Source organism: Melospiza melodia, chromosome 28 (genome assembly GCF_035770615.1).
Source record: "Melospiza melodia melodia isolate bMelMel2 chromosome 28, bMelMel2.pri, whole genome shotgun sequence".
Taxonomy (NCBI): Eukaryota; Metazoa; Chordata; class Aves; order Passeriformes; family Passerellidae; genus Melospiza; species Melospiza melodia.
The window spans coordinates 2,124,416-2,183,932 of record NC_086221.1 but is presented as its reverse complement, the minus strand read 5'-3'; the positions used below and the strand labels follow the sequence as shown (position 1 = coordinate 2,183,932).

The window sequence follows — 59,517 nt, the reverse complement described above, 5'->3', positions numbered from 1 at the left end:
ACTTCTCTTCAAACCTTGCAATTCCTCTCTGAAATGTGAGGCCAGCAGCAGATTAAAGCTAAATGACAGTTCTGCTTTCTGAACACACTCACCCAGGAAATACATATTGCAGCAGGGAGGCTGTGCTGGGGCTGCAGATGTGACTGGTCCCATCCACAGAAACCCAACCCAGGTACTTCTGCCAGCAAAGGCTATCAAAATATCAAAAATATCCTGGAATCATGGGATCTCAGGCTGTTTTGGGATGGGAGGGATTGTTCATGACCACCCAGTTCCACCCCTGCCATGAGCACACCTTCCACACCTTTCACCAGCCCAGGCTGCTCCAAGCCCCATCCAACCTGGCCTTGGACACTTCCAGGGATCCAGGGGCAGCTGCTCTGTTGTGCCAGGGCCTGCCCACCCTCACAGGGAACAATTTCTCCCCAGTACCCCATCTAACCCTGCCCTCTGCCAACGGGAATCCATTCCCCTTGTCCTGTCGCTCCAGGCCCTTGTCCACAATCTCTCTCTGCCCTTCTCGTGGTTCCCTCAGGTACTGAAAGCACACACTGAGGTCACCTCAAAGGTTCTCTTCTCCAGACTGAACAACACCAATTCTCACCTCTCCTCACAGCAGAGCTGCTTCATCCCTCTGACCACCTTGATGCCTCCTCCCCTGGCTCCAAATCAGTTTAACACAACTTCTGCAGTGCTGCTGGGAGCCCCAGTGGGGGATTTAGCACAAGAAGTGAAATCCACCAGGCTGCCAGTTGGCTTATACTCTCTGAGCTGGGCAACATCCACCCAAACAAGAGAGATAAAGGATATTTATTTTTGAACCCTTCGTCCAGTCAGCCTCAAATGTGACAGAAACACAGCTGGACATAGGGCACAACCAGCAGTGAAAATCTCCAACCCTGCTGAAAGAAAATTGTCAATTTGTTGTTCAGCCTCCACATGTGTTTGGAGGGGGAGCAGGAATTATATGTTAGGAAAAAAGGGGATTTTTGGCACTGGAGGTGTCTTCTCTGGCTCCACAAGTTCCCCCTCATGGGTGGAGAGAGCACAGGGTTAACTACAGGAAATTAAAGGTTAGTGGTTTTGTTCTGGGGGGGTTTTATCATATTTATTTTTCAAAGTTCAACTGACAGCAGAAAATGGTGCGGAAAATCAAGGACACATACCACAAACAATCCCTTTGAAAAAGGCCACTCTGCCTCACTCTTCTCGTGCTTGTTCATTATGTTGTGAGGAGATGTCAAACCTTTTGTTTGTGAAGCCAAACACCATCTCATTGAGAAATTGGGAAGTGGTCATCGTTTTGGGAGTAGTTCTTTTGGAAACAATTACAAATCACCCAGGGGACTGGACTGTGTGATTGCTTAATTCCTTCTGGAGAAAAAACTGACAGTTTATTCCTCAACTGCTGAAAACAGATAAACAAAAATGCATCCTTAAATCAAAAAACATATAAATTTTCAAATGCAGTCAGTGCTCCAGCTGCTAGGCTAGGGTTTACTTCAGCTTCTTCAGCTTCAGAAGGGCAAGAGCTGCCTTAGAATCATCAAGTCCCAGAATGGTTTGTGTTGGAAGGGACGTTAATGATCACCCAGTCCCATGGCAGGGACATCTTCCACCATCCCAGGGTGCCCCAAGCCCCATTCAACCTGGCCATGGGCACTGGCAGGGATGCAGGGGCAGCCACAGCTGCTCTGGGCACCTGTGCCGGGGCCTCACCACCCTCACAGAGAGGAGTTTCTTCCTAACATGCCATCTAAAAATCTCCTATTTTAATTTAAATCAATTCCTCCTTGTTATATCACTGTTTCCTAGTGTAAAAAGTCACTCTCCTTTTTTATAGGTATTTGCTAAGTTCTGGGTTTAATACCCTCCCTTTAATGCCCAAAGGGTGGACAGACTGTTTGCTGGGGACACCCTGGCAAGGCTCAGCTGGGACTGCTGGGAGCAGGGACACTGGGGCTGGGTCACATTGCAGCACATCAGCACAACCCACTGTGTATTTTTAAATCCTTCTTCCTGCTCGAGATTTGCCCAACACTTGATCCAAGCCTACAACAGTAAATAAAACAGCGCCAAGAAATGTTTCCCTGAATTGGAAAGAGCTCATCTATTCTGCTAAATTGTTAACATAGTTCCCAGCAGAGCACTGGCCAGCTCACACCATCCAAACAACTTGGGGCCTGGCTGGCAGGCAGCTCAGCCCCTGCTGCTGATTTGGGACTCAGTCCCTGCTATGCAGCTGCTCTGGGGAAGATAACTTCATGCTCTGGCATGTGTCACCCTCTGCCAGTGGCCTCGGTGCCAGCAAACAGTGCTGGGAGGGTTCACCCTGCAGGAGCCAGCACAGGGGTGACAGCCCAGTGCTTCCCACTGCTCCCACCCTGCTCCCAGCCCACCTGGCCATAACCTCTGAACTGCTGTAGTCCTCACCCTCTGGAAATGATTAAACTCCTCTGCAGCTCCATTCCACACTCACAGCTGGGTCACAGCAGCAATGGAGGTACCTGAGGCAAGCTGGGTAGGATGGGAAGAGAAAAACAGTGCTTTGAAACAAAGCTGAGGCTTTGCTGACACGGAAAGGGGCCCTGAGGTGTCCTGACCTGCCCCTTTCCTGTGTTAAACTCCTTATCAGAACAAGGGAACTCTTTCAGCAGTTCTTAAAGAGCCAACACAACACCCAGTGGAAATTTCCAGCTTCTCTTTACAAACTGAGAGGAAAACCTGAAGAGCAGAACTTTGTTTTAGCAGGGCGTGTTCTCATTCCCAGGTGCTGCTGCTGCAGAAGTTCCCCCTCCTGTCTTCTCAACACAACAGAAAATTAAAGGGCCCCATCATGAGATCAGGCTGAGCCCACAAATCCCCGGTGCCCATTCTCAACCCCACAAGCACAACTGAGGTGACCCATGGCCACAAACAAGGCAGGTGGAAAGGTCTTTTATTCCATTATCTGTCACCAAACCCAGAGCCATAGCAGCACTTCAGAGGGCTTGGATTGCTAGCAGTGACTGTTCCCTGATATCACTGAAACTACATCAGCAGAGAAATGGAACTTTTTCTTGGCTGGAGGCATCCAAAATTCCAGGGAGTGAAAAGCTCAGAAAAAGGTGTCCTACTGCATTTCTTGAACAGCAACAGGCTTTAGCTTTGCACATGGAAGTCTGGTCCTGCACAGCCTTTTAAAGGCTTTGGTTCTTCTCCAGTCTTAAGTATTAGTAACAAATTATTTGGAGTGGCCTAATCTTAAACCCCTGAGGACTGAGAGCAGGAATCTCCTTGTTTACATGGGTGAGCACAGAGGTGTCTGGTTAAAGGCTGGACTTGACAAACCAGCAGACTGATTCTGATTCAAGGAAATCACACTCCAGGGAGGGACTTTCCAAGCAACAGTTCTGCACCCACTCTATGCTGATGAAAGGAAACACGTGATTTGTAAAGGGAACGTTCAAACCCTTCCACTCTCTTCCCTTGCAGACTTACCTGCTGCCCTTGAAGGACAGCAGCAGAGGCTGCATTGTCCAGATCAGCCCTTTCCCACTCACTGCTGTTAAAACTCAATGAGTTCCCTGAACTCCACTTATATCTAAAAATGTCATTCTAGAGCTGTCACCTCACGCATGGAGATGCTCCTGCTCCACCAAGGTACTTGGAGCAGAGCTCCAGGACATGGGGGAGCTGCCCCAGGTGTATCAGGGTGCAGGAATCAAACCCCCACCCAACACAGAGCCAGGTCCCTCAAGAACCTTCAGCTGCTCTTGCCGTAAAACTGCTGCTCACAAGATTCCAAGTGGGAGGGCAAAGGTGGAGTGGGGAAGCCATACAGGAGTCTCCTCATCCCAAGCACGTTCCTGATTCCCCCAGTGCCCCCGGGCTGACACATGACCCCCACCTCACCTGCTGACACGGTGCCCCTCCATGGGAAGGAACCAAGACTCTTCCAAGCACAGAAGCCACGAGACTGGGCACTTCCTGTGCCAAGGCTGGGCCAAAGGACTTGGCACCTCTGCTCCACGTGCTAGCACAACCCAGCAGGGCCAGCCTGGGCTGTCCCCACAAACACTGCAGCCACTAAAGCAGAGCCACCTTCCTTCATGCTCCCTCCAGTCCTGTCCCTGCCAGGACACAAAGAAGCTCAATCTCTCAGTCCACAGCAGCCAGACACTGAGCACTGCCCGGGGAGAGGGCACAAGGGTTTCAAACCTCTCCAAGCACTGCAGGAACTGAGTTTTCTCTCCACTTCCTGAGCACAGTTTCTAATCACTGGGGTATCACAGGAAATCCACATCAGCCCTTACAGGAGCTCAGTGAGATTTTGATTTACTGAGGTGTGAAGATTTTTGGTTCGGATTTTTTGACCATGAGCTGTGTTTAACTCCTTCAGAGCCATGTCATTGTCCACATGCACTGCCTTGGCCTGAGCTCCCAATACAGAGGATTTCCTTCCCGCCTTCAGAGGGATGCTCCATGGTTAGAGGGCTGGCATTTCAGACATGGGATCCAACATTCCAGCTGTCTGCAGCAGCTTCCCCACAGCCAAGGCAGATCCTGCTCAGAGTCACTCCCTGCTTGGTACTTCAGCCCCTTTGCTCGGGGGGAAGTTCCCCCCTCAGTGCCAGGGCCTGTGGCACCATGTGAACTTCATTATCATGCAATTAAACCCTCCATTAATCTTAGTGTCCCTCATGCAGTTCACGACAGTTAAAATTGTATGAAAACAATGACAGAAAAAAGAAACCCAAACTTACTGCACTGTTTAGCAAGCAAAGCTCTCAGAAATCCTGGAATGACACGATCCACATAAAAGCACTGGAAAACTACTTCTAAACCACAGCCAGGTTTGTCATTCACAAGTCTAAGCACGACAGAGCAACATATACATCTCAAGACAACTGTTGCTCTCAGAATTCTTATTTATTAAGAGCAGAAAGGAAATTTTGCTTAAGTTTTATACATAAAAAAGTAAACAGTAATTTTTTTTTCTTTTAGTCTTTTCCACTGAAGAAAATTGAGAAATAAGTTGTCTTTTTAGATAATGTTTATTTAAAAAAATAAAATTAATTGACAAAGATACCACACTATTTTGCATGCCGGGCACCCCTTGGCTCGCAGGACCCTGTTCAGCATGAAACCGCTTTGTCAGCAATGCACGAGCAAAAACCACCCCAGCCTGGCTCCCACCTGGCAGCTGCTGCAGCCACACAACTTAGTGAGATATCTCTGGGTTTTTACCAGCTCAGGTCTTTAGTAAATAAATTCCAAGTGGACACTAAACAAGTATTTCACTAAGAGATGATGAAATATTAAAATTAAAAGCAAGTCAGATTGCAGCTGTAATTATACTACATTAGAAACTTCAGTTGGTGGGGATCCATTCACCATAGAGAGATTAATTTGTAATCAAGGTAATTACAAAGACAGAGCATTTTCTTCCTGCATGCTTTCCCGGGCTTGGAACCAACAGAGTTGACTACATGGAAAGTTGACTAGGGTGTACTTGGAATTCACTCTCTCAGGCAGGAGACTAGTTAAGGAGTGTTACTGATAACAAAGAAGAAAAGTTATACAACATTGATTATTATAAATTACTTTGTTCTTATCTGCTTTTAGCCTTAGTCTCCTACAAGTCTTCATCCACTCCTGTAGAACCCCAGCTCGCCCTCCACTCCCCCATGGCAGCTCCCATCCCTAGTGGTGGTTCGAGTGCGTGGGGCAGCCCTTGATGCGGAACACGTGGATGTGCAGGTGCGCGGCGATCTGGTTGCACACGCTGACGCAGTACCGCAGCAGGTCGAACAGGGACAGGATCTGCACAGGAAAACATCACCCACAGTTATCCCACAAGTTCCTTACGGGCTGCTATGTGTGTAACAGCCCACACTGCACAACCACAGCACTGTGGCCCATTGAGCTGAATCTCCACTCCAGGAATAACCACAGAATCCCAGACTGGCCTGGGATGGGAGAGACCTTAGAGCCCATCCAGCTGCACCCCTGTCATGGGCAGAGACGCCTTCCACTACACCAGGCTGCTCCAAGCTCTGTCCAACCTGGCCTTGGACACTTCCACGGATGGCACATCACTCCCTAAAGAATTTCTGGGAATTGTGAGCTTTCTTCCAGCCTAAGACAAGACAGACTCTTAATTCTACAATAAGAAAGTGGATAAGAGTTACAGCAGCTACAGAGATACTGTGAAATGCCCCATTAACTCAGAATGGTGAAAGCCACACACAGAATATCTTTTCCCATCACACCAACACAATTTTACCAAAAGATTGACACTGTTTTTGTACATTAAACTTGTGCATTTAATAAGCCCAGACAAGTTGAATTTAGGATGTTTATCCCGATGGGTGCTGGAGTCATGACAGATATTCCAGACCTTAAGCCACAGCCAGAGCACCCCGGCATTGCCCATCACAAGGACCCGGCTAACGAGGCAGCAACACTCAACTGCAAAATATTCTAATCTAAGCTTTGAATATTTGCTACAATGCTTTGAAATTTTAAACTATCAGTCATCAAGGCTGCAAGTGACCTTCAAGACCATCGAGTCCCACCATCACCCCAGAGTCACCATAATCATCCTTAACCCAAGTCACCAGGTGCCACATTCAGACACCTCTTGAACTCTTCTAGGTATGGTGACTCCATCACTGCCCTGGGCAATTTATTCCAATGCCTGATCAAGTCTTTCAGCATTTTTTTTTCAAATATCCAACCTGAACTTCCCTGGCACAGCCAGAAGCCATTTCCTCTTGTCCTGGCCCCTGTTGCCTGGCAGCAGAGTCTGACCTCCCTTGGCTGCCCCCTCCTGTCAGGGAGTTGTGCACAGCCAGAACTTTGCTCCAGGCTGAGCCCCTTTCCCAGCTCCCTCAGCTGCTCCTGGGGCTCCAGACCCTTCCCCAGCTCCCTTCCCTTCCCTGCACACACCCCAGCCCCTCAGGGTCTCTGCTGCCAGGAGGGGCCCAGAGCTGCCCCAGGGCTGGAGCTGCCCCAGCAGTGCCAGCACAGGGAACCACGCTGGGCACGCCATGGCTGTGACAGCCCAGATTCCACTGGCCTACCTGCCCACCTGGGCTCATGTCCAGCCACTGTTACCAGCATTCCCAGATCCTTTCCCAGCTTTCCAGCCACTCTTCTCCTAGCCTGGAGCATTTCATGGGGCTGTTGTGACCCGAGGATGGGACCTGGCACTTGGCCTGGCTGACCCTCCCCCTGCTGCCCTCAGCCATGGATCCAACCTGTCCAGATTCCTCCGGAAGATCTACATCCCACCCAGCCTGGTGTCCTCTGCAAACTGACTGGGAGTGCCTCGATCCCCTCACCCAGACCATCCCTAAAGACAGTGCCCAGATTGTCCCAACACCAAACCAGGGACACTGTGACCCTGTTCAGCTCTGCACCAACTTCAAATCCACTCCAGGGGATTCAGCTGGGCACAACCAACACAACGAATTAGTGGCAGAGCTAATTAATAACATTAGCTTGGACTCACCAGGGCAATCCAGAGGACAATATACTCATCAATAAAGCTGTTAAAATACTGGTCAAGGAACAGCAATGCTGGGCCTATGAATGCTGTGTCATACAGATACATCTCACTCTTGGTCATGTGGGCAACCTGCAGTAAAAAAAAAAAAAAGAAAAGAGAAGTTTAAGAAATAAATATATGCCAGCCAAGGCAGAGTGATTTCAGAACACACAAAGCCAAAACCATACAGTTCAAGCCACATTACTGAAAAATACCAAATACTCAAGTGGCCACAACAGTATTGTTTGAACCATGTGCTCCACAGCTACAGAGATGCAAGGTTTGCAGAGGCATCTTTTATTAGAGCAGAGAATGTAGCACAGGAAAAAAAACTAGTAAGTTTTCCAGCTCACCTCTTCCTCCTCCCAGAAACAGTGAAATGGAAGCAGACTGGTAACTTTTAAAGTTGAGCCTGGAAACAAAAACTCACAGCTGCTGGAGCTCAAAAAATCAAGGACACTTGGTGTTCCTCTCCCTCCACCTCTTTTTCTCCCATTCCATGAGGATCACCACCTTTCTCTGGTTACAATTTGATGACCATTTTTGGTGTTCATGTGTGCCCTTCTCACTTCCCTAGGTGCACAGAACCCAGCCCACACTCCATCCTGACTGCTCAGCACAGCTGGGATGGGACTGAGCACCAAAGCAGGCCTGGTAAGAAAGAAACTTTTCTTCTACTGTGAGCTTAAGCTCTTCCTCCACTATGAACTTAAACTCTTTCACTGTGAGCTAAGTCCAGCATTGACCCAGCTCACAACAGCCCAACAGAGGCCTGCAGAACTGGGATGGCCTTTGAGGCAGGAGATGTTTAACCCTCATTCAGTGACACCTCTGCCCTTGTATAAACCTGTTAACTATTTTAACTCCTATTTTAGTCCAATTCTTCAAGTCAAACCCTCAGGAAGTGTTCCAAACCTCAGCAGCTCCATCACCTCCTCTCCTTCTGCCAAACCTTCCTCCCCTTTGCGTCTGAGGGGGATTCCAGCCCCCTCTGTTCCAGCCCAACTCTTCACACGTGCACAAATACATTGCAAATGTGTGAATTAACAGCTGGAGAAGGGGGAGAAACAGCTCTGAGCTGTCTGGTGCTGCCTGTGCAACCACAGCATCAACCCCACATTTACACTGCCCTTTCAAACCCCACATTTACACTGCCCTTTCAAAGACTCTGCTGCACCTCCAGGCTACTCAAAGCAAAGCACAAGTATCTCTTCAGTGCACAAACAAGACAGCTCCATAATCTACAAAAAGTTCTCCTGCAACAAGACTGGGGAAGGTTCTGGCACACTCACCACCAGTTTATTTGTGATCTTGGCAGACACAAAGCCAAAAGTTAGGATGTAGAGACAGGGGTGCCTCTCAAAGAGCTGCACAGCAGATTTCTTGTAGATCATTGCAGCCAAGGCGATCACTGAGCCAATATGGAGAAAAGGTGAGAGGACACTTGTTCCCTGTGGTGAGATTAAAGCATGAGGTTAATAAAATGTGCACATTGCAAAGAAACCTCAAAGAGCCCCTCATGTGGTGTGCAATGAGGGGTTAAAAATAAAACCACATTAGAAACATCTTTTTGAATGCTGGTGGTAAAAGGAACAAGAAGTAGTGAAACTTGAGCATGCAGCAGCTGAGAAGTGGTGGAAACTTTCTGGTTCTGGGGAAAAAAATAATATTTTAGGCAACAAGAACACTGCAACAGAAGGTGCTTGTGCAGACACATCCACTCATTCTTTTACATTGGTAATAGAAATAATATAGATCTTTCAGAAGGATCAAACCCAGAATCTTCGTGAAAGATTTCTTTCTGAATGGATTTTTGCACAGGATTTTTCTATGAACTCCTCAGTGAGGGGTGTATTTGTATAACTTCATTTATCTCATTAATTCAAAAACAAATATCAAAGTACAATGAGTACTTTTAACAAAAAATTTTAAAACTTTGACTCCTAAATCTACTATTCTTGCACATGCAATATTAACTTGTTTTTCCCAAGCCAGCAAGGAGCTAATGGGAAAATATTTTCCATGGAGGAGGGATTATGTTAAATAGAAACTGTGGCTGAAGAGCCTCTGTGCTGAGGAGGAACTGGCAGCCCAAGGTACTCACTGCTATAGTGGATCCATTTTTGCCAACTCCACCTGTGAAGATCACACCAAAGTAGTTTGTACAGGAGAATATGGTTCCTGCCACAGTACAAAGAGCTGGGAATATTTTCACCTGAATATTCAGTATCGGAATCTTAATGGAAGAGAGACAAGAAGTTACAATATGTACAAACTCAAATTTGGGTTAGTATTTCATGTGCACTCAAACACTCCACTTTTCAATATATTTGCTCTTCTCTCTCTGCTATACAGAGATTGACATTTCTAGAGAGAAAAAATTATTTTCCAAAAGCTTCCATGAAGCTTCCCAGAAAGCCAGACTTATGTTCAGTTACCATAGAAGAGACACCAAAAGCAGAGAAATGGACAGAAACCAAGAGCTTGCTCTAAATCACCCCAGGGGAGAGAATCATCACCTTTCCTGAAGCCGCAGTCAAGATCAAACTGGGCAGAAGAACAGCCACTTGGGGATGGTCAGATAAACCCTTTCAAGCACTGGATCCAAACTTTTGTGCAAGGCAAGGCAAGCAAAGAGATCAGACAAGTCAGAACAGAGTGACCTGGAGAGGAAGGATGAGGTTGCTAAAGAAGGAGAGAACGATCACAGGCAGTTTCGAAAGTTTCCTTCGTTTTTTAACAGTCATGTTTCAAGCAGAACAGGAAAAACTAGAAATGAAGAATAGTCCAAAGTAAAGCACAGGAGATATGTTATGGGAGCAAGTGTTTAGAGACAACTACCGAAAACCTCCCAACTGTACCTATTCAACTACTAAAAGCTCCTTATTCAGGAACTGAAGTCATGGCACTCAACTGAATAAACGCTTGGCTCCCCAATGAGTCCAGCTAGGAACAGAAGACCAAAGGAGGTCAAATTGCTTCTCTTTTTTTTTTAATTACCCTCTCAGAGTAGCTTTCAGCAGGTACAGGTAAACAATGAAATGCTATGAGTTGGAAGGGACCCATCAGGAGCATCCAGTCCAACCCCTGTTGCTACACAGACAGCCCAACAATCCAACCCTATGCCTGAGAGCACTGTCCAAACCCTGCTAGAGCTTGAAGATTGTTCTTGAAGATCCTAAGTTTTCTATTCCATTCAACAACTCAATGTCTTCATCTTTCCAGGGCATGATCAAGAGGCAGAGGAGCTTTAACCCTTCATGCCTTGTTCAGCCCATTCCCCAAACCCCACCCAGTTTCATGACACTCAAATATATTTCTCCCCTGCTAAGGCTACCCTGTTAAGGCAAAAAAAAAAAAAAAGGCATTTCCTACAAGATTGTACAGAAAGAATAAAGACAAGTAAAGAGAAGGCCTGAACTGCCAGACTAGAGCACTACTTCTAATCATTCATTAATGTCAGGAGGCTCAGGATTCCTCAAGCTCTTCTAAAAGCAGGTACCCGTGCTGGCCTCTGCCTCAGAACTTTGGTATTTAAAGAACAGGGTGGATTGACTTTTACAAGCAAAAGGAAACAGTAGCAAACTCCATTACAGGAGTCAAAAGACATTAAGGTTGACATTTCCCCAAGACAAAGGGAATTGGCTGGGAAAAACACCCCGTGAACCCCCAGCAACCACTCAAACACTGGAGAAGGATGCTCAGGGAAGGAGAAGATAAGGCCACACTGTTATAACACCCAGTTTGGCCAATTTTAGGTTCTTAACACCCTCCCGTTGGCCTCCACAGCAGCTGCATCAGTGCAAAATATGTTAGAAGGAAAAAATATTGAGAAACGGCCACATAGAGAAATTTGGCAGAGGAAAGCCAGGAGTGGATTAAAAAGTCAGCACCTGCTGAATTTCTCTGTGTACAAAATGGGATCATCAAAGCCAAAAGTGGGAAGCAGCAAAACCATGCAAATATCAGATTACTTTTATTTCTTCCCTCTGACTGGAGGGAGAGAAGGAAATGTTCCTACAAAGTGGCACCACAGCCCCTGAATTTTAACTCAGAGGACACTGGAAGACAGCTGCCAGGCTTCCCTGTCTGGTATTCCATCCACTATCACTATAGTTCCTGCAATTATTCTGCCTTTCCTGGTGATTCCAGGGGCTTCATCCAACACCACGTGCAGGCAGAACTTCCCAAAACCATGTCTGCAATGCAGGGAATCATTACCAGTTACATCTTTTACAGGCAAATGTAAAAGATTTTTCTCTTTTAAACCCTCTGAGACTGATCACAGACGGAAAGCTGCATTGCCCAGAGAGCTGCAGAATCCAGGTAAACCCTGGGAAAGAAGCATTCCAGGCTGGACAGGGCTTGGAGCAACCTGGTCTAGGGGAAGGTGTCTCTGCCCATGACAGGGGGTGGCACTGAATGAGCTTTAAGGTCCATTCCAAACCAAACCATTCCATGATTGAAGATGTGGTTTGGGAAGAGCCCAGGCACGGCAGTAACCAAGTGGCAGCAGGCAACGGATGGAGTCAGGAGTGGCTGCCAGAGCCAGCATTAAAGGATTGCAGAGTACATTTCATCAGTTTTGTGCAAAATGAATTGGTATTTAAAAAATAAATTTATGAGGGAATAGGCCAGAGCAGATTCCAGCTAAGGGCTCATGGAAGCAGCAGGGAGGGAGCATGTAAGAGTCTCGCTTCCTCCAGGAACTCCTCCTGTCACCAATCCCACAATTACCACAGCCAGCTGGGCAACTCAGACCCTGGAGTCCTTCTCACAGGGCTGCATCCCAGCTGTCCAGATAAACTACAGTCACATCTGCCCAAGGAACAACTTCCAGAGGGCTGAATTCCATCTCCATATTCCCAAAGTGTTTGTGCTTTTTCATAATCCAGACCCTACGGGAGAAAACTCCAACAATTGTATCACTTTTCTTGCTTCAAGCAGGAAAACCAACTTCAAATATATAATCTATTTAACAAGTTACCCTAAGCTTCCTTGCTCTACTCACATGTCCCAAATGATCCAAGATGAGGCATACTCAGCATCCCACAGGAATTACCAGCTCCAGGAGCATGGGGAGCAGCATTTAACAGGCTTTGAAGAGAATTTACACTGCCAGAAAGGAGGGGGCCAAGACAGGCACACACAGTTTCATGGAATAAAAGAAAGGTAATGAAAACAACAATTTCCAAAATTCACAACTCTGCATTTTGCCTGTTCAGAGTGTTTTGCTTTTCCCATGAAAAGTGGAGTGTTTGAGTACACAACCACATCTACTCCCCATTTCCCCCAAACAGAAGCAAACAGAAAATACCAAACCACCAACTTTGTAGTCACATCAAGTATTAAAGGATTAGAGAGGGCTGGGTGAGAAGGGGTTGCGTGATTTATTTTGCTCTGCAAGCAGTAAGTAAGATTTATCTGTAAATGAACACAAAATATCACTCATTGAATTAAACAGGATTGTCATGGGAGACCTGATTAATGTTGTTCTCTGGAGAGATGCTCCATTAAGCTAACCAAAATAGTTTAATATTTTTGGGAGCTGCCTTAGGCAAACGCTGCTCCAACCCAGAACTTCTGATAGATTTCAAGATTTTGCTGAAAAGGGTTATTTAAAAGGCAATTTTGGAGTTATTTAAGCTATTTAATAACAAGAGATCCATTTCTAAGCTCACACAAACATTACTGAATTATGCCAGAGGTTGCAGCAGCAGCATCCCCCCCCCTCCACACTTTTTTTTTAAAGTAAACTGAGAACAGGAATTGATAAATTATCTTGATAACACAGAATATTAAATTATAGCTGCATCGGGATGTTGGCCACATTAATATTTCTAGATATTAATGTCACCAATAAGGTTACATGTAGCCTTATTTTTATTCTGTAATCAATCCTTCCCACCCTCATTCCCTATAGATAGTATTTGCAGTTTATAGAATTAATTAAGGGCTTTAGGGTTTTAAGCCTGAAAGCATAAGCAGCAAAATCAGGATGGCCACAATTAGCTCATTTGGGATCCTTTCCACATACTGTGGGTTCATTGCACAGAGCACATTAGAAATTCATCCATTTGAGGTGAAGCTTTTCAGGGACTTTTGACCATCTCTTGGTGTTACTGAAATCAAGATTTCTTTCTCCTTAAGAACTGCATTTACCAAATACAGAGAGAAGATCAATAACCAGGAAGGAAAACTAGGAAAACCTTTCAGGAAATCAATGCTTTGGATTTTATTTCCAGTAAACTTATTTAAAATTTACATATGCACATACATGCTTTTCTGTGGACAATGTCATTTTGATAGCTCAATGTGGCTTCAGTAATACTTACTATTGTATTACTATTATTATAATTATCATTATTATTAAACTGTCAGCTGACATGGCCTGGCAAGCCTATATCAACATATATATTATATATAGAAAAATACATAGACATAGATATAAATAAAAGTTCTGCAGCCAGGCTGTGCCAGCAGCTCATTTAATCAGGATCATCTTAGTTTAAAAGGAAAAACCTGACAAGGGGGAGTTGTCCCCTTACACAAATCCAGAGTCATCAGCCACATTCAGGCCTAATTATCTACTGATGACTCCCAACTACTCTCCAAGAGTTCCCCCAAATCCTCATCCCAGTTTAATATTCCTCCACTGTTTATTGAAATGAAATTCATTCAGGTTTTGGCCAGGATTTCACCAAAGGTTTAAGTTCATGCAATTTTTGATAGCTTTTCACCAGCACGCACAGGGTATAAAATAACCTTGTTTTAATGACTGTGGTACAGACAGAACCCACAGTTCATTCCATGGGATCTGAATTCAAAAACCTGTTTCCATTTATAAGGAAAAGTGAAACCTTCCTGCAGAAGTGAAACTGCCTCAAGATGTGCAGGAGTGCTTCAGTGATCACTGGATTATTAAAAAGGATAAAATAAGAACACAAGCAAAATTACCAGAGATTGCCAAAAAGGTGGTCCTCCAATCACTGCCAGTAAATGCATGATTATTATGAAGATTTGTACTTCAGTCACATCAATTCTGATTAGGTATAAAAAGCCAAAAAACAAAAAGCAAAATTATTCAAAGCAATTTCAAGTCAGTTACTTGCAAGCTCAGCAGCACAGCTCTGTCATGCACTGTATAACGGCTGAGGAAAAGAGGAAAAACTCACCAATAATTTAGAAGGCAAAAATGTATTTAGCTTTTTTGTTCAAACTAAGAGCAATGTTGTACTATAATTTTGTTTTACTTCACGGTGCAATAACAGAAATCCATTTTATCAACCAGAAACATTGGAACTCTTCACTGCCCAGTGGCAGCTGCAGAAATAAATATTCAGTTTTAACCTTGTCCACCAAAAAAAAAAAAAGAATTTAGTAGAGATGATAAAATTCTAAAAATGTATTTTTAACCCTTAATATATTCCCTACCCTATCTTAATATGAATATTCTCTGAATAGCATCAAGCTTTGAAAAGAAACACGAATCTCTAAAGGGTTGATGGAAATGGTGCAGTGGCAGCAAGAAGAGAAACCACTTCTGGTTCCAGCAGAGCCAGGATGTGCTGCAGGAAGAATGGGAGAAAACAGAAAATTTATGGCTTTGTTTTAAGGAGCATGTAAAAATCTTGGAGGTAGAAAGAGAGGAAAATGGGTGTACAAAAGAATGCCAGAAATAGGAGTATATAGAAATACAAGTGAAATGAAGAGGATGGACTTGCTGATGTGATATATATATATATATATATATACATATATATTTATAGGGTGTATATACACAATATATGTTATAAATAGGGACACATTCTATACATCTATATATATGCATATAGATGTATGTTATATATAACTTACATATTATAGCCACATAATAGTATCTTGCCCTGAAGTGCTGCATCAAAAATAATCCTTCAAGTCAGTTTGAAACATTTCTGGCTTATCCATATTTCCAATTAGATAGTTCTACCTAAAAGACTCCAAATCCCTTCCTGCACACACAAGCTTTGCTGTGACAAAACCCTGCTGATATCACCTGCACGGGGAAGAAGCATTATGGGCTGGGCTTTCCTCTGTCTGCCTTCAATGAGCTACAAGACCATGGAATTGATTTTAGTATCAGCTTCCACAGACTTTGTTTCAGTCTGGGAATGGATCCCCTCATTTGAGGATCTCCAGTCTGGTCAGCAGCAGAGCCACATGCACAAGGAATCATTCCAAGGCTGCACCTAAATCCCATGGTGGATATCTCCATGGCAGGGGTTGGAATGAGATGAGTTTTAAGGTCCTTCCCACCCCACTCCATTCCATGATTGCTTTGCCAATTTGCTTTCCACTACACAAACCTGGAGATGGAACATCCGGGAAGCAACCTTTGGAACCCTCCTATATTCAATTTGCTCAATAACAATCCTGCAAGGCAATCACAATTGGCTGGGGAAAAAACTGACTTCCACTGAGGAAAGAATGTTCTAAAATATCTCAGGTTTCAGTCCTGATACAAACAAATAGAGCCATTGAGATACCTTGCAAGAAAAAAAAAAAAAATGCTCAGCAGAGATACACGGATCAACTGATTTAATGCAAATTACTTCCTCCCAGCCCTTGGAGTCAGCATGGAAATGTGTTCTCAGCATGTCCAGCCAAGGAAGGACTGGAGCAACTCCATTGCAGGAGTGCAGGAATGTGTTTTAGCCCGTTTCACTACTTCTGTCAATCTCCTAAAGAACAGAAAGAAACTGAGAAAGTTCACAGAAACAGTGAGTAATAAGTCACGGAGGTAACTCACAGCTTTCCTGGGATAGGAAACCAGGTTTCTTTTGGCAGCAGAAATCTTATGCACAATAAAGTCAAGTCATGTATGGAAAACCAAGTTATTCTGCCAGACAAACCTCTGCACAAGACTGAGAGCCCAATTGAGGTTAGGGAAACAGTTTTATCTTCACACAGCCGTGGCACAACCTTTACTCCCCTGACCAGGGCTCTGCCCTTCCAACTCAAACAGAAACAGTATCAGGATATTTGTTAAAAGTTTGCCCCTTACTTATAGTAAGAATCTCCTACTGAAGAAAAAAATATGAGTTTTAACTTCAGTTCCACCTTAATATTCTGTATTTTTAATACCAAATACTCCCTTAAAACAGAAGACAAAAGCATTAAGACCTACTGAGGAGAAACTAAACACCAAACTATCACCTAAAGAAAGCATAAATTCTTAATCCCAAGGAGGAAAACGGCCTGGGAACATCCCATGCTCATTAAAACTACTGTTAGATGACTTAAAATGATAAGCTTGATATCAGTAAAGCACATGCCTGATGTTGGAATTATTCAGTGAATTTTTTTTTTGCAGGATGTCAAGTGGCCTCTGGACAGAAATCTAACAATCCAGACATCCACAGGCAGCTCCTCAAAGCTGGATCACAGCTGGGAGCACAAAGTGTGAAAAAGGGGCACATTGTTCCTCTCTGGGTTCAACCTGAATTCAAGATAACTGTGCAACCACAGCATGAACCAGATACATCCATGATGCTGCTACATGCATCCCAAGCTCCTTAAAATCCAACCACTTTCTTCCCCCAAAAACACCTGCTCAGCCCCACCTTCTCTCCTGCAATCAGCAAGGTCAGGACATTGGCTTGGCTAAAACAGAAGAAATTCCTGTCCCAATTGCCAGCCCATCAGCTTTCCTGGTGTTTTTTGTGACCCTGGGAAGGCTGGGAGCCCTGAGGAGGCAGCAGGGAAGCTCTGCTCAGCCCCTGGATCCACACAACCCAGCACTGAGCCAGTGGGACTTGGCAGCTCCAGAGAGGGGAGGAATAAATGGAAATGGCAGACAAGTTGATTGCTACCTGCCTTCATAAAAGTCCTAAACAGCTCCCTAAAATGAAAAAGAAGTGAAAGAATGCCATTTTAAACCAAAGCAACAATGGTTTTGTCAAGACAGACGTGAGCAAAGCAATATCCACACTGCCTGGAAAACATTAACACATCAGGTGATCCAGAGGACATTCTTACACCTAAATGATTAACTTCAATTTATGCATTGTATCCAGGTAAAATGAGCTAGCAATCAAAAAAATCCATAAATTGCCTAGGTCACCATAATGCTTTTAAACTCTGGTAGAGCTGGGAACTTACCCAATAAATGGGAAGGCAAAAGCAGGGCTGCAGGAAAGCACTTGCTCCACTTAGAGGGATGTTGGAACCCAGGGCACAGGGAAAATTTCTCTGCCTGTCCTGAGATGTTCTGATCCTCAGGAAAACACTGCTTTTAACCTTCGTCCTTTTAGCTTTGGAGAAAGCTTCCAAGACTTTGGGATTAATTGGAATCTATGAGTGTGTAACAGTGTGAAATAGATAGCAGTAGAGTTTATCACAGGGTGAAAAACTTAAGAGTTTTATGTTTTTAGTATGGAGGTGGATAAGATACAAGGCAGGAGATTTTGGGCATTGTCTGATCTCCTTCTTGCTCTTCATCTACTCCATTTTCTACAGTGTTGGGAGCACAGAGTGATTGGTTAAAAAAAAAACAAACACAACACAGATGCTGCACAGACAGAAAAATAATTAGTTATTGGTAGAAAGGTTGAAATAAAGTACATTCTAAGAGTTAATTGGACAAAATAGCTTTAAAAGACCTTGAATCTGTGTCTTGTGCCTTTTGGTGCCTCCTCTTTGTATGCTAAGTCTGAGATACAGACAGCATGCAGAACTTTGATAAGAGAAAAATAAATAACAACCTGAAGACCAAAAAGCCAAAAGTTCCTAGCACAGAACTTTTTAGGGGTCTCCCCATCAGGGGGCCCCACAAGGGAGGTTTCTACAGAGCAAGTCTGACCAATCCCTTTCTTTTTAAGAGAAAATACATCCAACTTGCTTTAGTGGATGGGGAATTTATTTGCAAAGTAGGGTGATAATGTTCCTGCTTAGGTATGACATCATTAGTACTGTATTTTATTCTACATCAAGTTCCATTGCATATTCAAGTGACTCTCCCATGGTAAACATTAGAGAAAACATAACTTTGGAGCAATGGATCATGTATCAAATCATAGTAAAAAAATAAGGGAAAAAAGGCAGAAAATAGAGAAAGGCCATTGTTCCTCCAGACTGCCTCATTTAATTACTATAATCACATTTAATTACACAGAAGCAGGTACCACACACAGAGCTGTAAGAAAGCAAAACCATTTCAAAGCAAGAAGAAAATCAGCCAGTTCAAAGATTCTATTTTCAACTTGTGTTTGTATTTATTTACTCATTTAAATACTACAGTGGAAATCCTAAGAAAAAACAAATGGGAAGAGCAAGCAGCATGAATTCTGCAAGAGGTTCTTAAAACCTCTGAACTGGGATATTTTTATTTTGTGGGTTATTTTCAGGCACCACTGGAGCCACACTTCCCCCCAGCCTGACAGGTTTGCTGCCTGATGTTTCCTGACAACTGAGTCATGTCAGCACTGCCCTGACTCTGTGCACATTGTGTGGAAGATCATTAAGGCCATGAAATGAAGAAAATGAAACAAACCCTTTTCCCAAGACATTCCCACACTACACAGATGGACGGAAAGTTATTGTACAAGTTCAGAGGACACAAAGAATCAAGTTCCAAAAATCTCTTCTTCAAATAAACCAGGGGCTTTTTCATCTTCTATAAAATAAACAGAAGACCCTGTATTGAGGTTTAAGATCAGCAGGAACATCCAGGCAAAGAAGAAGAACAAAGAGCTGATGCTGAAAACAGAGCAAAGAGCCCAGACTCAATATCTGACAAACTAAAATGCCCAGACAGAACATCCAGTGGCAAGGTTGGGGAGAACACTCACAATAATGCTGAGAAGTACTGATTCTGCAGCAAAGTGATGCTAGGGAAGAATAATAACCAGCAGCACTGTAGAAGGCAGGGACAGGGTCAGGCAATGTCAGCACTGCACTGGGGGTAACCACAGCCTAAAAACCAGAACACCCAAGGATTTAATTCAAATGAAGCCAGAGAAACATAGAAGTTTGAGTTTTTAAATGCACATTTCAACCCTCACTCCCTATCTGCCTAAATTCACAAGACAGGAAAATTCCTGCAGAGTTTCCAGGGGCAGCTGCAATTCCTGTGGTGACACTGCCATCCATGGATTCTCCTGCACACACTGCAGTGTTCTCCTCTATTGATCCTCCTTTCCCTGTTGTGACAAATTGAAATGCAGATTATTTGCCTGTCTTCAAAGCTGTACAGTCTTCCCAGATAAAGAGAAGATCCAGAGAACCCCCAGCATGGTTTGAGTTAGAAGGAACCTCAAAGCTCATCCCATTCCACCCCTGCCATGGGCAGGGACTCCTTCCACCATCCCAGGGGGCTCCAAGCCCTGTCCAGCCTGGCCTCAGACACTTCCAGGGATGGGGCAGCTGCAGCTTCTCTGGGTAACCTGGGCCAGGGCCTCCCCACCTCACAGTGAGGAATTCCTTCCCACTATCCCATCTATCCTTGCTCTCTGGCAGTTTGAAGCCATTCTGCCTTGTCCTGGCACTCCATCCCTTGTCCAAAGTCCCTTACCAGCTCTTCAGGCACAAGAAAAGGCTCAAAGGTCTCCCTGGATTCTTCCCTTTTACAGGCTGAACATCCCTAGCTCTCCCATCCTTTCCTCTTAGGAGGTTTCCATCCCTCTAATCACTTCTGTGACCAAATATTGTTAGGAACAGTATTATTTTAACATTTTGTTTTCTATAAAATGATGAGCAGTCTCCAGATTGAATCATCCTCAAGACCTTTATTTGCAATTCCTCTATATTGTTGTGCTAAACTGTATTAAAACAGCCCAAATCTGGTCTTTGAAAAATCACCAAGGCAAAATGTTCCAAACCAAAGTCACATTGCATCAGTACAAGAACTGCTGGGTGACACTGCAGAGCTGCAGAGAGAGGGAGGCAGGGCTGAAACTGGCACTTCAAGTGTGAATGTGGGGAATAATGGACTAAACCTATTTTGATTCCCAAAATATTTTTATTTTCCAGCTTTTTAAGCCTTCAGGTTATTCTAATTAATTTCCCATTGGTTACAGGGATAAGTAAACTTCATTAACAATTTAAGATATTTTCCCCTCCTTGGTGAACATAAAACTTTCCTGTCCAGTCAAGTACAAGGTTTAGCTGTGCTGCAAGAATATGAAGCTACTCACTTCATACTGTCCCAGCACCTGTATAATTTTCAAGACAAGTTTATATTCTTGTATTTTCTTAGTATAAATGTTTGTCACATGAAACAGCCAGAGTATGAATACACACTTTCTGTAGCTTAACCATCTGAGATGTGCAATACTGAGCTTAAAAATCTGTTCTGCTTGACATCTGAGTGTGTAAATAAGTCAGTGAAGCTTGGTGTGTCTGAGTAAACCCTAACCCTTGGAAGCAGCAGCATCTTTAGTTATGAGTTAAGACTAAAACTAAAGATGCCAGAAGGCATCTGAAATTACTCATGAAAGAATTTAAATAGATTTAAAAGTCTATCCTGTAGCTCAGTGCCTAAAACTGGGTTAAAATAAGTGTGTGAGGAGACCTGTCAAAAGCAACACCTGGGGTTCTGTCTCAGGAGCCAGTGACAGGAGCCTGAGGGACAGGAAAAGGGGGAAGTGCTTTCCCAGTTCCAGAGGGCAGGGACAGATGAGACATTGGGAAGAAGTTCCTCCTTGTGCAGGTGGGCAGGCTCTGGCCCAGGCAGCCCAGAGCAGCTGTGGCTGCCCCTGGATCCCTGGCAGTGCCCAAGGCCAGGCTGGACAGGGCTGGGAGCACCCTGGGATGGTGGAAGGTGTCCCTGCCCATGGCAGGGTGGGATGGGATGAGCTTTAAGGACCCTCTAAACCAAACCAGTGTGGGATTCTGTGAAAATGCCCTGCCTGGCCCATCCCCTCACAGCCTACTCCCCAGCTGGCTGTAAACCAGGATCACCAGCATCTCCTGCAATGGCAAAGACCTCCTTTGCAGGGGGGTAGAGATGGACATCCTCAGCAGATCCAGATCCTCTGCACCTGCCCTTCCTCTCTCTTCCACCCCATGGTAAACTGTCCCACTCCAGTTCAAACAATTTCCTTTCATCACCCAATCTGAGTTATTTCCACCCCACAACCATCATACCAGGGAATGATTTCAGACACTCAGATTCTCTGAGTGTTTCAGAACTATGTGATTTTATAATTTTTTCTGCCCTAAGTGACTCCTTGGTCAGTTGATATTACAGGCTAAAATCTTGATTTAACCTCTCCCCTCCTTTGCATTACTGTTTGCTAAATTACCACTTCCTGACACTATTTCCAGCCTTTCAGAGATTATGAACAAAGTATTTTTAAAATTAAGTTACTGCTGTTACCTGACTCCCTTTAGAGCCACCCAGCTCTCAAGGTCAGCTGGAGACACATCAGGATTTACCACATTGCTGATGGTGCTGCACCTAAAGCAGAGCCAGTAATTCATCTTCCTAAATAACCTCCTGGAAGCAGAGATTTTGCTAAGCTACTACATGAAAAAAACAAAAGAACTATTAGAAAATAATTAGCATCCACAAAGGTTTAACAGGCAGTGCAAACCAACCATCAAAAAATAACCTCACTTTTGTTTAACATCTGATGCAGTCTTAAGAAAGAGATCAAAAACCTATTCTTATATCCTCAAATATTTCAAGGAAAAGTCCAGACTAAAAATGCATCAACAATAATCATAATCTATGATATATTTCAAGGAATCCACTTGTAATGATAACATTTTATTGGGAGGGGACCTAACCCACATACCATGTATTAGCAAAAAAACAAAAAAAAAAAAAAAGGAGAAAAAGAGGTGAAATAAGGAAGAGAAAGTCTTTAAGGCTAGCAAACTAGAGGGGAAAAGGACTTATTTAGCACAGACATAAGGAAAAGCATTTTAAAAATAAAGACAAGCTGGAAAGGAAGTTACTTCTTCATGAAGCTACAAGCACAGGGATCAAGCTGCACAGCTTAAACCAGACATTTTTAACCAGACTTTTTAAGTTATTACACAACACACAGTTCCCTGAAAGAGCCAAGAAATTCTCCTTTTTTTGGTGGAAAGGTATTGAAATGGCAGCAACAAAATAAGTTTTAAAAAAGTAGTTCCAACGATATTCTACACCCACACTTAGAGCTGCTTCCACAGCCCTGCTTGGCTTTTAGGTGAAGCCAAAATCGTGATAAAAAGAAAAGTTTAAACCAAACTTTTGTTGAACAGGCAGGTTTTGCTTCGGTTTTAAACAAAATGAGACGCTTTCAAAAGATTTGTTTCCAGTTAAATCAAATTCTTCCCACTCATTGAAATCTTTTTCCTCCTTGTGTGGAGCACGAGCACGCTGCAGAGGCTGCCTTGCCCAGAGCAGTGCATGACAGAGGGGCTGCCCTGGCCCGAGCAGGCGCTGCCCAGCGAGGGCTTTACCGTGAAATTCCAGAACGAGGGCCCCAGCACGCCCGTGAGGAGCTGGATGGCCACAGTGCAGAGCATGGACTCTGTCACATCAAATCTACATGTGAGGGAGAGAAACAGTTCAGAGCTCTGTCCTGAGCACTCCTCTGAAGGGGAAGGAACCATTAAACATCTTCAGTCAGGATAAAGGAAAAAATCCAGGATGGGGATGACTCAAAGGGCAATTCAGGGGAGGGATTAACAATCACAAAACCCAGGGGTATTAATGAATGAACAAAACCATTCTAACCCACAGAGTATTTTACACATTTAAATCTTCATTCAGAACTTCTGCAGTTTACAGTTTTAACGTATCACTCCAACACATGAGAAAAAACAATCATTCTGTGTGTGCATGAGGGAATAAATGAAATTCCTTGCTCTGAGTCATGGTGAATAAAACCCATAACCAAGCACAATCCACAACTCTCATCTCCTGACCTCATGCTCGTGTCTGCAAACTACACTGAATATATGAATTCTTTAGCTGAAGATGCTCCTGCATGTTTCAGTGGAGCAGAAATGCAGATTGTATTTCAGTTTGACACCTCTGAGGCAAAGGAAGAAGTTTCACCTCCCTCCTCATGCAGCTTCTTGTCAAATAATGCTCCAAGAAGTGAGCTCTGGACCCCTGCTCAGGGGTAATGACACTCCACTCTGTATCTATTTATTTCTCACCCCTGACAGAAACGGATAAAATTATGCTGGAGCCAACAGAGCCACGGAAACCACCCTTTCTCCTAATACAGCGCCATAAATCTGCATTTTATCATAACAAAAATAATTTTAAATGGGATCAAATTTAAAATTCAAACCATCTAGTTTAAAAAGAAAATAACTCAGCAGCAGCAGCAGGGTCAGCCAGAACACAGCTCCTGTTTATGACTGTGCTTATCAGAATGTGCTGGAACAGACACCCACCACGCCAAGGGATTTCAAATGGGCAGCACAGAAAGGTCATTGTGGCCCCACTGCAGGGCTCAGGTGCAGTGATGATATGCAGACACCAGGCCTGAGGAGAGGGGCCACTGAAGTTCATCCTGATAAGCATTTTCAGTTTAATTGTCACAGTACATAACACAGTAAATAGCTAGGAGAAGTAATAGTTGGTATTTTAGGGAATGCAGGAAGGGAAAGCCCCATGCCCAAACCCCACAGCTACTTTGGTGCTTCACAACAGCTGCAGTTTCTATTCCTTTTTTCCTATGTTATTTTAGGTGATATTTGTAATTCAGACATGGACCTGTCTTTTAAACATCACCTGGCAAGTTCAAGAAGGGGCATTGACCTTGGCATGTGCTTCACTCCACGGAGATACTGGCACTGACAATCCCTGGGCCTGCTCTGCTGGGAACCCTGTCAGGCTCCTGAGTCTGGAGCCAATTAACACACAGGGGATTAGTGCTGCATCCAGAATATTCCCTTGTCAGTGCTAATTTACTGAGTGTATTCCATGGGCAATTCTTAAAATGCTCTGTTTGACTAAACAAATCATTAGACAATTCAAGAGCCACCACTGGCTCAGGGCTCAGAGACAGCTGCAGTCAGTCCCCTCCTTGTGCTAACAGGGAACCCAAACTGAATTCAAATGGAGAAATGCCCTGAGAAAATGAGCCAATGACAACAGGAAACAGACACTTACACTGGGGACAGCCCTGAAATCAAGTCAATCTCCAGACACAAGGCTGATCTAATACAGCTTTTTAAGGCTGTGTAAAACTACGGTGGAGGTTTATGCATCATCCTCCTCCTCTTCTCCCAACACACAAAACTCCATGAAAAAGTCCCAAATCACAGCAGACAAGAAAAACACTCCTGCCTCAACAGAAAACAGAAGTTACGGGCCTGGAAAACTTACAGGGATCCATCTACCAGTTAATTCTCTGGTCTGGAAAATGATGGTTCTTCCATCTGTCTTGTCCATATCTACTGAGCGTGCAAGTGGGATTACTAAGGCTGAGCAATGAACTGGGAATCTGAGCAGGAGACAAAGGACTGTTTTCTTAGGGGAACCACAGCAGCAAGAAAAGAATGTTCAACATCAGAACACAAGAGAAAGAAAGGCTGAGAGTCACATGCCAGAAGTGCAAACACTTCGTTATAAAGTTATTAGAGTTTTATCCTAACTCATTCCAATCCAGCAGTTTCACTTGGATGCCATAAAATACAACAGTGTGAATACAGCAAACTGTATAGAAAAAATGAGAACATTAATTAGAATTATTTCCAGCACCAGGAAATTCATGTTAAGGAAAAAATAATATTAAAAATTAAGGGAAAAATAATTTAAAATAAGCCCCCTTCCTTGTTATTATATGTATCAATATGTAAATTTTTCCTTCTGTTGCTCACAGAGGTACACAGAAGTTGCATGGGTAGGCAATAGCCATATGCTTGTTATGTTGCAGTTCATTATTTCACAGGAAAGTGAGAACTCCAACAATTTATCAGAACAATCAGGAGCAGCATCTCCACACATGACCAATGGGATTGTGGCTGAAAATGCTGTTTAAGGAGTTGTGGGAGGAAGAGGAGGAGGATGTGGAAACCACCCCCCACCTCTTCTGTGAGCCCTCACCAGCTGCAGTTTCTGCGACGCTGCCAGTGCGACTGAGGGAGCAGGAGGTGCAGGTTACCAACACCAAACTTCACACCCACCACAAAGACACTTCAACACATCCTGCCTGCAAGTACAGAGAACCCAACATCCCCTGACATCAACAGAGGCTCTACTTAGCCTCAGACTCTCCTCTGTAAACAACCTGGGTATACAAGTTCTCCAAGAAGTGTTGGAAAGTTTTAAGCTCTACAATCATAGCAATGATTGCCTTATCTCAGAGTGGAGATGCTGAGGCTGTTCCCAGGAGCAAGAACTCAATGTGCTAAAGTCTGACTTGGAAGGCTTCCATCCCTGTATGTCAGTATTTGGTGTGTGCTGTCTATGCAAGATAGAACATCAACTCCTCCTCTGCTGAGGCTGAAGAGGAAGGTTGGGTTAGCTTTCTGAAATCCCCCATTTCCTCACCTCGCCTTTAGAGCTTACTGGCAGCAGTGGTGATAGGACTCAGGTGAACCAACCCATTATCCCACAGGCTCTTGGGCCTGGACAGCTGCTCCAGAGTCACTGAACAGGAATGTTTCCCCAAATTCTCCAACTCTCATCAGGAAAGGTTGTTTTGTTCAGCAGCCTGAATTATTTTGCTTTCTCTGGGGGTTATTATTCAAACAGCAGTGTAACCATGTTTGACTTTTCAGTTATATGAAAGGTGGTAAAAACTGATTCTTCATCTCTTATTTATGATATTCCTTTGTGAAGCCTCCTTGGAAACTAATTTCCATCTCATTGCATCTATATTTACCCACATATATACACAGCTATAATTCCTACCATCACAACTTATGGTATTTTCATTAAAAAAGGTTGTAATAAACCAGAAAATGCAGTAATTTGTAGGAGAAATGCTGGAGCCCATGGTACAGCCCTCATGTCTCTGGATGGACCCTTGAGTGTTCAGTGCCCACTAGGTTATTTCAATATGATTCAGCACCTCCAGCACTTCCATCATGAACAAATGCACCAGGACTTTACCTGAGCAGTTTGTGTCTCATGTCTCTCAAGAGTACATCCAGGTTGGACAAGGGGGAATGGCTTCCCACTGCCAAAGGGCAGGGTTAGATGGGATATTGAGAAGAAATTCTTCCCTGTGAGGGTGTTAAGGCCCTGGCACAGAATGCCCAGAGAAGCTGCAGCTGTCCCATGCTGGAAGCATCCAAGGCCAGGTTGGACAGGGCTTAGAGCAACCTGGGATAGTGGAAGGTGTCCCTGCCCATGGCAGGGGGCAGAACTGGATGAGTTTAATGTCCCTTCCCATTCAAACCAATTCCATGGTTCTGTGATTCCGAGCTGTGCTGCAAAATCCAGCTCTGACAGGGATAGATATCCCCTGCATGTGGGACAGCCCCTGCAGTCAGGCTGTGCTCTGACCTTGAGCAGCTGGAACATCCTGAGCCTGCACACATTTGCTTCTCCTCCTGCACTTCCTGCAGGGACCAGCACCACTACTGAATCCAAGTGAGATAACGCTGGACTGGGGAAGAACCAGGTGATCACATCTGGGCTCCAGATAACATTGGAAAAATCCTTTCAGGATTTGTACTCCCTAATGATCTGTTTTCTGCAGCATGTTCCTGAAGCACCTCTCATCTGCTTCCACAAGGACACATGGAAGTCCATTGCAGCTTGGCAGTTTGATTTCTGGGATATGCAGGAAAAAATTCTCAGTTTCCAAAGCAGAGGAGCCCCTGTGATGGCACAGCTGCCCCAATACATGACTCAGCTCATCCCCTGCTGCAGCACAGCAAATCCACAATCCAGACAAACCAGTTCCTGGGCTGGAAACCAGGTCAGGAGAACAAAGTCATTATTTGGGCTGCTTCAATACTAAGTCTCTCTGCCATTCAAAATCACCTTTCTCTTTTTCAAATGTGCTGAGTACTCCTGTTTTCCATAAGATCATTCCCAGATCAGGTGTTTTAAGTAAAACTTCTGCATTTAACTCTATCCCTGCTGTTTCCTGCTGCCTTTGCACTGCTGATATTGTTACAGTGACTTTCCTGGAGCCTGCCCTACTTGCCTTGAGACAGTTCGGGCTTCCTGCTGGGGAATTTTTAAGCAATACTGACCTCTAGCTATTTGAGCTGTTCAATCAACACCAATTGCTTTTTGAAGAGTGGGGGTTGCCAAGATCATAATTAATGGAATTATGTGACCAATCGAAGATGGAGACAGATCATAGAACTTTACTGACTCAACTGATTATTCTAAATCCTGGAGTAGCACAGGGACATCCCCCACAGCTGTCAGGCAGAAGATGAAGAACCTACACAGCTGATGGATTCAGTAATTGGGCCCAGCTGAACAAAGTTTTCCTCCTCCACCTGCAGAATCTGTAGGAACCTCACAGAATGGATCCCATTTCCTCCTCCCTCAGGGGAACTGATCCTGCCCTGCAATCTGACAGGCTCTGCTCAGCTTCGGGGACTTGCCAAGGTTGGCGCAGTGACACCAAAGAGAATCATGGAATTGTTAAGGTTGGAAAAGCCCTCCAGGATCAACGAGCCCAGCCTGATGGATCCTCACCTTGTCACCAGCCCTGAGCACCACATCCAGCTGTTCCTTGGGCAGGGATGGGGACTCCAGACCTCCCTGGGCAGCCCCTTCCAATGCCTGACCACCCCTCCCCTAGGAAGAAATTCCTCCTGATGTCCAACCTGGCCCTTCCCTGGTGCAGCTTGAGGCCGTTTCCTCTCGTCCTGTCCTTTGGTCCCTGGGAGCAGAGCCTGACCCTGTCCTAGCTGCCCCCTCCTGTCAGGAGTTGTGCAGAGCCACAAGGTCCCCCCTGAGCCTCTTTTTCTCCAGGCTGAGCCCCTTCCCAGCTCCCTCAGCTGCTCCTGGAGCTGCAATCCCTTCCCCATACACAAACCACACGCTGTTCCACGAGCACACACTTTGTTTGACACACTAATTTCCCTGTTTTTTTTTTTAAGATGGACTTTTCCAGTAAGACAGGCTGATTCTATTACTCAACACTTTAGGCCTGTGTGGAAGGAGGGAAATACAATCTCTCTCCCTTTAGCACCCTCTGCTCTTCTCCAAGCCATTTCATTATCGAGCTCTCTCTGCACTGAAATACAATTTCTTGGACATACCACAAATAGAGTAAGTGATAACCAGCTGTCTACTCTTTCCTGCTGCTTCGGAATTCAGTCAAGTCAAAACCACTGTCACACTCCCTAAAACAGCACTGCCACACCCTCTCTCTGAGAGTAACAACGTGGGATACAGACAGGAAAAAGCTCCTGTGCACAAGGATCTTTTTGGCTCCTTTCTACAGCTGTCTCTGAGCCCACTTATTCAGGATTAAGGATATCTAAGTGCGTGCACTGCAGTGAATCTGAAAGAGTTGATAAAATACTGTTTTTTCAGTTTTAGATTAGTGAAATGAAAGCTTCATAAAAAAGTGTCAAACAGTGAGAATCTGTTAACTGGATAAATAGTCTCATGGTTTAGGCATTAAAATGAACATCAGCTTATGACAGTCTATTAACCTTGTGACAGAGGGCAAAAGAAGGAACAAATATGTTTACTACACAGTGCTGTGCTATCTAAATTAATGCTACAAACATTTAGGTGCTTATTGCCTTGTATGAATTAGCTGCATATTAATGGCCACCACATTCTTATATTATTATGAGGCCAGGCAGAAAAATCAAATTTGCTGAAAAATGCCTCCAAAATACAGACTCCTCACAAAGGAATGTCCCAGTCAACACCAGCACTGACCCAAACACTTCTCTGCAGCACAGCAGCAGTTTGGGGAGGCTGATACTTCTATCTGTAAAGTCAAGCAGATGCCAAGGTCAGGCTTTTGTGTTCTTTGCTCAATATCCAGAAATCTTTGATTATCAGGGCCCTGTAAAGTTTGAAGGGAGCTAAAAGCATTCAGACTTCTGGTACAACATGAAAGTGATACTCCTAAAGCAGGAAAGTATTTGAGCCACATGCCTTATTTTAAAGATTTAAGTACCAGAATGGGATAGTTTCAGTCAATATGCTTTAGTGTAGCCAGAGTTGGAAGAGAAGCCTAGATATTCTTCTTTTCTTCCTCTAATAGACATTTCAAACTGATCCAACATCTTAAATTTTTAAGCAGAAACACATAAGTTTCTCAAGAGCATCTGCATTATTGAAACAGTATCCTGCCAATAAAAGCTGTCATATACAGGAGACTCACATTTATACTGTTTTAGCCTATAGACTAGCAATTATAGACCATAAATAACAGTCTAGTAGACATCTGTATGTAGTTGTTCTAGAATTGTTTCAAAATCCCACAAACTAAGGGCAAACTTCAGTTTCCAGATCCAAAAAAAAAAAAAGAATTCTCCAGTACATTTATTAGAAATGTGTTTGTTTACTCTGCAAACACAGAATAAATTCTCAACATAGAATACATTTATTTCCTTATTAAGGTTAGAGAATCCCACAGCTCACCAAGCCCTTGTGTTGCACCTCCCACCCAGCCTCCTCCAGCAGAAAACAGGATTTCTGCTCCTGACCTTCTTGGCATTGCAATTTTGGTTCCATTTATTGACAGAACCATGATCTGCACTAACCAAAAGGGATTCTGAACTCTAAATTGGAGGCACAAGGGCAATTAATAGAGTATATTATAAGGGTTATGGTTAATATTAACGAATAACTGCACATCACAATCAAGCAGTATCAAGACAGAGTTTAATGAATGCTAAAGCCAGACTGCCACCATCTGACCAAAGCATTCCAGTCTTAGGATAAAACAGCAGGTACTTTCCATTACTTATTTAGCTTTACATCACAACAAAAGCTCTAATTAACTAACTGGCCAAAATTATATTTCTACCACTCCTAACACAAGCTAAGGGACATTCACTATTAATTACAGATCCAACACCTGCCAAAAGCTCTAAGGGTGCCACTATGGATAAAAACAATTTGCTACTGCTCTGAGAAGCTGCACTATGGGCACACAAGGTGCAGTTCAGGAGAACAGGGTGCCTTTCCCTTTCTCTCAGCCAGGTACTTACATGCCAAAGCGCAGCGTCCCCGAGACGTACGTCTGCCAGTGCGCGCAGTAAAACATGAACGTCCCAGCAAAACAACAAAAGAACATCCAGTCAGGGTTGGTGCCCAGCTGCACAGCAATACAAGTTCCCAAAACCACAAAGACTGCAGGAGAAAATCAGTCACAGAGTGAAAAGGGTGGATGTGTGTCAGCATCCTCACCAGAAGCAAAGCTAACAACAGGGCCCAGAGGAGGGACAGTGGGAAGGTTTATCCTGGCACGGTTATTTTGTAGGAATAATGCTTCCACTTACAAATATACAGGCTGTACAACACATTTCAATCCATATCAGTTATCAGAAGTCATCAATATTAAGGGTTTCTAAGTCTCCTACATTTTTATTCCTTGTGATGCCTAATGTCATTAAGGGACTCAAGTAATTCCTGCAGCTGCAGCCTGCAACAAGTTTTGGGGTTTTCTCCTGCGTTTGCCAGATATTTTTCTCTGTCTTCTGAATTTCTCTGATAGCATTAAGAAAATCAAAGGTCTGGATACATTCAGGATGAGTAACATATCTAAGCTTTCCCCTCCACCCTTTCCATATACAACTCTGATAAAGAATTCATAAAATTTAAAACCTAAGACCTTTAGAGCTTAAGGAATCCAAAACATCCAATCAGGAGCTGGACTCAGTCTTGTGGGACCCTTCCAACTCAAGATATTCTATGATTTTACAATTTTTTTTGCAATGGAGTTAAACTTCAGACTGGTTCAATGAACTCCACCTACCCAGGAAATTACCTACATGATTCAAATCCTAAACTCTGACTTGTAGAGTCCCACTGCTTAGGCTTAGACCTGTCTTGGTATCACTCTGTATCAAGTCAATATGAAATAATATAGCAGAGTATTATGAAAGTATTACAGAAAATACTTCAGAACCAAGACTCTGCTAAAGCATCATATAGAAGTGCTGGCTCAGGTTGAATTAGTCACATGCTTAGTTTTGTTTTCAATGTAATACAAGAGAAGACATTCAGCTGATCCAGAGCACTGTTCTATGGAAAGAAAGGTGACTTTCTTGGTTGAAATTGATACACTCAACACTATCAGTTGTCCTTTCTTCAGTAAAGAAGCTTTTTTTATTGTATTGCAGATTTGATCCCTGAAACAGAGCAATTTAATCCTCCTACTTCAATTAAAAATGACAACAATACCTGTGGACAATGAATCACAGCCATGATCAAAAAGCTCTCCTAACGGAGTGCTGCTGTTTGTCCTTCTTGCTTGTTTTCCATCTATAGCATCCAGGGACTGGTAGATGAAAAGGCCACAAGCACAAGCAATGTATGCCCAGGGAGGTGCCTAAGAGAGAAAGGCAATCACAATAAGGTTTAAAATAGATAAAATTCTCTTTAAGAAAGCCTGCAGCTGTCCCACAGCCTGACAAAACAGTTTTCCCTTTGCACATACATCCTCCTCTTCACCCAGGGACCTTTCAGCATCTGGTCCTTGCAAGGACAGACAGAATGGTTGTTACATGTGGAATGTAAATAAACCAGTGACAGATCAATAGCTGCAGCCCCTGCTCTGAAGTAGGAAGTTGCACTGTACAGCTGGAAAAATTGTAATACTACATTTTCAAAGCAGTGCATAACAAAGTTACATTAAATATATGCAAGTTGTCACTGTGACTTCAGAAACTTGGGAACTTTTAGCCCCCAACTTTGTCACAAACATTTCAACAGTGTTCATCTTCACCAGTCCACCACCATTTGAGAGCTGTGTCACTACCAGTGCCCAGACTGAGTCCAAGAGCATTTCTGGAGCTCTGCAGCACAGCCCCTCCACCACCAAGTGTCCCCTCCAGTACGAGGCACCAGCAGCTTTGCCAAATCTACATTAAGAACCTTTAATGGTCACATCCATGAAAATGATTTCTACTCAGAGAGAAACACAAACAATGCCAAAGCCCTGCTGGAGCAAAGACTACAATCCAGGCTTTTTTATGCTTTCTGAAGCATAAACCATTAAGAACACAAAAGCAAGGGAGGTGCCATTACTCCATCTGCGTTTACACATCCATAAATCAGATATTACTGGCTATTTTGTAATCTTCACATCTGACACACTTTACAGAAGTGAGCATTTACAAGCACCTTTATTTTACAGACCACACCAAGAAAACCATGACTAATTTGTAGCACATCAATTTCAATGCATTTCCTTCTGCAATTTGCATTGCTCCTGCCATTTACCAAAACAGTTCGTTCTGCCCCAAAAGCCGCTGCTGTGATGTGCTTTCAGTACTGTCTGCACAAACAGCACAAGGTGAGAAAGGGGAAATGTGTCACCCAAGTGCAGAGCACCACATTTAGCCAAGGTTCTGATGCCACACAACTCCCTCTCATTTTTATCTCTCATGTAAAGATTTAATCTGCCACGTTTAAGTTAAATGGCTTCACCCTGAAGGTTCCTCTATAAACTTAAAAATCAATCTGCTGGCTCTCCTTTCTTAAAAGCTCCTTTCATGAGCAGTGTAGGTGTTTCCACTTAGACCTATTTATATCCAAGTAAGATTTCACAGCTCTCTCCTTATCCAGATAACTTCTCCTTTTTTTTTTTTTTTTAACTCAGGTACCATTCCATCAGTCAGCACTTTTCCAGCTGGGTCCTCCCAGCTAAGCAGGAAGTATTTGTATCTCCTTTACTCTCTGGTTGCACGAGGCCCTGAGTGACAGCCAACTGCCCTGGCTGCACCTTTCAGCAACAGGAAGGGAGGAGTCACCCTTGAAAAAAAGCAGAACTAAGGCTGAGCTACAAGGAGGAGAAAATCTACATCAGAAATCAGTAGTGGTTTGGGGAGAGGAGGAGAAATTCTGCTCCTGGAGTTTCAGAGCCCCATTATCTTCCCCACACAGCTCCTTGACATTTAAAAAGCACCTCCCTGGTCATGCTGTGCCATGTGGCAAATCTGATCAGGTCAAAGCTGCCTCAGCACTAAGTTATTTTTCAGTTCAAGTGAGGAAAAAAAAAATCTCATTCACCTCACACAAAGTATTTCTCAAATTGTTAAACACCAAACAGTGCTTTCATACAGCAGCCTTCAGCTAACACAGAATTTCTGATGCTCTGAGTGCACTTCCTGGGCACTTCAGAAGTTTAATTACCAACAAAGATACAACTCTTCTCCAAATTCTAAATTCTGCTCTGGTTTAATGACCCAAACCAGCTCTGGGGTCCTGAGAGCTCAAGTCTCTCTTTCAGACCAGATTTCAGAGTCTGAGCCCCCACGTAACCCTGCTCAGAAGTAAACACAAGTTAAACCAACACACACACCGCAATGCCACAGCCTGGAAAAGGAAGGAGCTGCTCCAAGTATTCCCTGCTCAAACTGAATAGTCACTGTTTATTTTACACCTGCCAAATTCCACAGATTATTGTGAAACAATCTATTTCAACAGATTTCCAGGAGAGGCAAACATCCCTTTCCCATGTCAGATGTGGAGCAGGGATGCAGTGCTGACTGTGCCAACCTACGTGAGATTATGGAGACTGGTGGGGAACAAACTGTGCCCTGCTGGATTCCCAACCTCAGCTGAGAGACTTGGTTAGGAAGGAATTCAGATGTTTTAAAAGCTGGAACTCTTGAGACATTCCCAGCCATGTGGTATGTAACACATTTCTATACCAAATAATTCCCTTTCTCAGTGCACACACACAAAAGCAGCTTTTAAGATTCAACACTCAAGTGAAAACTCTTCCAGTGCACAAAAATGATTCCTCAAATGCCTTATGAGGTAAGTGGTGATAGAGTGAAGTTGAAATGCCTCAAAAAGACTTTTGTATCCCTGAAATCAGGTTAAAACAGTTCTGCTCAGGGCAATTGGGGAGTTTTAGAGCATTCAGAACAAAGAATAAAACCACTGACTTTTATCTGGCCTTCTCACAGCACAACCACAGCTCAGGAACACAACTCCACCACGCTGTGCCAAAGTCCTGACTGAGCTGCCAGGACACAGAAGCTGTGGGGCCCAGGAAGGTGTCCCTGTAGCTCACTAAGCTGGGTTTGGTCACACCAGCTTTGATATCTTAAGTGGCACTACTCTAGAGCTCAGTGCCTTGGCTCTGGTGCAGCCCCAGCATGTCCAACCCACCCAGCTCGTGTGGCAACTCTGATCCCTGAGCTGAGGGGGAGTTGCCCTGCTCTGGTCACAGAAAGTAAACAGGTGCCAACTCCTCCTGCCACGCAGGCCAGGCAGCTGCAGAGCCACTGCTCCAACTCCTGGCAGGCCTGAGCTTTGTGCAGCAGGTCCCTCATGGCTGCTTCGGTGTCAGATCCTGCTCCATATGGGTGTGTTGGCCCCAGGAACTGCTGGCTCACTTCAGCATCCACACATGCCCGCTCTGCATGCCAGCATCACAGAGAGGCACGAACATTTACAGAGAACAGGTTACAAAGACGAGGACTGTGGGCTGAACAGCAAGAACCGGCTCTCCCCAAAGCCACAACCCATCCAAAACCAGTGACAGCAACCAAAACAAAAGAGCGCCAGGAGTCCATAACTCACCTGCTCTGTAGCTGTCGGGCAGTAACATACTAATAGCAGAGTTGTAAATATATTTATTAACAGTCCGATGACGGTGATCAGGTTGGGGGCAATCCAGGCTGGAACTCTTCCCACTAACCATTCCCAGTAGCCCTGCATGAGGGGCTCAAGCAGGGAGCGTCCGGCACTCTGGTACTTGTGCTCCTCTAACCGTTTGAGCTGGTGCTTGGACAGGGGCGGCGTGGGCAGCTGCACCAGCTTGCTGAGCACGCAGGCAGCGCTGGGGCCGTGGCCGCAGCCCGCCGGGCCCTCCAGGTGCGACTCCCCGCATCGCCTCTTGAGGCTCCGGTGCCCACTCATGGGTTGGGTGGCCGAGGAATCGTCTCTGGCAGGCAGCAGCTGGGCTGGAGAACCATAAGATCCTGCAACACAGGGGAGCAAGACACGCCTGAGCACACAAATGAGATTTTAGGACATCAAAAGTTCCCAGTTGCTGCCCTAAAGAGCATTTCAATTGCCACCAGCAAAGCAAGATGATTTCATAGGACTACTCCTTTGAAAGAGAAAGTTATTTGGAGAATTGCTGACAGAACGACAAGAAACAAGTGCTCCAAATGCAGCAGTAAAACCCTGCAGCCACCAGCTGAAACTCCCAACCCCAGCAGTGAGTTGTGTTACAGACCCCTCACACCTCTCCCAGGACAGCAGGTGACACCATTCAGCTTATCAACTGAGAGCACCAAAAACTGCACTAAGACTGAAAAGTCTTAAGTTAAATTGGTTTGGAGCAGCTTTGTCTTCTGCAGTGATGCTGGACAACCACTTAAAAACAGTTATGTACTTTTTTTTTTTCAGATTTCTGTTCCTTATTTCAGTTTTGCTATAGCTTTTTTCTTCTCTAAATTTAACCCAGCTCATTGTCTGTTCAACTTTCAAAAGATACAAGAAAACATGCAGGAGCTGGAGAGCTTTAGCTGGCCAGAGACAGCACAAAGCAGCTGTGAAAAGAAAATACAGGGTCAGGAGCAACTTTTTCAGCACAAACAAGAACCCTCACAATGTTCCATCTCCCTTGAAAGCAGATGACCAGGGACATGTAACTCTCCACAAGAAGTAGAGAAGCAGCACAGAAAGGAGACTCAAAATGAGAGTTTGCTGTTTATCTGTAGGAGACAACCATGGGGAAAAAAAAAGAAAACTCGGTTGAAGGCCAGCAAATAAAGCAGAGAAAGGAATACAGAGAGCTCTAAAGCCATCTGCACTGCACGGGCAGAGAAAGGAGCGCAAATCAAAGGTCACCACTGGCCTAAGAACAACTGATCTGAGCTCCACTCTCCACTCCCTCGGCAAGGCAAATTCCAGCAGTGAAAAGCCACCTCAGGCAGCCCCGTCAGAGGGAGGAGAAGAGAAAGTGGCAGGGCCTTCGCTGTGTTCGATAAGCTCGGGAGGAAGCCGAGCTGCACCTCTCCAATGGCCAGGAGACCACAATTAGTCACCGCGGAGGTCCCTGTGGGCGTTGCCCTGGATGACCAGAAAAATTACTCCCAGTGCATTAAACTGGGCTTTTCCCTCATCCTGAGGGGACGAGCCGGGAAAAAACAGCCCAGGAGCGCCTCATTCTCCAAAACAAACGCCTGGCCCGGCTGCCGCGGGACTCGCCCCGGGCCGGGCACACACCCGGCCGGGGAGGGGCCCAGGGCACCCCCGGCCCCACCGGCGCTTCGCCCCCGCCCACGGCGCAGCCCCGGCTCCCCCCGGACCCCGGCCCAGCCCCACCTCAGGGCCCTCCCCGCTCCCCCCCCGCCCTCATTGCCCGCCCGGCCGGGGCCCCGCGCAGACCCCGCTACCGCCGCCGGGGCACCCCCAGCGCTACCTCCGCTCCCCGCACCGGGCGGCGCTGCTTTTACGCCCCTTTTGCGACGGCCGGAAAGGAGGCGGCGGCAGCGCGCGCCGGGGGCGGGGCCGGGGCAGCGCGAGGACGGCGCGGGAGCGGCTGAGGTGAAGGGAGGGGGGCGGGGGGACCCAAACATCGAACCCCAAACCCGCGTTCCTGTCAGCCCTGCCACCCCCTCAGAGAACCCACAACCTCCCCAGCCACCTTTGCCACCCCCCAGCGACCATCCCCCGGCCTCTTAGCGACCGCCCGGTGTTCCTGTCACTCCCTGTTACCCCCTCCGAGATCCTCTGTCACCCCCTCAGGGACCCCTCTTTACCCCCTCAGCGACCTTCCGATGTCGCTGTCACCAGGTCAGAGACCCCCTTGGAAACCCCTTGTCATCCCCTCAGAGATCCCCCACCCTCAGTGACGCCATGGCCTCTCTGTCAGTGACCCCCCGGTGCCCCTGACCCCCTCCATGTCACCCCCACCCCACTGCAGCCCCCCCCAGGTGCCCTGCACTCCCCTCTGCCCTTCGGGACCCCCAGAACCCTCAGCTGTCCTCCCTCCCTCTCCTGACAAATCTCCCTCATCCTCTTTGTGCCCCCCTGTCAGCCCCAGTGACCCCCCACCACCACATCCCCAGTGAACCCCATCACTTTAAGTAACTCCTCTGCCCCGAGGCCGCCACTGAGCCCCTCTGCCCCTTCCTCTCTCTGCCTTCAGCCTCCCGTTTCTCCCCTTCATTCCTTTTTCTTCCTTTTCTAAACCTCCCTCCATCCTGGTTCCTTTTCCCTTTGCTCTCTGATTGCCCCCAGCACCCCCCACTGCCGGTGTGACCTTGCAGTGACTCCAGTCCCAGCTGTCCCCTGGGAATCTCCCGGTGCCTCTGCCCCGAGGGCTCAGCTCAGGCAAGTGGGATTGGCCAGGGCCGTGACACCGAGCACCAGCCACTGTCACCGTGTACCGGGTGTCCCAAGCAGGCTTGGGGACACCCTGTGTTACAGTGTTACAGTGAACTGGCACTGTTTGGGTTGGCTCCAGGCCTTGCTGTGTCTTCCCAGGGAACAGAGTGGGGCCGGAACATGGAGACCCCCTGGAAGCTGCCCTCCAGGACTGAAAGATTTCATGGCAACTTTTTTGGTGTCTGTACTGAGAAAACACCCAAAATGAGTCACCTGTCATTACCCTGCAGCAGGGACAGCAGAGGTGACACATTTCCTACTTCTGACGTCAGTGCTTTGAGGATCAGTGACCTTTACCCATGGCTTATCAGTAAGACCTAACCTGTGCACGCTGTTCAGACACAGCCCCATCCAGCCTCTGTTTGTTTAGAAAGGCACAGACAAATTCCTCTGTCCTCCCCTCAGCACTGTCCACGGGAGAGTTTGCTGGAGACAACAGAAAGTGTCCCTAGGTAGTGCTTTATCACTGCCTGGCTGGCTGCAGAGCAGGGAAGAGGCAGGTTGACAACCCGGGGATCATCCGTAATTCAGGAATTTCTCTTTTCCCCACGTAACTCAACCATCTTTGCAACTTTGTCATTCCAGGTAACATGAACTTCCTCCCCTTGATGGTCTTGCCCACCTTTCATTTTCCTTTGGAGATTCTATTCCACATGCTCCAGCCTGGGTAGGGTGTGGCTGCATTCTTGCACTGGGAGAAACACTTCCAGAGGGTTAAAATCTCCTTTGCTTTTGAAACACTTTCTTCACTTGCCCTTGATATTGGAAACAGTCTGTGATACTCAAACTGGAGCTTAAAAAAAACCTTAGAACCTTAAAGTGCGTGAAGATCAGAATAGATGTTTAAGAAAATCATGTTTAAGAAAATAGTTATATGGAAAGTTGAGGCTGGCCATTGTTGTTGTATAATCTGCTTGCAAAGGAGCTTATGAAAAAACGAGTTTGAGTGTATGTTTTCCTTCTCCCTGTTGAAAACAAGGGGACGGGACAAGGTGTTGATAATAATTTATCTCAGGACCTTGCATCTGGCACATGGCAGTTCCTTTCTGCCTCCTGGTGTTTGGAGGTGCCTCTTTCTGTGCCCAGACAGAGCCTGGGAGCTGGCAGGGATGCAGGGCAGGGAGCTGGGACAGCCTGGAGCGCACCCTGCCCTGACTGTGCCCAGGGATTTGCAGAGTGAAGCCTGTGTTGGAGATGTGCAGTTTGCACCACAACAGTGGGAAAACTGACTTGATTCCACTGTAAAATATTTAATGAGGAGAGAGATGGAGGGAGAAAAGAACTCAGGCTAGATCTTGACTGACATAAGAGAATTTAAAGGAGGAGAAAATTATAAAACTCCTTTTAGTGTAAGGAGAGTTAGTGAGAGGGTTTCTGCTGGGGAAGGCAAGAGGGGCAGAGCCCAATTGGTGCCATCAGGAGGATGATCCCCCTGAGGGGCAGCAGATTCCTCCTGAGGGACAGCTCTGATCTCTGCTCTCTGTGAGCAGGGACAGACCCCAGGGACGGGCTGGAGCTGTGCCAGGGCAGGGTGAGGCTGGAGATAGGGAAAGGTTCTTCCCCCAGAGGGTGCTGGCACTGCCCAGGCTCCCCAGGGAATGGGCACAGCCCCGAGGCTGCCAGAGCTCCAGGAGTGTTTGGGCAGCACTGCCAGGGATGCCCAGGGTGGGATTGCTGGGGGGTCTGTGCAGGGCAGGGGCTGGGCTGGTGTGACCGTGTTCACAGGGGTCTGAGGATGAGGGAAGAGACAAGGATCTGACTCCAGGTTTCAGAAGGCTTGATTTAATATTTTATGATATATATTATATTAAAACTATACTAAAAGAATAGAAGAAAAGGATTTTATCAGAAGGCCAGCTAAGAAGAGAAAGAGAAGGAATGATAACAAAGGCTTGGGTCTCGGACAGAGAGTCCGAGCCAGCTGACTGTGACTGGCCATTAATTACAAACAACCACATGAGACCAATCACAGATCCACCTGTTGCATTCCACAGCAGCAGATAATCACTGTTTACATTTTGTTCCTGAGGCCTCTCAGCTTCTCAAGAGGAAACATCCTAAGGAAAGGATTTTTCATAAAAGATGTCTGTGACAGACTGGATGATCTTTGTGGGTCCCTTCCAGCTCAGGAAATTCCATGATTCCACCAGCCTGCACATACACTCTCAGTAAGAAGCTGTGCCTCAGCAGAGCTCTGTGGTGTGACTGAAGGTGCTCTTTGTGACAGACCACATGAAAATGATGATAAGTCATGTGCAGGGCTCAGCTCTGGGCTCAGTGACAGCTCAGGGTACAGAGATTCCCTGTCCTAACAGAGTGAGGGCTTCTCTCTGCCCAGCTTGTGTTGGAGCAGACAGTGCTGATGAGCTGCCTTTATTTTGTATGAAGGGCAGTGTGCAGGGAAAAGTTGGGAATAGCTGTTCTGCTTTACTAAGCTTGCCCTAGCCCAGGTAAATCAGTCTGCACAGGCACATAAATACCATCAGCAGGTAGAGAATCTGCATTGTCTGTGAGCTTCATGCCCACAGAGCTTCAGCCCCTCTGCATTCCCAAGGCAGTGCCTCAAACCTGTGGGAGGAGAAGTCAGGAGTTATGGAATGTCTGATTAAATGGACAGGCAGGATCCATGGCTGAGGACAACAGGGGGAGAGTCAACAAGACCAATGCCATGTTCTACCCTTGGGTCACAACAATCCCATGGAATGCTCCAAGCTGGGAAAGGAGTAGCTGGAAAGCTGGGAAAGGATCTGGGAATGCTGGTAACAGTGGCTGGACATGAGCCCAGGTGGGCAGGTAGGCCAGTGGAATCTGGGCTGTCACAGCCATGGCGTGCCCAGCGTGGTTCCCTGTGCTGGCACTGCTGGGGCAGCTCCAGCCCTGGGGCAGCTCTGGGCCCCTCCTGGCAGGAGAGACCCTGAGGGGCTGGGGTGTGTGCAGGGAAGGGAACGGAGCTGGGGAAGGGTCTGGAGCCCCAGGAGCAGCTGAGGGAGCTGGGAAAGGGGCTCAGCCTGGAGCAAAGGAGGCTCAGGGGGCCCTTGTGGCTCTGCACAACTCCTGACAGGAGGGGACAGCCGGGGGAGGTCGGGCTCTGTTGCCAGGCAACAAGGGCCAGGACAAGAGGACAAGAGAAGAGGAAGCTGCACCAGGGGAAGTTCAGGTTGGATATTGGGAAAAATTTCTTCCTGGAATATGTTGTCCAGCACTGGCACAGGCTGTCCAAGGCAGAGGTGGAGTCGCCATCCCTGGAGGGATTTAAAAGCTGTGGATGTGGCACCTGAGGATGTGGTTTAGTGGTGGCCTTGGCAGTGCCAGAGGTTAGACTTGATGATCTTAGAGGCCTTCTCCAGCTTAAATGGTCCTATGATACTCAGGTTGCTCCAGGCCCTCTCCAGCCATGTATTTAGCGTTGCACCAGCAGGACATTGGGATGTGTGTCCACAATGAAATGGGAAGTCTCCATATTCTGTGCCCTTTCTTAGGTGAAAGCCATGGTCTTAGACACTGGTTTTAGTTGCATTCACTTCATCTCTTGAAAGCTCTTCAGTTCAAATTAAATGGTTGTGTAGACAACTCCTAAAATCAAAGAGCCTTAATCACCAGTTTTTCTTCATTTCTACCTCTCCACCACACACAAGCTTCACTCCTTAACCTGCTTGGAATGCAGGAAAAACACTGTGGGGAAGCCAACAGTCAAACCTGTGTCCAGTCAGCAGCACTGACTAACAGAAGGTGCTAAGAAGAATAAACATGGCAAGAGGTACAGAAGAACCTCACATCTTGCTTTTTTTCCTTTATATCTCAGAGTGAAAAAAATGACACGAACGTGGAGCTTCAGCAGAAAAATGACCTTGGATTCCCCTTAAGTGACATGTCCTCTGCTGCCCTTTTTCTCAGGTATGTGGAATGTGGTTGGTTGGGTGGTTGGTTGGTTTGTTTGCAGGGGAAAGTATGTTAGCTCAGAAATAAAATTAAGGCGCTGTGAATATTTAAATGTGAAATGAAAAGTATATTCAGACTGACTGATTGGAGCTGGGAATTACATACCCAGGAACATAACATTTATAACAGAGAATGTCATGCAAAATCCTCATTTCTCTTTCAAATTCCCAATTTACTCATACTAGAGGTGGGATTGTGAGGTTACAGTCATTACTGCTTGCAGCCTTAAAATCATGATCAGATGGCAAACTTTATATTTAGCTTAAAAATGGGCAAGAGATCAGGCAACTCGAATTCTGTCAATCTGTTCTTATTCACTACATATCCTGTTAGACACCTTTACCTGTCCCCAACCAGCTTTCTCACAAGCAGCTGAACCTTCACCTTTACAAGGCTGCAGTTGTCTATTCTATGCAAGGGTTGTGAAAGTTGACCAGCTCTGACCTCTTGCAAGATTCACCCACTTTTGTTTCAACTTTTTTCTGGCCATGAGACTTTCTAGTCTTGGTGCTTCCTCTTTCTTCCTTTCTCTTCCTCCTTTCTTTCAGCCTGTCCACCCCAGGCCATGCCCTTGTAAAATCTCTCAATACTTCCTTCTAATTTCTTTCAACATTATTTTGCTTTTCTCACATACAGATCTTTGCCTGGATGCCCCTGGATGTTCACTCTCCATTATTTGCTCTTCACCTTTATCCTTTTTCATCTTCCATTTACAGTCTCCAGTTTTAAACATGTTGAAACACTTTTTCTCCTCTTCTCTCCAGTGACCATCAGGAAACACTCTTTCCCTTTGGGGGTGACTGGCACTGGTCATCCCAGGCTCCCCAGAAAGGTTGTGATATCTCCATCCTTGGGGTGTCATCCTGCACTACTGGCTCTGGTGACCCTGCTTGAGCAGGGGGATGGGCCGGGTGACTCCCAGAGCTCCTTCCCCACCTCAGCCATTCTGGGAGGCTGAAATAGCTCTGGTTGTGTTTGAAGCTAGTAGCAAATTGCTTTTGCAGCAAGAGTAGGGAGGAGTCACAGTTCTCTCTGTGTGAGCTCACTAGGGTGGCCCCTTGTCTTGGTTTGAAAAGACAGGTGTCTGCTAAGGAAGGCAGAAGCCTCCCCTGAATGGAAAATGTAAACCCCCTCCCTCCAAATTATAATTTTGAAATTAGGGGGGCTCTGAGGCAAAGATATGGGAGCAGGAATAACAGTTCTTTATTAGGGAAGAAAATAAAATTACAATTAACAATGCAGTAATACAAAACAACACTGCCAGAGTCAGAACAGGAGCTGACACCCTGTGGGTCAGGGAGGTGGCAGCAGCCCCATTCAATGGTGGCTCAGCCCTCCTGCAGTGCCAGCTGTGGTTCTGTTGAAGCAGGGATCCTGTAGAAGGCTGTAAGTCTTCCTCTGAAGATCCAGGGGTGGTGTACAGGAGGGCCTGGTCTTCCTCTGGGAATGCAGTGGGCAAAAGGCTGCCTGTGGCCTTCCAGATCTCTGATTCTATCCAGATAGGAGTGCTTGGCTCCTCTCTCTGGGCAGAGCTTCTCCCAGTGGGATGATGGAATTGGATCAGCCATGCAGTGACACTCAATGGCCTTGTTAACAGCACATACCTCCTGGAGGGAGGATGGGTTGTGGAAGAGAAGAAAAACTGCCCAATTAACAGAAGATAACTCCTCCATCAGATAGGAATAGAATACACCCCTCATTTCCAACCTAAGATACCCTTCTTGCTCTTAGAGAAGACTTGAGACACAGATTTGCTGTCAGGCTGAGATTTAGGGAACTGGACAGTGTGAGTACAGGGTCATAATTTCACTGCACTGTGCGTGGATCTCTTCCTCTCACCTGTAAAATAGCAACTGCTGTGAGCAACCCTTGAGTGTGAGGGTTGTGGTTGGTAGCAGTGAACTCAGATAGCTGAGAGATCATGAAGCCAGGCTGGTTGGAGCTCAGCAATCTGCTCTAGTGAAAGGTGCCCCTGCCCTGTTAATATTGTTATTATTGATATTACAATCCATGGGAAAGTTCTGGTTCACTCTCCACAAAAGAATTGGGTTTATGTTCTGAAACCTCCGTCAGTGATATCTTCTGAAAGTTAACTTCACAGCATAGAATAAATACATCTAAACATTACTTCATTTTTTTTAATCTAAACTATGAAGGGTTTTTATATTTTCACTGATATTTCGTCCTAAACATTGATAAATTAAAAAAACAGACTAATTTTGAAAAATTGTTGCTGAATGGCAAAGTAATTTTCTGTCCCACTCTGTGAGGTACCTCAGTACAGGTACCTCAGTACAGTCTTCTCCTTGGCAGTACCCAAATCTAGCTAGGATGGGAGATGTGGGGAAATTGAGCTGTTTGCTCAACATTAACACAGTGAGCCCAGGAAACTCCCCCGGTGCTTTGAGAGAGCCCATCAGCATATTATGGAGGGACTACAAAATGAGACAAAGAGGACTCAGAGTAGAAAATAAAACATATGTGTGTGCAACTAATGGCAGGGTTAGTGGGATTTTGGGATTTTCCTCCCTGTGAGGTAGGTGAGGCTCTAGCACACATTGCCCTGAGAAGCCGGGGCTGCCCCATGCCTGGAAGGGTCCCAGGCCAGATTGGACAGGGCTTGGAGCAACCTGGGATAGTGGAAGGTGTCCCTGACATGGCAGAAGGTTGAACAAGATGGAGTTTAAAATCCCTTCCAGCCCTGGGACTCTATAACAGATGTCAAGTCACAGAGTCTGACAGGGAATAATTGAGGGCAGGTATTAAAGTAATTTTGGGTCATTTCCTCCACATCTGCCCAGCTAAGTGTTAATAGAAGCTGGAGACTCCACCATCAGTTGCAATGTCAGTGCAGAGACACATTCTCTGTCAGCTCACTCTACTGACCTGGGGTTGTGACACAAGACAGAGAAGAAAATGGAGTCACTTATTCAAAGTGACCCACTTGACCCTTTTCTGGCAGCAAAAAATCCAAGCCACATAGTAAAATGACAGTGCTGGTTTCTAATGATACTCTAAGAATTTCAGAATTAACATTTCCAGATTTAATTCTGCTTATTTATGATTTCTTCTGTGAAGTCAGTGTTCACTTTGGGTTTGCAGGAAAGAACTGAGATATATCAAACTGCTGTATGGGAAGCAGCCTGCCTCAAGGAAAGCAAAACTTCAGAGTCCTCATAGTAAAATCCTAGATAACATTTGAGAATCTCAGCAAACCTTTGAGAACTCTCAGTAAACCCTTGAGAACTCAGTAAATTTGAGAATCTCAGTAAGTGTTTGAGAACTCTTAGTAAACCTTTGCATTTGGTTCTTGCCAGTGTCTGGAGGCAGAAGTCAGTCCTGAGATGTGGTGGTTCCAGCAAGGCCTCTCGTTCCTGCCCGTGGCGCTGGTTGTGTGGTCAGCAGCATCGTTTGTGTTTTCCTACATTACTGCAATTGTCCTGCACCATGTTGACCCTTTGGTGCCCTACATCAGGTCAGTGATGTCCACCCTGTGACAGAGCACTGAAATGACCCCACTCCTGTGAATTCTTCCCAACTCCAGACTTAAATAGCAGTTCTTACCCAGCAGCTCCAGTTCTAAAGTTACTCTTTAGAGCCATTACAGATATAGTTATAGGTGATATTAAACTGACTAAGGGGAAATTCAGGCTAAATGTTAGGAAGAAATTCCGTCCCTGTGTGGGTGGTGAATCCTGGCACACTTTGCCCAGAGATACTGTTGCTGTCCCATGCCTGGAAGTGTCCAAGGCCAAGTTGGACGGGGCTTGAAGCAGCCTGGGATAGTGGAAGATGTCCCTGATTGGAATGAGGTGGTTCAGATGAGCGTTAAGGTCCTTCCCAACCCAAGCCATTCTGGGATTTATGTGTTACTCTATTTAAAGGTGTCTGGTTTTGTGCAAAACTCTTAAGCTTTGGCTCTGTGAGCATACCCTTAAAATGATGATGAACTGGGTGTGCCTCACCACATCCCTGGGGTGCTTCACCACATCCCTGCTCAGAGTGAAGCCACTTGCTGCCACCAGGTTTGTTGCACCAGAAAATCCATACTAAAATCTACATTGCCAACTTTATTCTGTCAAGGCTGATATATATAACTCAAACTTTGCTCTTCCAGTTTTCCATGTTCTTAATTTTTCCAGTTTTAATCCTTTTTATTCACCTTTTATGGCATCAAGACCAATATGAAAGGAACAGTTACTCTGAGCATGATCATTCCCTGTGCCAGGGAGAGCTTGTCTTTACTCTGGTGATTTCTACAGCTCTAAAACCAGCACAGCATAGTTTGAGTAATGAAAAATTCAATGAAAATCATGTGGGAGGCACTTTTTTACATGTCCTTTGTAGACTGAAAGAAGTAAAGTTGTGTTGGAAGTATTTTTAACATAAATAATATAGGATATGTTATCACCACATTTATCTTTTCCAGTGATACAGGGACAATACCACCTGAAAGATGCTTATTTGGGATCATGTTAAATGTTTCAACCTTTTTGGGTGAGTACAGAAAACTGTCCTTGGTGAGCTGCAGGCAGTTCTGGAATGCATCAGCTTAAAAAAAGTTGACTTCCTTCTCAAGATCATTAAACAGCCCAGAATTGTCACTCAAAAACTAACTACTGAGCAATAAATCTCACTCCTCTTAAGCAATTCAAAGTGTTTGTCAGGGATGTTATCCATTAATTGCCAGTATGGCAATTGCAGATTCCAGAAGGACAAAAAATGCATTCAAAAAAACAAACAGAAAAGTAAAGCAATAAAAATGCAAATTCAAGGCAGTCACCTTACCTGTGCTGCAACAATGGAGGCAGGGAAAACAACCCAATATGGCTTTTAAATGAAATAGATCAGAAAAATCTATTCATTTGACTAGTTTGCCATTATACTATTTCAATTTTCATTTCCAGCCTTTCACCTTTCCTATTTCACTGTGCCTTAAAAAAATTCCTGTATTTTAAAAGTTGCCTCTGACCCTCAGCATCTTCCCCGGTAAGCAGGGACACTGCAGGATTCCCCTGCAGGAATCTCACTGCCTGTGCCTGTCCTCGGCAGGGATGGCCACCATGTACGTCCGCTACAAACAAGTGTCTGCCCTGAGCCCAGAAAAACCCAAGATCCTCAAGCTGAATAAGCTGGGCCTCACACTGGGATGGATGAGCTGCTTTGGACTCTGCATTATTGCAAATTTCCAGGTTTGTGCTCTGCCTGCACTGCTCTGCCCCTGCCAGAGCTGTGTCTGTTCTGAGATACCCAGTGTCACACCTGATAAACTGCAGAGTTACGGAAAGCAACTTTCCGTGGCAAACTGCTTCTTTGTGAAATTCTCTACAGAGAACAGTTAAAAGATATAAGGTTTGACTTTTAATTTGCTATTTATTCCTTATTTGCTTTGGGACTAGTGAGAAGCTGTTCATGACATTTCAAAACATTCATAACCACCAAGCATTGCAGAAGCTGCACTTGGATTTCCTTCCAGGCAGGTTGAAAGCCTGAGATCCAGATTGAAAGCCCACAACTGTGGCTCAGGGAAATCAGATATCAAATAGTATAAACGGTATCAAAAACTTGTTACAACTAGAAGTAAAGCCTACAAAACCACCCAACCCCACAAGCCCAGCTCTGGAAGAGCTGCCCTCTTGGGTAGATCTTCCTTCAAACCTTCTCAAATTCTTGAAAATTCTGCAACATTAATTTTTCTGATTTTCTCCATTCCAGGCCTCTATTTTTTTTTCTACCCAATACTTTCCACTCCAAAAAAACCAAATCGGATATTCTCACTCATCACAGCATGAGCAGCTCCCCTTTGTTGGCTTTATTTGCCAGGTGATTGTATAATTGCCAGCACATTAATTACCTGATGGATTTTGGGGCTCTGTTGTGGTGCCTGTAGCCACCACAGGCTATAGTGTCACTTCAGGCTCCTGCTGGATTAGGGACAGGGAAAACAAAAGAGGAAAAGCTCTTGGGAAGCTCCACCTTTTCCCTAGCACAGCTCCTCAAGTGCTTTAGCACCCCCTGTCTTAGAAACCTCAGCACTCTCATTTAGGCATTTTTTCTTTCAGAGGCCTCAATCTATTTACTATTTTCTAGAGCCCTCAGAGGTCCCAGCCTCCCATTCCACACTTCCACACGAGAAGAATCCTCCAGGGTCTGCTCAACTCCATTATTTCCCTCCACTGCCCTCAAGAGGGTTTTTCTACTTTATTTGTATTTCACAACAGTCAAAACCCAGTAGGTGCATGTTAATCTCATAACAGTTCGTGTCTCGTTTAATCTTAAGCAAAACAAAAGTTGGAAGTGATGCATTTACATATTGCCCTGAAATCCACTGGTGATTGAAGACCTCAAAGTGTGAAAATAGAGAATTTCTCTCTGCTGACACCTCCCTGCACAGTACATGATTTTGGAGCGAACACCTTTGCAACCTGCTTATTTCTTAAATAGAAATTCTCACTGTAGATGCAGAACTTAAAATTTGTTTGTGCACAGAAAGGGCACAAGGAAAAGCTTGATCTTAAGAGTTACTCAGTAAGATTCTCAGTAAGAGAACCTCATGTTTGAGGGCAGGAAACATCTGCATGATTGGGGTGCAGGAGTCTGCCCAGCCTGTCCTTATGCAACAAGTCAGATGACTACAACAACTTTTTGTTCCCTGTCTCTGGCTCATGTGCTAAGCTGGGCATGAGAGTTAAGGGGTGAGCACACCTGGGTTTTCACACACATATATTTTAATAATAAATTTTTAGTTGGGTTGGATTTTTTGGAATATCTTCTGGTTTTATTTTTGCTATTTGACACTTGGTCCTCCTGGTGGTGTTTTTAAGTATTGCTGCTTGATTGAACCTTGTTCCTTCAGAGTACTGGTACTAAGTACCAGTTCTAAGGTACTAAATTGACAAACAATCTTTATTCAAACCAGAGTTCATTCAGAGAAATGCAAAACCTCATTATTTTTAATCCAAAATTGGGTGCCAGAATCATGTTGTGCCTGTCCTGTATTACATAATCTTTCATAGATACACAGGTTCCTGGGGTAGAAATGTTGTCACTCCCACTCCCTGCCCACTTGCAGGGATTCTCTCACCCAATTCCTGTGATATTGTCCATTTATGAGAAGAGCCCTCACAAATTCCTGTACTGAAGGTACAGCTGTGACCTGTAACTTCACCACAAGAATTTAACAAATGCAGGAATTCCAGAGGCTGGCAGGTTTTGGCTTCCAGACATCTTACAATGGTGCTTCCAGAAAAGTCTCCTGAGGACTGGCACAGTCCAGAACTGCTTAGCTCAGAATGGGGGGAGGTCACTGAGGGGTGGATGCCAGAGTTTTACAAAAGAAGATGAAACCGGGTTTTCACAGGCTGCACTTTCTTTCCCTAGAAATGCATCCTGTACTACATCCACGTGCTGGGAGCCTGCCTGACCTTCGGGGTGGGCTCCATTTACATGCTGGTTCAGACCATCCTCTCCTACCTGATGCAGCCAGAACTTCACAGCAAAGAAATCTTCTGGGCCCGCCTGGCCGTGTTCCTGTGGAGCTGTTCCAGCATCCTGAGCAGTATCCTTTGTCTGGGCACTGGCACCAAAACCCAACAGTCTCCACAGGATTTACACCTACTTGAGCTGAACCACCATGCCACACGAGTCCTTGATTGTACACCCCATAGTGTGCCCTTTTCTGTATTCCAGCCTGGGAATTTCAGGGAAAATGGTTAATCCCTTTAATACTTTTAATATTCCCCCCTGGATGTTTAAGAAAAAACAAAAAAGGTAAGAGGGACAGTTACTACCCTTTCTCCTACCCTTTCCTACTGCACACCAGAGACTGAAAACAGGAAAAATAGGAATTTATCCCCAAGAGGTCTGACTAAATTAAGAAATATGGGGCCAAAGGGAAGTGTGCTTAAAGGATGGGTGGTTTCAATGGGGAAAAAAAAAAAAGGTAAGAAATAAAAGTGTGTTCCTGAGGACAGAAATGGTGCAGAGTGTTAGAGTTGAAACAACTGAAAAAGAAGCCCAGAATGTAGCACAAGAGGAAGAGACCATGTGGAGCAGGGCTGCCTGTGCCAGCTGGCTCTGGAGCAGGGATGATGTGCTGGCACTTGCCAGGGAGACAAGTCTGGAGCACATTTCAAGGGTGACTCATGGGGGGACTTTGATCTCCTCCTTGCCCATCCTGCAATTCAAAAGACAAGATATTTCTGACTGGCATTCCCTACCACCTTCTCTCAGCATCAGACTCCATCACCCCCTTTAGCTCTGAATTCCAAGTGCTGGAAGCAGCTGTGGGGTTTAGAGAAAGAGAGAAACACAGAATGGTTTGTGTTGAAGGGACCTCTCAGTGGGAATCCATTCCCATTTAGCCATATATTTATACCACAAATGTGAGCAAACTCACTCAGAAATAGAGGCCTTTTCCTCTCCCCAGTCATTGAAACAGTCAGGAAACTCCACCAGAACAATTCTCCTGCTCACCACAATGGACTTGGAAATTTGATTTAAAAATTAAACTCAGTTTTTGTGTCTAACAGGACAACAATACCAAACTGCCTGAGTTCCAGAGACACAAGTTGCAAACCCCATTGCTTAGACACTGTCTCTCTGCAGCTGTAGCCAGGCCACTGATTTAATCCCCACCAATCCCACGTATTTCCAGGCTGGCAGCCAATACCAACACTAAACCCTATGTCCCATTTCCCAAGGTTGGAGCATCTCACTGGGCTCCCATCCCTGCTGCTGCAGGATTATAGAATCAGTAGGAGTCATTGAACAGGGACAGTGGGGCACAGTTATCCATCATGAAGAACCTTCTCCTGCTGAGGGGCCTTGGCAGGCAGCAAGGAAATCATCCGAGAAACTTTGAGAATTGTTGTATTTAACAGGAATTTTTGGTATTAGCAAACAAGATTTTCAGCTTTGAATAGAAAGGAACCAAATGGGTGAAACTAAAATATGTTCTATGAACAATATGATCTGCTGCAAGTTATGTTCCTCTTACAGATGCCAAAAGCCCACAAACCTCAGATTTATAGAGATTTTTGTGCCAATGTAGTCTAACCAAAATTATAGGGAAGTTATAGAAGTAATGATGTGTACATATATAACAATGAAAGAGGAAGAAAAGGGAAATTATTGTTCTAAATTAACAGCTCATAATGTAATAAAGGAAAGAAAAGGAAAGGGAGAAGTCTGCAGCCTTGGGTTAAATGGTTGTAACAGGTACTGGAAGACAGAAGGAAATGTATTTTGTGTCAGCTCTGGGGTCACAGCAGTGCCCATCCCCTGTGCTGGCACTGCTGGGGCAGCTCTGGGCCCCTCCTGACAGGAGAGACCCTGAGGGGCTGGGGTGTGTGCAGGGAAGGGAACGGAGCTGGGGAAGGGTCTGGAGCCCCAGGAGCAGCTGAGGGAGCTGGGAAAGGGGCTCAGCCTGGAGCAAAGGAGGCTCAGGGTGCCCTTCTGGCTCTGCACAACTCCTGACAGGAGGGGACAGCCAGGATGGGGTTGTGCTCTGCTGCTGGGGAGCAAGGGCTAGGACAAGAGGAAATGGCCTCAAGCTGTGCCAGGGGAGGTTCAGGTTGGATATCAGGGAAAATTTCTTCCTAGAAAGGGTGGTCAGGCACTGGCACAGGCTGCTCAGGGCAGTGGTGGAGTCACCATCTCTGGAGAAATTTAAAAGGCATGTGGATATGGCACTTGAGGACATAGATTTGTGGTGGCCTTGGCCTTGGGGAAAAATTGGACTCAACCTCAGAGGTCTTTTCCAACCTAAACAATTCTCTGAATCTATGAAAATACTCCTGGTCCTGTGGTGGAGTGTAAGAGCAGAACTGCCAGCCCAGAGCAAGGCAGTTGATGACCCACTGTACTGGGGGGCAGGGGGGAATGAGAACCAGTTATTTTTATATCACAGTGATTAAATTCTTCCCACTGCAGCAGGAACTCAGACAGATAACAAACAGCTCCTAGAGCTGCCCAGTTCAATTAAGCAGAAAATTGGGGTTCTTTGGTCCAATCAGTAATCAGAGCTCCTAAACCACTCACATCCATTTTTAAATAAGCTTTGGAAGTCTAGGTTCTTAAGGCCATGTTTGTGCTAGGAAGTCCAGTCTTGTTCACCACCAAAATTAATTTTTAACATCAGGAGGCTCTTCATGTTATTCTCGTTAACCACTGAAGAATTTAATATCTTAATCCTATGAAAATCAGGTTGTCTATAAATTAATGATCTGAGTTTTATTTGTTGTGTAGCAAGAGCACTTTTTTGGGTACCTTCCCCATCTAAGATGTTGAAGAAGTGACATCAAACACTCCAGAAAGATCCAGGTCTTGGATTAAATGGGGGATCATTGTCACATGGGGTGAAATCCAAAGCACTTCTCAAACCTTGACTAAGAGGGAAACAGAAAAGCCAAAAATGCTCTCTGCTGCAGGTGATACAGAATTCCAACCTGTGGCCCACAGCAAGAATGCAAGGTAGTTTAGACATTGACAGGCCATCAGAGGAAGAGATCTAGACTCTTGTTAGGGTGGGAAACACCAGTAAAATGCTCAGTAAGTGTGCACATCCGATCATAGCTTAAACACTTCCATGAGAGCGCCGTGTTTGATCAGAGGAATGATGAGAGGCAGCACACAGAGAACATAAATAATGGGTTTAGGTTCAAATTAACCTTTTCACAATAACCAGTGGGTTGGGAAAGCTACAGGTTGAAGGGCACAATATGAACATCCTTGGCAGCATTACTGCTCCTCAGGATGAGATCTCATAGCCTCAGCTCAACACAGTCTGCAAGTTCCATGTTCCTCATTCTTGGCCTTGAATCTTCTTTAACCTCTTCCCTCAGTGTTTGTGTCCTCAGTTGTGTTGTACAGTGGCTTGTATGGACAGAACCTGGTGCAGAAGCTGCACTGGAACCCCCAGGAAAGAGTAAGTGATTGGGGGGGAATGGAGACCAAATCCAGCTGGATTTGGAGGGACAGGTGGGAACTTCCTGCAGTTCACAACACAGACTGGGGTGGGAGAGGAGAGAGCTGTGCCAGCAGAACCAGCCAGCAGCTCCTTGGAATTGTGGAGTCCCAGACTGGGGTGGGTTGGGAGGGACCTTTAGGCCCATCCAGTTCCATCCCCTGCCATGGGCAGGGACATACCCCAGGTTGCTCCAAGCCCTGTCCAACCTGGCCTTGGACTTCCAAGGATGGAGCATCCACAGCTGCTTTGGGCAACCTGTGCCAGCACTTGTTGAAGTCCTGATTGCACAAAACTGTTGGATCTTCAAGTGTAACTCTAAATTAATCCCTCCTGCATCTTGAGGAGGGCCTTGAACCTCCCTGCTCTTTGTTAGTTGAGCTCTGGATTGAGCCTTCAGGTTTTGCAGGTGCATATTAAAAGTGGGCATCATCCCAGTTGGAGCAGGTGTTTTCCTGGTCATTTTCATTCTTCAGTACTTCATTCTTGGAGATTCCAGATACAGTAAAGGATTTTGGTGTCCAGTGGAATTAGTTCTGGATGCAGGATCTCACATGGGATGTCACAAGTCATCCTTGTGCCACTGCAGGTTCCAGAGCAGTTTTCACCCAGATTGTTTCCCTCTGTAACACAGGGCTACACCCCCCACATGATCAGCACCATCTCCGAGTGGTCATTGGCATTCTCCTTCCTCAGCTTCTTCCTCACCTACATCCGTGACTTCCAGGTAAAATGAAGTTAACATTCTTTGTTTCTGAATAACCCAGTGTGGAGCTGGAGGGCAGCCTTAGATTTTATGGGATCATGGAATCATTTTAGTTGGAGAAGACCTTTAAGGTGATGGAATCCAGCCATTAACCTGGCATGGATCAGTCACCAGGGCTGGAGACCCATGAGCAGCTCTGTGACCCCCATAGAGTCTGTCCCTGCTGTGTTACCACAGCTCCAGCATCAGGCTGGCTTTAACTGGCCCTGCCTGACTTCCAGGCCTGTCACAGCCACAGGGGCCTTTTCCTCCAGGACAAGGCAAATGATGGAGCCAGTCCAGAGCACAGCTAGGAGCCAGGCACATGGTTCTGAGCTGATCTGTTGGTGTTTCCTCTGGCCACTGAGCTTCCCAGTGCCAAGGCAGTGAGGGAGCCACTGACATGGACCCCCTTTGCTTTTCCTCCACAGAAAATCTCCCTGCGAGCCGTGGTCAGCCTGCAGGGCCAGACCCTGCACGAGAGTCCAGGGAGCTTCAGGGCAGAAGACCAGGCACTGCTCATAGCAGGGAGCATCTGATGGATGGAGAGAACTCAGGAATTTAATAGCAATAACAGCTGTTATTTCTAAACATTTATTTTCTATAAAAAAAATGTATGAAGCGATTGTCTTGTACTTGACATCAAGGGCTTTGCACAGCTTTGCAAATGTTACCAGTACTGTGAATGAGTCTGTGACATTTCCAAAATTTCCAATGTCATGAAGGATTAAATGAAGGCTGTTAATGAGTTGTATCTCTTCGTCTCTTCCTCCACACCCAGTTTGACCTCCCTCACCCTCCTCTCTCCAGTGCTCCTCGGGCCAAATCCTTTTGGATGCCTCCACCCTCACCTCTGTTCTCCTTGGGCCCAGGGGGCTGATCCATGCCCTGTAGTTTGGGCCAGATGGAATGGATCCCAAAGCCACCCCATCCTTTGAGCAGCCCATAGGGAAAAACCTCTTCACAGCACAGCTTGCTCTGGAGGTCAAGAGGCAGCTGAGCAGCTGTGCTGGCTCTGGAGAGCAGTGACAAAGAGCAGCAGGAACCACACAGCCATGGAATCCCAGAAGGGTTTGGCTCAGAAGGGACTTCAAAGCCCATCCCATTCCATCCCCTGCCACTGGCAAAGACACCTTCCACTGGACCAGCTTGTTCCAGGCCCTCTCCAGCCTGGCCTTCCTTCCCTCCCTCTCCCTGGCAGCTGTTGGAGCTGACAGGCAGGTTGACCCAGGAATTCTCATGCCAAGCATCCCTGTTACACAGGTGGAAGAGTTGGCCAAGGCAGCCCATGTCCTGTTCCCACGGAGCCAAGAGCTGTCCCTAAACACCTCAGGTTTATGGTTGGACTTGATGATCTTGAGAGCCTTTTCCAATCTAAATGATCCAATGATTCTATGTCTAGGACAGACCTCTGTGAAGGTTGTTGCCTTTTGATGCAAGGCAAGGCGACCTGGTTCTGAGGAAACGGCACGGCAACCCAAACTCTCCAGGGTTGCTCAGGCCAAGAACACACGCAGACACCAACATGGTGGACGGTCCAAAGGCCTTTATTGCCCCGTCTTGTCGGATTTTATAATCGGGGAGGTTTTTCTCTACGTCAGGGGGTCTTACCTTACTGTAATTGGTTAATAAGGAGTAGAAAGTTACTAGTGTTAGGGGGGTCTACATTCTTGGGTGATCCCTTATCACTAGGCATTAGGGGGAGAGGAATCCTGCTGCTTTCCGTGACATCGCGAGATTTTCTGAACGCCTGTCCCTATCTACCACATCTGCCCCCAACTTTTTCACAAATGAACGAGGTAGTCATATACATAGGTACTGAGATGAGGCATGAGGTTGTTGACAAAGAAAGGGGTTTGGTAAACCTGGGTAGAAAATCTTGTGACTGGCAGTGTTCCCTGGTCGAATTCACAGCAGTTGTTGCCGGCCTATGAACAGGATGTTGGCCCGTTCTAGGCGGGTCTGAACGAATGAGACCAGCTTGTTCAGCAGGCATGGTCCGAAGGTGACAGCTAAAAGTAGCATTGCCAATGGACTTATTAGGGTAGAAATTAGGGTGGTTAGCCATGGTGATCAATTGAACCAGGACTCGAACCAACCCTGTTGGGCTTCCCTGTCTTTCTGTCTCTGAGCCAGTCTGTTTCGGAGTTCTGCCATGGAGTCTCTCACGACTCCCATGTGGTCTGCATAGAAGCAGCACTCCTCTTTCAAGGCGGCACACAGGCCTCCTTGCTGCATGAACAGGAGGTCTAGTCCTCGCCTGTTCTGCTAGACCACTTCTGAGAGTGAGGAGACCGACTTCTCTAGAAAGGAGATGGATTTCTCGATCCTCTGCAGGTCCTCGTCAATCGTTGCCTGCAGCTGTGACAGTCCTTGGTGCTGGGTCGCTAAGGCTGAGACTCCTGTGGCCGTCCTGGCTGCTCCTAGGCCCAGCAGCATTGCGATAGTTATACCTGTTACTATTTCTCTTTTGTGGAGCCGGCTGGGTTCCTCAAAAAGGTGGCACACTTCTTCATCTGCGTGGTACAGGACCCTAGGAACAATCAGAACTTGGACACAAAAGTCGTTAGAGTCATCGAATTTGGCAAGGAACACACAGGGACTCTCTCCAGATCGCTGGCAAACCCACATCCCAGATGCGGATGGGACTACCCACTTATTGTTTTTCTTGTTAGGCTTGACAATTTTGGTGCAGATGTTGCCTTTCCGCCTAGTTAGGGTTGCATTGCCAAAGCATCTGGCTCGGCCTGTGACTTGACTCAGGGTGATTCCTTTGCGAGGGGTATCCCATCTGCACTGGTGAGGGGCGTCGGCTGTGGAGTAACTGAAGGGAGTGTCTAAAGCGACTCCTTCGTAAAAGGGGGGTTTGACATAGTAACAAAGCCAGCAGGATTCGGTTAGGTTAGGGTTGGATTCGTTCAGGGATAGAAAGGTAGCTTCTAACATACGAAGGATTGGGTCTGCGTCTGACTCGGCTGAGCGGTCTATCTGAAAGGCTTCCACATGGCTGGTCGGGATATTGGTGACCTTTGTGGGCAAGGCTTTGGGGTGGGTCGCGTTTCTCCCTTTCGGCACACTTTTAATCGCTTTGTTGGGTCCGACTGCTCGGGGTGCCGATGGTTGGAGCCTAATAATTCGCATATTCACCCTCTCTTTTGACCCTTGAAGGACTACTGTCCACGTTTTGCCTATGGCCCAGCTAGGGTGATCTGGCTGCAAAACTGTCATGTTGTAGTCTGTGCATTTCCGAAATTCGGGGACTTTATGGCGGTTTCGATAAAAGTTTCCGTGGAGGAAGACGGGTGTTTTGCAGCCGATGGGTGCCCAGGTGAACTGTAAGAATTTGTCGGGCTCTTGTGGATCCCACCCAGGCCCTGACGGTCTGGCATCTGTGACAATGGTTTTGCAGCCTCAGTGCCCACAATGTCCCCACCCTGGGTGATTGCAGTAGCTTTTCCCAGGGTTTGAAGCTGGGCACCAGTAGGATAGGTACGAGTGTGTGGCGTGTGGGGAATGGGGGTCTACCTTTGGTTGTCCTGGAAACAGGTCGGTAATGCGGAGCACGAAGGATGGGGCATTCGGTGTGGTGATTTCTCTGAGCACCTTGTCACTACTAAGGTGTTGCATGACCCACCTGAATGGCCGATGGGGGTAGTGATCTGGGCTGGCTTGCCCTCTGGAGACAAGCCCCAACAGCAAAATCACACAGAAACACCCTTGGTGCTTGGGTCTCACCCGTGCGGGTCTCTCGGGTGCTGCCTGACGGCTTGGTGGTCTGTCGCTTTCCTCTGGAATGGGGATGTACGCATCACGAGGACGTCCCACGAGCATGTCCTGTAAACAGAAACTCGCAACTGTCATCAGTCTCGTTCTGCTCGCTATGAAGGTCCGGTTTAATCGACTTAAGTGGACACCACCTGATTTTGCCGTCCTTTTTGACAGCTGTGTACCCCCTCCCCGTGAGCATCAGCCTCCAGCCCCGTTCGCATTCACCTAGCTCATTTCTAATACAACCTGCAGGCCCTCCTCTAGCGTTCGAGTGGCCCAGTGTTTTTGGACAGGACTGTTTGTTTCATCTCCCCTAGGGAATTGATTCAATGCCAGCAGAGCGGTTGCCAGTATACGTGCCTGCTCTCCTGGGGGAATGGCATTGGCAAAGCCCTCTGCTTTTGCCAACACTTCTATCTTGGTTTTCAGGGTCTGATTTGCTCTCTCGACTATGGCCTGCCTGGTACTGTTATACGGGATACCTTGCACTAATGTGATGCCCCATTTTGAAGCGAACTCTTGCACTGGTTTAGAAGTGAAATTGGAACCGTTGTCCATTTTGATCTGCTTGGGGATACCAAGCCAAGCCATGGCTGTCAGCCAGTGCTGAATTGTGTTTTTGGAGTTGGTTTTGGGGTGCTGCGTGGCTATGATCGTTCCGCTATAAGTGTCCAATGTCACTGCAAGCCATGCTCAGGGCTTCAGCAGTTCACACCAAGTGAAGTCCGACTGCCAGATTTCTGAGGGCTTGAGACCTCTCGGGTTGACCCCACAGGTCCATAGGGGTGACTTCTGGCAATGAGGGCAGGTGGCTACCACATGTTTCGCGTCCGCCGTCGAGATTCCGCATCTCTTCGCCAGTGCTTTGGCTCCGATGTGGAGCGACTCGTGCAGTTGACGGGCTTCCGGCAACGTCCAGATGCCTTTCGCTGCGGCGTCCGCCTTGTCGTTGCCGATCTGGAAGTAACCTTTGACTGGGTTGTGGCTGTTGATGTGAATGACCAACACGGTGCCCTGTCGCGAGGAGAGTGATTCTTCCAGCATTAGGGCTGCTGCTGATGTCGACACACCTGGTCCTGCCATGGCTAGGCAGAGCCTTGCCACAAATATAGAGTCCGTTACTATGTTGAGGTGTTCATCTTGGAAGAGTCCGCACGCCAAGATGACTGCTGCTGCCTCCAGCTGTTGCACTGACAGTGTGGGGTCACACGCTTTGATGCAGTGCCATTGCTCTCCTGCCTGCCACACTGCTGTTGCAGTTGAAGTCGTGGAGGAAGCGTATGTGAAGACCTTTGGTCCTGGCTGCGGTCGATCCATGACCTTTGGCAGCGTGTCCATGTCGACTACGGTCAGCAGCTGAGTCCAGGGTGGCTTGGAGGAGTAGGAGATTTCTCCTCCGAAGCCGGTGAGAGCAAGGGCCAGGTATTCCGATGTTGTGGCTGACTCTGAGGTCTGTTGCTTGCGGAAAGGGAGGTGGATGCTTGTCGGCTCTGTTCCTAGGTGTTTCAAGGCGAGTTTCCTGCCTTTCATTATGAGGTTAGCGATGCATTAGATTCCCAGGGAAAATGCACGAGCGGGTCTTCCAAGAACTACCCATTGAATCGGTCGGGCCTTTTCAGAAGGTCCTTGGGCCAGTGCTCCCACTCCCCCCTTCGGTGTGAAGTGAACGTATAGGTCCAGCGGCATGGCTGGGTTCCACCTGGCCAGTGGACATCTGGCTTTCAATGAAATTGAGGGAGCTCGTTGCCTGCGATGTCAGCTCCTTGGGTTCCCAGGGGTGCTTTCCTTTCAGGAGGTCATATAAAGGGTCCATGACCTCGGGAGGAACTAGGATGATGTTGCAAAGCCACTGCAGCGATCCCACCAGGCGCTGCACGTCGTGGAGTGTTTTGATGTCTCAACAGACCATTGCCTTGGGGGTGTCACGTAGGAGCTTGTGATCCCCACTCCCAGGAAGGTCACGCAGGGTCCTCTCTTATCTTTGCGCTCGCGATCTCGAAGCCGTTGGCCTGGAGGGTTTCCGTGATTGTGGACATCAGGTGATCTACTTGGCTTGCCAATGGTGCAGCGACTAAGATGTTGTCCTTGTATTGAATGATGGTTGCATCGGG

General features: G+C 46.1%; 2 protein-coding genes across 8 annotated transcripts; one reads left to right on the top strand and one right to left on the bottom strand.

Annotated features, from left to right (window-relative positions):
* Positions 1–5,017: 5,017 nt before the first annotated feature.
* Positions 5,018–37,896, bottom strand: CEPT1 (choline/ethanolamine phosphotransferase 1). Of its 6 annotated transcripts, none has more exons than XM_063178025.1 (9): positions 37,864–37,896; positions 35,169–35,569; positions 31,815–31,962; positions 30,620–30,761; positions 22,967–23,051; positions 9,639–9,770; positions 8,827–8,985; positions 7,499–7,624; positions 5,018–5,805 (listed from the first exon to the last, which is right to left on the bottom strand). In XM_063178025.1, the coding sequence occupies exons 2-9, from the start codon at positions 35,505–35,507 to the stop codon at positions 5,686–5,688; spliced, it is 1,251 nt and encodes a 416-aa protein (XP_063034095.1). In that variant the 5' UTR covers positions 35,508–35,569; positions 37,864–37,896; the 3' UTR covers positions 5,018–5,685. The 6 variants fall into 6 exon arrangements, with proteins under 6 accessions (XP_063034095.1, XP_063034094.1, XP_063034097.1 ...); XM_063178024.1 differs by lacking the exon at positions 37,864–37,896 and adding an exon at positions 37,021–37,093; XM_063178027.1 differs by lacking the exon at positions 37,864–37,896 and adding an exon at positions 36,987–37,004.
* Positions 37,085–54,386, top strand: DRAM2 (DNA damage regulated autophagy modulator 2). Of its 2 annotated transcripts, none has more exons than XM_063178028.1 (9): positions 37,085–37,145; positions 41,791–41,882; positions 45,245–45,402; positions 46,357–46,424; positions 46,980–47,119; positions 49,308–49,485; positions 52,772–52,854; positions 53,528–53,620; positions 54,070–54,386. In XM_063178028.1, the coding sequence occupies exons 3-9, from the start codon at positions 45,272–45,274 to the stop codon at positions 54,175–54,177; spliced, it is 801 nt and encodes a 266-aa protein (XP_063034098.1). In that variant the 5' UTR covers positions 37,085–37,145; positions 41,791–41,882; positions 45,245–45,271; the 3' UTR covers positions 54,178–54,386. The 2 variants fall into 2 exon arrangements, with proteins under 2 accessions (XP_063034098.1, XP_063034099.1); XM_063178029.1 differs by lacking the exon at positions 37,085–37,145 and adding an exon at positions 38,372–38,573.
* The last annotated feature ends 5,131 nt before the right edge of the window (positions 54,387–59,517 follow it).

Bases quoted from the DNA above. Each gene is read 5' to 3' on its own strand.
- CEPT1 (XM_063178025.1), bottom strand. From the start codon at position 35,507: ATGAGTGGGCACCGGAGCCTCAAGAGGCGATGCGGGGAGTCGCACCTG. The intron at 30,762-31,814 runs GTATTGTTGTCA...TTTCTCCTGCAG, and splicing joins CTGTGATTCATTGTCCACAG to TCTTTGTGGTTTTGGGAACT. The intron at 8,986-9,638 runs GTGAGTACCTTG...ATCTCACCACAG, and splicing joins AAAATGGATCCACTATAGCA to GGAACAAGTGTCCTCTCACC.
- DRAM2 (XM_063178028.1), top strand. From the start codon at position 45,272: ATGTGGTGGTTCCAGCAAGGCCTCTCGTTCCTGCCCGTGGCGCTGGTT. The intron at 45,403-46,356 runs GTCAGTGATGTC...TATCTTTTCCAG, and splicing joins CCTTTGGTGCCCTACATCAG to TGATACAGGGACAATACCAC. The intron at 49,486-52,771 runs GTATCCTTTGTC...CTCTTCCCTCAG, and splicing joins CTGTTCCAGCATCCTGAGCA to TGTTTGTGTCCTCAGTTGTG.